The sequence below is a fragment of the Amblyomma americanum genome, chromosome 7 (genome assembly GCF_052857255.1).
Source record: "Amblyomma americanum isolate KBUSLIRL-KWMA chromosome 7, ASM5285725v1, whole genome shotgun sequence".
Taxonomy (NCBI): Eukaryota; Metazoa; Arthropoda; class Arachnida; order Ixodida; family Ixodidae; genus Amblyomma; species Amblyomma americanum.
In genome coordinates, this window is record NC_135503.1 from 35931776 (window position 1) to 36003864 (window position 72089).

The 72089-nt window shown below is 48.8% G+C and overlaps 1 protein-coding gene across 4 annotated transcripts; it reads left to right on the forward strand.

The window, feature by feature from the left end:
- The first annotated feature begins 12639 nt into the window (after positions 1-12639).
- Positions 12640-43348, forward strand: LOC144098891 (uncharacterized). 4 transcript variants are annotated; one of them, XM_077631824.1, is made up of 16 exons: positions 12640-12820; positions 23479-23622; positions 24995-25209; positions 25408-25591; positions 26323-26421; positions 26613-26723; positions 27635-27922; positions 28004-28096; positions 29418-32735; positions 35332-38321; positions 38355-39813; positions 40472-40680; positions 41104-41287; positions 42148-42243; positions 42579-42689; positions 43152-43348. In XM_077631824.1, the coding sequence occupies exons 1-16, from the start codon at positions 12742-12744 to the stop codon at positions 43238-43240; spliced, it is 9669 nt and encodes a 3222-aa protein (XP_077487950.1). In that variant the 5' UTR covers positions 12640-12741; the 3' UTR covers positions 43241-43348. The 4 variants fall into 4 exon arrangements, with proteins under 4 accessions (XP_077487950.1, XP_077487949.1, XP_077487951.1 ...); XM_077631823.1 differs by having other exon boundaries at positions 35332-39813; XM_077631825.1 differs by lacking the exon at positions 28004-28096 and having other exon boundaries at positions 35332-39813.
- Positions 43349-72089: the final 28741 nt, after the last annotated feature.

Below are 72089 nucleotides of genomic sequence, written 5' to 3' on the forward strand. Positions count from 1 at the left end.
CTTATCTGGAAAATATTTTCTTTCGTCAAAGCAATACTCCTTCCTCGCCGGTATGGCTGACCCTAGTAGAAAAACACAACAAAGAATAACCCGTAGTCACCATAAATATTCGTAATATTTTTTAGTAACAAAAGAAATATCTGTAATAACAACAAAGTTATCTCTTGTGTGTGGTGTCTTTTGTCCTAACGATAAAACTACAGAAAAATTTTTTGTTGCGACAAAATGATAAAACTCTTTGTCGTATTTTAAATACAGAACACGACAGAACGCGCACTCTATGCATGCTCTGCATTTGTTTACCAAAGACAATTTCTTTGCCATGCACTGGACCATCTTTAACCTTGCTTACTGAAGGAGATGAGGATTCTCATACGGTGGCGTCAATGATCGTCACTCTGAATGCCTGCCAGATAGACAATGTTCCATGTCTTGAGGGCGTAGTGCCTGCTTCACTTAGGCAATGACTTCGCTGTACTCATGTCCTTACTTCCATTACTTGAGATTCTTCATTTTTCACTTGACTCTTTTTTTCTGTTTCTTTCTTTCATCCTTTCTTCTCTTTTCCTCATGCAGGGTCGCAAGCTACAACCTGTTCTGGTTAACCTCCCGCCTGCCTTCATTTCTCCATCCCATCTTTCTTTTACAGTGACAGCTGTTCAGTACCAGTTTCTTGGTTTCGCGTCGTCGTCGTCGTAGTGATAGTAGTAGTAGTAGTAGTAGTAGTAGTAGTAGTAGTAGTAGTAGTAGTAGTAGTAGTAGTAGTAGTAGTAGTAGTAGTAGCAGCAGTAGTAGTAGTAGCAGTAGTAGTAGTAGTAGTTGTAGTAGTAGTAGTAGTAGTAGTAGTAGTAGTAATAGTTGTTTACGGTCGCAGTATGCTGTAGTAGTCATCGGAGTAACCGGTAGGTGCGTTGCCATGGGAACCATTAGGAGGGGTGGTTACCGTGGAAGGAGAGAGGTTTTGCGAGAGCGGAGCAATGAGTAACCGGAGTGTGCGTACCAAGGGAACCACCCTGAGGGTAGTTACCCTGGAAGCAGGAGGCTATTTACCCTGGAAGCAGGAGGGTGTGGCCGGAGCGTAGGGATGCGTAACCTGAGGGTGGTTATCACGGGAAGCATCAGGAGGGTGGTTACCGTGGAAAGAGCGAAAGCGTTGGGAGAGTGGAGGAGTGCAGCGCGGTTCATTTGTGGCATGCAACTGCCCTTACAAAAATTTGTTTAGACAGTCTATAGACTGTCCATAGGCTCCTGTCTAAAAGTCTATAGGCTTTCTATAGACAAACCCCAGAGAACAGTCTCTAGGCAATAAAGATCCTATAGACAGTCTATAGACAATCAGATTTATGGCCCTACACTTTTATTAGAGTCTTCTCTATAGCCAGTCTATTGACTATGAATAGACGAAAACAAAAATTTATAGGAAGGTAATAGAGCCTGTAAGATGCCTATAGACTGTCTACAGACCATTTTTGTAAGGGATGCTGCCAAACGTGCCGCCTGAGGAGAGGGTCATCATTGCCACCGCGTGGTTAGAGGGACGGGCTGGAGAAGAGAGCTAGTCGAAAAGGCAGTCTGTGGGAAAAAGTAAAAAGAGCGCTTCTGAACTAAATAGGTATGAAGTTGCTCTCATAGTCTCTACCTCAGCATATAAAATTTAAATACCTTAAAAACTGTCGCTGAATCTCGGGTTGCACAGTGGCAACCTTCCTATGAATTTTTTTCTTCGGCCGGAACAACTGCGGGACAGTTCTTAATTACGGCAAGCTACGTTCTTAATCCTAGAGCAAGTCCCCCGTAAAGCTATTGATGTTTACATTCCCATACATATCACACTTTTCCGGGGCGAGTAATAAGTTGCAATTATAGTTTGTACCGGCCCTTGCTAGCAGTCAGTCCAAAGCCTGGCAGAGGTTTGCCCAGACCTTGGACATATTGCCACACCGCGAACATTCCCACGAGCGCCTGCTCCCTTTCTTGTCTGTATAGCAGTCTTAATTGACAGCGAGTTAATAGCGCCAGTGTAACTGTCATTTTTAAAAGGAAATATGCAAAAGTAGCTGAGTTTGTCTATCTTAGAAGTACCTTATTATTTTTTTTGCACCACGAAGGGAAGCTTCTGTGAAAAAAAAAAAAGTGACTGATTAAACTAGGCTACGGCGAAGAGCATTCGGGGACAGCCGCCATGTCAATTTCTCTCTCCATTACAGCATCCCTCCATTTTCTCCTCCTACTCTTCTCTCTGTTCTTCTACTTTCCTATCTTTTTTTTATTTTCTTCTGCTCTCTCGGACGCTTGGATTGGCTTGGAGAGGCTCGGAGTGATGCCAAAAACTACAACAGGCTTCAGCCATACGACGTCTCAGGGTGGGCTCCCAATAACGGCTGTCGCCGTAAAATCGTATTCTGTTAGGCATCAGCTGATAAATAAAAGCAGTTACTGAATTGCTATTCATTTGTAAATACAAGTCTATAGACACACGCAAAGTATGTCGGCCTGTCCAGGTGCCAACCTGTTGCCTTCCTTTGATATGGGCCACCAGTTTGGGAAAAGGTTCTCTCTTGGCTCGCGCCCACTGCTTGCGAGAAGCTCCGTTCTGTCTGCGCGCAGCGCGTGGCAATGTGTCGGGTTTCCCGCTCTTCTATCCCAGCACAAAAGCGGCCAGCTCCCTCAGCTTCACCTCTCGATGCAGCTGCACAGAGCGCACTGCAGCGGCTTTTTCTCGGGTCGCACTAGCGAGTCCGCGGCCAGTCTCGCAACTCAGTGGCCGTCTTTCTCATAGAGAGCCGCAGAAATCTAGCGTAGAGTACCGATCAGCTGCCCATGGATACCCACCGATACCCGCAGAAGCCCCCACTTTCCTCTGTAAGTGATAAACGAATACAGCACTGTTGAAGTTTCCCTGAAAAAGACTACATCTAATTTCCGTTCTTAATAAAATTCATTAGTTTCGCATTTTCATGGCTCTTTTGACGATCGTTTTGCAGCAAATGGCGAGTTGTTTGCTGAGGAATTTAAAGTTTAACATTACTTGATTTTCCGGCAGTTGATTCAATTTTCTTCATTCATTATACTTTTCTCGACTTGGTATTCGACCCGAAAATCACATCGCTAGTGATACTAGACGAGCCTCGCGCCACAAGCATACCCATAGCCTGGAACCTATTTTTGAACGCACAAATACATACCAGTTTTCTTTTTTTCCAAGAACAGTTTCTGAATGGAATGCTCTACCGCAGAACTCTCCGTTGCTTTCCAATCATTCTTGATATCTTCACTGCGGGCTTAGTAGCTGCACTGTAACCGCGTTTTCAGTTGTGTTTTTGCATTGTTTATTTTGTAGCATCTATATTGTTCGGAACTATCGTACTTGCTTTGCTTTTCCCCTGTATGTATTTCCCTCCCCTGCTTGGTCATACAGCATGTCCGCAGTATTCAATAAATAAATAAAAATAAACTTGAGAAGGTTGATGATGACGTCAAGAGTATTATGGAACTCGCGATTGCTTGTAGGAAGAGGATGGTCGTGTGGTGTGCAATCGTGGATCCGCATTTAGAAAGTGTTGTCGTCTCCGTTTGCTTGCAAAAACTGCCGCTACACGATATCTGCCTTACATCTTCGCTCTTTTCTGACTTGTTACAGCATTGTTTTAAGTTAAAGCTGCCTCCATTGCAACCCTGTAATCAATCAATATCGGCCAACCTGAACTTGTCCTCACTGTCCATTTAAGGTTCCAAGTGAAAGCACCGAGCGCCAGTCAGCGTTCGGAGGCGTTCGCTATCGTCACGAAAAAATGTCTCGAAAAGCAGCTGATAAGAGTGGCAGCAACCGCAGCCTCAGCAGCGGGAAAGAAGAAATAATTTGTAACCAATCAGAATGTTGCGACACTTACATCTCTGCTTTGCATTCTCCTTCGCAGCGACTGATGCCCACATATTGCTGTTTATAAGTACGGCACTCAGACGCAGTCAATGATAAGAGGCTTTCTGTATGCGAGGAGGGACTAGTAGCAGAACGCTTGATTGGATATTCATGTCGCTCTAATGCAAAAAAAAAAAGTTATGCTGAAAGGAATTCGAAAGCAACACGCTTTTTATTGGGGTCTTTTTCGCCATCATGGGTGCGCCAGATTGAGTGAATAATATTTCCCAGAAGTGTCTATATTGAAGACTGGTACGGGTGCTGCTACAACCGCCTCTTAATTGCCTGTCTAAATGAAGAGGAAGCCTTAAAGTCTACAGGACTAGAATGCAATCGTCAGGAAGGCGCCAGCGAAGTGATGCGACATCGGTATCTGGCACGAAAGGTTGCTGGTTGGACGTTCGGCTATGTTAAAGCGACATTGAGGACAGCCTAATCCACCCCAGTTGCGCACTCCCCCCTTGCTTTTCAGTTTTGAGTTTTCGCGTCGAGGTCGCGTGGCCTTATGACGTCACCGCTTTCTCGACCAATCAGCTACTTCGTCACTAAGGCAGGGCGCGGCGGGAAGAATGTGGTGACGTCCTAAAGTCACGGGACCTTGTGACGCCATCGCCATTTAGAAGAACCAGCTACTTTTTTGGAAGACGCAGGACGCGAAATCGCATGATATGTGAAGTATAATGCTGTTGCATTAAATCAAAACATTAACAGACCGCAGTGTAAATTTTACCCGGGGTAATAAAGGTACATCCTTTTCTTTACTGAAAAATTATCATCATCATCATCAGCCTCACTACACCCACTGCAGGACAAAGGCCTCTCCCATATCTCTCCAAGTAACCTTGTCTTTTTCCACCTGCGCCCACCCTATGTCTGCAAACTTATTAATCTCATCCGCCCACCACCCTTTCTGCCGCCAGCACCCCCCCCCCCCCCCTGCTACGCTTGCCTTCTCTTGGAATTCACTCCGTTACCCTTAAAGACCAGCGGTTATCTTGCCCTCGCGTCACATGCCCTGCCCAAGCCGATTCCTTCCTCTTGATTTCGGCTAGGATGTCATTAACCCGTGTCTGATCCCTGACCCACTCTGCCCTCTTCCTGTCTCTTAATGTCACACATATAATTTTTCTTTCCAAAGCTCGCGCTCTGTCCTTAAGTTGAACACTTTTCGTTATCCTCCACGTTTCTGCCCCATAGATAAGTACCGGTAACATACCTACCGGTAAGATATATACTTTTCTCTTGAGGAATATTGGTAACTGCTATTCATGATCTGAGAGAACCTGCCAAATGCGCTCTACCCCATTCTTATTCTTCTAGTTACTTCACTCTCGTGATCGAGGTAAACCAAATTAACTGACGAATAAGAAGACGCAAAATTTAAATTATCGAAGAAGCTAGGCTACGAGCTAGAAGGCTCTGCGAAAGCCATCATTGCCCACACACCTGACGCGGAGGTGGCGGCTGCATAGCGCTGGCGCTTCTTTGGCTCTCACTAGTGCACAGCCTTCTTAGCACGAACCTCGTCTGAGACCGCAGTTCAAGGTCCGCCCCTTTCGGCGAAGAAGCAGTGTCTGTGTGTGTGTGGGGGGGGGGGGGGGGGGCGGTTGGCGTATGAGTGGCCCCTCAGCTAAGGGGGGTGCGGTGGGTCCGTGGGCGCTGCTTCCAGAGGGTCGAAGCTTCACTCTTTGAGACTACAGGCAGACTCCGGCATTTTCGCATTAACACTAGTACTACTTTCGGAGTAAAAAATAAATTATGGGGACGCTTAACGGGGCTCTGAAAGGGACTCTAATAAAGCTCCAGTATGCCTCGGATGTTAAAGTACGCCTCTTCACGAATAGTGTCCAGCAAGAAATTTTCTAATGCGCTTTGCAGAAGCTGAGTTATCTGTAGTTAAAATTCGAATTTCCGCGTCTTCGCGCTTTTCCCTCTCCTCTCGTCACTTCTTGCACGCTGGAAGGTCGGCGCTCCTCCGTCGGCCCCACCTCCGGGGGAGAGCTTCCCGACCCGTCGGAGGTAAGAGACTTATTGGCTGCGGCCACGGTAGCTGCCTGACGTCTGAAAGAATCTAACCAGTAGCCACCTCTCAACATGTATACGTAGATGCGGGGGACGGAAGAGGGTGCGAGCATGAAAAAGTCGCTGGGAAGGGCTCGCGAACTTTCGCGCGTGATTGTGGGTCCTCTGCTGCATGTAGAAGTGTATTATTTGGCTCTGGTCTTCATGACAACACAATGGTGTTATTGAGCGAGTTGATGTGCTTTCCTCGGAAGGTGTTTCAGCTGAAGAGTCACCTTAAGAGTGGACTGCGACAGCATTAGCATCAACGTTTCCGCTATATGTTAATGTGCCTGTGACCGCTCTGTCACCACATAAACAATGTTTTCACTAACATCGTATCTTTATTTGCGCTGAGTGAGTCAGCTGAGAAAATGTTCCAAGCTGCTTATCTCCCCCTTTTCAGATGGCAAACTCCCCATTTGTTTTTCAGTTTTTACTTTTCGTCTCGCGGTCACGTGACCTTGTGGCGTCACCTCCATCGCGACGAGTCACCGACTTTTGGGACTAACGCAGGACGCGATATCGCATTGCGTTCAGTGCAACGTTGGGCAGGTGGCGATTGATTTGAATTTAATTGAATTAATTTAATTGCCACCTGACACGGTGGGCAGGTTCAGATTACGTCGAAAAGTCACGTGATTTCTTTGGACCAATCAGCGACTTTTGTGACAGAAGCAGGACGCGAAATCGCAAGACGTGAACTCCATTGCTGCTGCATTAAAAACTCACAGGACACTTATATGCGATACTCGGTAATGAGTGATTACAGCGCAGCCCAGTTTAAAATAAGACAGAACCGTGTCAGAAATACGACAAATTTTTTGTGTTTCTGTTGTAACGATAGATACGTCTGTCGTGGCGTAGTTTGTTCTGTAGCGCTTTTCTGTAGTCTGTAGTTCCGTACTCCTTTTCTGTAGTTACTTCAGAAAATTCTGTGACTACAAGTTCGCGGCCAAAAACATTATAGAAAATCTGTCTTGCGACAGAAAACGTTCCGTTATGTTTTTCGACTGGGAGTGATTTGGTACTTATGTTATATAGTTGTTCTGATATTTCTTTGATTTTCGCGACGCCGGCACTGCGCTCGAGCCTTGACAGCTCCAACGGCAAACTCTGGTGGCCCGGCGCTGCATCTCAGCCCGAGCGGCCTTCACGGAAGGATCTTTATTTTACATTTCGCGCTAAATGTCCAACATTTTTGGACAAAATTTTCAAATATTTTGAAATTGTAAGGTACTGTTTTAGAAATATTGAAGGCAATAGTCGGCTCTTCTGATATGTAGCAAAATCTTTCTTTTAGAGTTTTTCCATCTCTCGCATCGAGCAGTTAAGACTGCCATAGAAAACCAATGGGGAACATTTTGACGGTAGCAAAAACACTAATAACAAAAAATGTAGGCCTTCCGACGGGAGATGTGCGCGTATATTGATTGTTATATTAAATCCTGCAATACATGAATAAATTGCGTTCATAAACTATTTCCCGCTCAAAAAAGGCTTTCGTCCAGAATTGTTGGACATGGTGAGCTGTGCTGTAAGCACGTCATACAGAATAATGCGATCGTACTATATTCTCTTTCTGCTCTCTAACCGGGGCCGAACTTCCACATCTCAATCGAACTCCAGGGGGGTTCTGCACGTTTCTCGGCGATCCCAAGTGCCCATTGTTTTGTATCGGCAGAGTGGAGTAAGGGGCGCTTGAAGAGAGGACCAGCTGTGGGGTGTAGCGAGCGTTTTGGTCTACATCTTCTCGACAGTCTAAACACAAATGCGCCTATACGGGAGTAAAAGGGGACTATATAGCTGTCCAGTAGCGCATTCCCTTTTATAAAAGGGAGTGCGCTAGTGGACAGCTATACTCCCTTTCTACTCCTTTCTGTTTAGAGCGCATTGTTCGGCACCAGGCCGAAGGTCGCGGTTTCAGTGGAGGAGAAATGCAGGAATTCTTCTGTACCGAGAATTCGCTGTTCGTTCGAAAAAGTTGGGCTGTCGAAGTTTGTCCGGAGCCTTTCTCTGCTGCGAGCCTCACAGACCATGATACTGATTTGACACATAAAAGATCCCAGGTATCGTTGTTGCACCCATCAGCGTGCACGCTGCCATGGACGTCGCTCTACACATTCGAGTTTGTTTGGGGTATGGCCATGAGAACGGATGCAAAAAAGCAGTTCACCCTTAAATCTAGCGCCCAAGCGACGACCTGTCATTTAAAGAAATTGCAGTGGCCACCGACTACCGATGATGTAGAATGATGTAGGATCTGCTACCGATGATGTAGAAGGATGCAGCAAGCATTTGCAGGTCGTCATGTGTCAAAAGTATCAGTCGTTCTGGAGTAGGACAATGGTAAGAAGCTACGATGAAGCTGGCGGGTGTGTGGCGAAGGATCTCGATAAAAATGATCCCCCTCTTTCAAGCCTGCCCCCTGCTGGTCAGGACACATGCAATGTTTTCGAGGCCTGTTTTTGCTATTAGCGCCAAGTGAACTATGTACACTCCATCACGGTGATAATATTCAGAGGCAGCTGAGGAGGAAGGTCTCCAACGACGGTTAAAACATACGCGGTTATTTCAGCCGTTTACGCCGCTTCCGTCCACTCTCACTCACTCGTTCTATCGTTCTCTCCATTCGAACTTTCACTTCCGTGCTTCTTTTTTCTGACGTCCATCTTTACCAGCGCCATTTTCAGCGGTATAACCCCGGCGCTCGTTTCAGCTTATACGGCAAAGTGACACCACAGATGACGCTGAACATACGCCAGAATTTTTAAGTGAAATACAAGAATACATTTTGATTCCATGTACGCCATCATGCTTTCGATGGTACGCTATTCGATTGCGAATAAACAGCATTTGACATCTCCGTGTTTTACAGCGGTAGCTGTTAGGTGCCTGTCCCTGGCGTCGTAGTCGTCCGGCGTCGTCGCCATCGGCGTAACCGGTGGGTGCGTTAATGACATCCACCCGGTGGGTGGATGTCATTAACGCACCCACCGGTCATTAAAGCACTCACAATATATCACGGTCAACCCGGGTCGCATAAGCCTACAGGTGGCTTTGTTTGGAACAGCCGCCTGCCACTGCAGGGGTGCGTCACTTGACCACTACACCAATGCCATATGAGGTCACTGTATCTTTTCTACCGCAAAATAGCCCCAAAACTAAACGTCTAAGCAGCTATCCATGGATATCGCGTTACATAGTCGTAAACGGCGCCCTGCGAGATTTTGTACCTTTATTTGCATTTTCCTGTTTATTTACTTGTTTCGCCTTCAGTGCCTCTTAAAGGATTATAACATAAGGAGCGGGTATCGCAATGGCGGTTACGGAGGACATGTTAGGCATGGTCATGGTTATTATATTGGATGTGTGATCGATGAACACAGGAGTGGTATGCCAAGCGACTTGGACGAGAATATCGTACCATACTTTGATTGTACGTAGGAAGAAAGAATGTGAGAGTTTTATTTTATGAAAGCGCAGAGGATGGGCATCGTTAGGTTAGCCATGACAAGAGAAGTGATTTGCTGATTGGACTAGGAGGTTGTTGTGTGGAAGGCTATGAAGAAAATTTTTATAATGGCAAAGTCGTAATATCTTGCAACGTGAACCGACAGCGCGAAGTTAAATTTGATTTGCCGTTTGGCAGTGACAGTGTTTACGTCACAGACTAATTAGAATCTAATTGTTCGTAGTGACCTTTAGGGTGATCGCAAATAGTTACATAGAAGAGGAGGTTCCATAGCCGAGTATTTTGAGGCGACCTCCTGTGCAAAATAACTATGACATAATCAAACGGCAGCACATTACCAAGCAAGGATGACGCAAAAAAAGGTAATAACATAATACATAAATATTTTAGCCAAGTGGGCGAATATATAAGATATGTAAGAATGTAGCATGAGAACATAACGAAGATTCTACTTTAAAAACAAACACGCGGACACTGCAAGAAACCACGTTGACACCCTCGGCACCATACGCACCGCTAACTATAGTGGACTCCAGGTAAAGTTTCAGTTTTTTTTTTTAAGTGACATTTTGTACAGAAATTCTTAATGGACAACTGTATGATCTATGATGATATTGAAGTAAAGTGGACGGCCTACTTACCGTAAGTAGCTTCTACATTTTGCGAAAAGAACTTGTTATAAAAGCGGACCGGGTAATTTTTGAATTAGCAAAGGTGGATAATAAGATTAAAATATGATGTTTTTATTTCTTTTTTATTGTTACAGTACTGTGGATATTAAAGAATCAAAACAGGGAGGGGGTGGGTGGAACATGCAGAAAAACAACGCCCGGCAAACGCAGCATGACTGGCACACTTTGCTGTGATAGCGCTAAGATGGTTCCACTCCGATATTGTGTGCAGAAAAATGAATACTTGAGTACATTCTAATTAGGAGGCAAATAAGTCAGGGCAATTGTGCCGGGCTACAGACAGCGATAAGTATGATGCAGGATCAATTGCTAGTTGGGTAATGCTTGGTTAATTGGCTAGTTCATTATTGATGAGTCTAGAGAGAAAAGTGGCCGACTTGTATTTAATGGGATCAGAAAATGATAAGATATTCGCGAAGACTAAATATGTGGCATTAAAATTTCCTGGGCTCGATGTGGCAGTTCTTGTGGTCCGATTCTGAATTACCTGAACTGAAGCGAGACGCGTGCAAAGGTGTTCTCCAACATGTTTGCAACATGTGCAAATTGTTCTCCAACATGCCAGTAGTTTGTGCCAAAATTAGTTACGCGGTGAAATTAGTGTTTTAAGGCTTAGATATGGGTGTGACAAGAATTCGAACTCCAGTAGCTATTTTCATACGTATTAAGGGAGTACGGTGATGATACTTCCGACGACTATCGAGTTGAACACACAGAAACACGCCACAGCCACATTATGTTATAATTTGGTTGGCAATGTCGATAATTGGAACGTACTTTAGTTTTCGTTGATTTACAACCCTGCATTTCCCTCCTCCTCTTTATCTATCTATCTAGGTCAATACTATTAACTTCGTTATAGAGGCATTGTTGTTTGGCGTGATGGCGCGCGCGCTCTCATGAAACAGTCGTATGCCATTTCTCGGCAGTCAGTGCCGTTTGGTTTAAATGCACTGCCGTTACTTTTTCAAGGCTTCTCAATATCCATCACTGTTTTTTATTGTGCCCGGAGGCATGAAGTTCGATTTCATGAGATGCAATTCATCGTCATCCGCTTATTCAAATGAATTCCACCTTTGATTTTTGAAGATGATCAGTGACAACAGAAGGGCTTGCGCTCCTTTTTTTTTATCATGAACATCGGCTCTGCCTTCTGAGAATTCACGGCACCACACCATCACATTCTGTCGACTCTTAACCTCATCAGAAGAAGCACAAGTCGCACTGTGAGTGGCCACTGGTGGTTCGGCTCTATCGCGCATGGAGAAAGCTCATCACGGAACCCCCCCCCCCCCCCCTTGTATTTGGCGAGAATCTGGATCAGCGCAGCTGTTAGTAAAGCGTACTTCTCGGTATTGCGCTGGTGGAACACTGTAAACCAGAAGGGAAAGGGAAGCTTAAGGTTCAAAATATATGACAGTACTCCCAATTATCGACTACTTTGTAACTCATTTGGGTGGCACGGTGTATTCTTGCTTTCCGGACACGCCTCATATAACAACAATAAATGTGTCCCCTAGATGGATTCGTCAGGCACACCTGTATTGATATGTCCTGGTTAAGAAGAAAAAAACATTCGATATAGAAACAACCTAACTTCTCTCAGTTAACTGGGTATCTAATAGAATCATAGATGGTCCACAAATGCTTGCTGCCTGAGGTTTAGTGAAGAGAATGCTGTGTAGCGTTAATTTTCTTTTACTTGCCATCGCCATGCGTCTGTGCACTGAGACATGCCACCCCCTTGGGCTTCACACTAATGTCTACCGCCTGGAGTTGTTCAGAACAAGCAACGAAGTTTCAGCACAGAGCAGCTTTAAATTTCGCTTGCATCGAATCGCGGCCGGCACGCCTGGGATTCGAATCAGGAAAGGTCGCTCTTGGCCACAGAATACCATATAGCCCTTATACGTAGACAAATATACGGCAAATGAGGGGCTCGTTAAGGTGCACACATGAAAGAAGCTAAGGGCCCTTTAAAGCAAGAAGGCACGTAAACTTTTGACCGTTTTTAATGTTGTGTTGGCTAAAGAAAAAAAAAACATTCCTCCGATCAACGGAAAATCAAAAGATTTTCTTTCCTTGCGAGCGAGGTTTTTCTTTCATGTCGTTCACAATCCTACAGCAATGAACTGACCCGTCTATGCATCTTCACAAAGTTCCTTTCCTTGGTTTTTAAAGACTCTTGGCTTTCTTCGTGTGTAAGTAGCCCCTGATAGTTTCCTCACTTAGATGTTCTTATTTTTCGCCGCTTCTGTCTCAACTGCCTGAAATGTCACTTTTGCCTCGTGCGTGCCACAGGTGTGTCGACGACACAACCTCCTGGTACACACTTCAAAAGAGCAAAGCGGGCGCGCGCTCAAGCGGCGAGCTTCCCCGCGTGACGTAACGTCGGCCGCCGTCGCCGCGGGGGCCAAGGTCGCTCGCCAGAGAGGGAGGCGCTTCTCCTCGGCGCGCTAGTGGTCGTCGCCTATAAAAGCCTAGCGGCCGGCGCCAGAGGCCGCACTGCCGTAGAAGACGGGGGGTGTTCTCAAGGAGCGGGGTCCCTGCCCAAGAAGGCCCCGAGGAAAAGGACCAAGACTCCAAGCGCCGCAATGGCGACCGCCGCAGGGCTCCGGCCCGCGCTCCGGCTCGGACTATTGCTGCTGCTCACCTGCTGCGCGAACGCCGAAGGTAGGGACGCCACCGCCGCGCTTACCGCCGCCGCCTTCGACGGGACTGTGGCCAGGGACACACGCTCGGATTATAACTGTAGAACAGCGGCCCCCATGAATGACACGCGCCGTGGGTGTGCGAAGAGATTGTGGCAGTGCATATAGAGAGGCCGGATTACCCTCGACCGCTGCTTTTTAGCCTCCGTTGCACATGAACGGCCATTCTCGGACTGCGCCGGCGCCGATACGCCGGCTGGAGTCGAACGCACGACCTTGTTCTTGAGCAGCATGCCGCAGGCTGCTTAGTTCTCTAGCGGCTGGTTGAGCCCGAGCTCAATCTCACAATGAGTTAAGACGAGGCAGAAGAGACAACGGTCAGTTTAGTGAACATTGCTCGCTGCAGTGAAGCGCGCCGGATTAACCTCAGCCCCAGAGATTATCAGTGGACGCGAATAACAGATAACTGTTCTATTAATGAAGGGCAGCGCTTTCGGACTAAATGAGGCTACTGCGATTAGAACTTGAACATGCGGTACTAGAAAGCAAGTAGCGCCAGATTGGGGGCGCAACCTGTGTCTCTATCGACAGCGCCAGTCACTGCCTACCACCACTGCACTGAAGCGGCACTCCGAGAAAAGTGCAATGTTACGAATTTTCAGGATTGCATCAGTGTTTTGCTTTCAGCGCGAAGCGTACTTTCTAGCGCTAATTCCCTGCATGTAAGATGTAGAGGTCTCGAAAATTTGGAGCTTTGGATTAATTAAGGCCGCAAGTTCGTGACGTGCTTTCTTGCCCTAATTCTCTGCATGTAAGATATAGAGGCCTCGAAAATATGGAGCTTTGGATTAATTAAGGCTGCAAGTTCGTGACTTTTACGCAAGTGTAGATACTAGACAGTTTTGCCAAACTTCTGTTAGGGCCTGGCCTTGTAGAGTATAGTCAAACTGGAGGCAGCAGCTACTCCACCGTGACTACACTGTAACCGCCTAAAACGCTAAAACAATGTCAACTGACGACATAAGTCGTCTTGCGTTCCAAAGTGTCTAGCCTGCTTTAGTGAATTTTTATGCTTTGGAGTGTGCAATGAAAGCAGCACACGGGTGTTTACAGTGTTTAACAGTTGTAGTCGGAGGTGTTGCATGAGGTATGACAGAGATGGCACCTCCTCACAAGAGTGCTTATTTTGTTGCTTGCTTCTTTGATGTGCTATGGTATGACCCATGACCTGGACAAGAAGAATGCCGAAATATACGCATCGTTGCGTTGCAGTGAGCATACGGACGTGCTAATTCCAACGATTTTCAACAGCTGGATACAGGCGCCTGCAATAAGCGTCCGGGCGCGTTGTGCATAACTAAAAAAAAATCTTAGATTGTTCATAGAAAGTTACTCTACGACAAACATAGATCGTTAACATAGATCGCTGAGCACATTCCTTTCATTTTCATGCGATTTCAACGTGACACCGTCCGCACTGGCGCTTGCTCCACTGTAGTCCATCACATCCACGCAAGTCCATGCACTTCCGCAGCAATCCGTAATCACGAATCCGCGACCTGTAAGATGTTCATTGCCGTCTGGTTGATGAGAGAAAGTAGCCTGTCGGCCTTACCGTTAACGAGGCGGTCGGACCAATAATTTCTTCCTCTAAGCTGATTCACAGTCAGCATCAACGAGCTCTCAGTTTCCGTTCGAGAAAAAGTGCGCCGACCCAGGAGGCGAGGACCGAGTAAAAGCCATCGTCCGCTCATTGCAAGCAGAGAAGAATCACAATTTCCCGTCGCTAATCACCGTAATCTCGCGTAAGCGGTCAATCAGAGAGGCGGGACAACCGCAACGTCGTCAGGGACCGATGACAGCGGCGAGGATAATTGACGGAGCTGGAGGTAGTAGTAGAACGAGGAGAAAAATCGAGTCCCCAATGTTCCACCCCGCCCCGCCGAAAGCCGGGCATCGGGTGGGACCATCCATCCTTGCCGCAGCGGCAAAAAAAAAAAAAAGTTGCGCGCGCTCCTATCGCGCGCGTGTGCCGAGTGACCGCGAACGGCGGGAGATGCCCAGCCAGGTACGCATTGGCCACCGCTTCCGGCGTTCGAGGACAGCCGGTTGCGCGCCTCCAAGTCCGTCCTCGCGTGCGAAGCCGCTTCGTGGCCGCTTTCTTGGGAGCACCGCCACCGATTCATGAAAAAACCATGGAGCGAAGTGGAAGCCAGGTTATAAGGCAGGCAAAGAAAGAAAGGTATATATCTATCTGTACGAGAAAAATAACGGTCCCCCCCCCCCCCCCCCCCCCATCATGTCCGGCTAAACGCGCGGGATGTGTCCATAGAGCACAGACGAGAACGTCATCGGGCACCCTTGGCACGTATGTCGCCCAAGAGACGTTTCGCGACCGACAGCGGTGGGCACCGGTTGGAGAAGGAATCTTCCTTCTGCGTCCAGTTGGCACCAGACTGCAGCCGAGCAGTAATTCCCTTTTTTTTTCTTTTTTTGTCCTTCATTCCTTTCTAAATTTCTTTTCACGGCGCATCACATTGGTGCGAATTCAGTCGTCGTACGGAGAGGACCTCGAGATCGGTGCTTTAGACGGCAAATGCAAAGCGGTTTAGTGGCCGTCGCGGGTCCCGTTTTCAGCTGCCGCATTTTCTTTCCGTCGGCGGAATTCGGCAGAGGCACGCGTTCACTTTCCTGCTTCTCCGAAGAGGGAGAGGGGGTAGTAAGAGATCCGGTTGTCGATCGGATTCGGCAAAGTCTCGCTCGCACCCTGCGCGCTGTTCGGATTACAAAGCCGCTGCTCTGCAACTGCTGTTTGCGATGCGGCCAGGATAAGGACCTCACTGAGTCTCTTTATCGCTCGTTTATGCGAGCCGTAAAAAGGAAAAGCAGAGCTTAAGGCACTGAATGTGCAATGTTCTACACTGTTAATCCCTCCGCGTAGGTGGTATCGTATAGCAAACAGCGAAGGCGGGAACGGGCGGCGCGTGTAAGGGCTTCTGGGAGCGCGGAATTATCTTACAAACGTGCGCGCGACAGGTTGATAAATGGATCTGATAATTTGTCCCCACCTAGACACGGGGCTCTTTTGAAAGGAAAAACGCGGCAGAGGCACTTTGTTGGTTCGTTCTTTTTCCTTTTTTTACTACTGTTTTGCGTTATTTGAGTGTGTTTCATTGTGCAACACGTTACCGCATAAAACCTTTAGATAGACATGATCTGCGTCACAATTTTCTCGCTGAGTTGTAATGGCGTCATGTTAAATATTGTGAGAAAAATTGATGCGCGCAGATACTGCAAAATCCACAGCTCTCAGTTGGCACTATTGAAGCTCGAAAGCTGAGCGTCAAAGCTGTGGAGTGCTTGGCAATCGGCTATGCATAGGTGCCTCCTCATACTTTCAATTAGAAGTAACGCCCGTACGGCGTACGAGATGTTCACATTCACTACACAAATTACTAAATTTCTACGACTGGCGTTTGATTTGAAGCCTGTAGTTCAGTGTGTAGAGTAATACAAGTTGCGTGTGCTAGTAACCTGCCCGGTGGTAGTGATTACAGAAACAGAATACGAACAACCTCTAATTATTTGTAATTAAAGTAGGCTACGGCTTGCTAATCGGCGCTTCACTTGCTTTTATGCAGCTCGTTTTCACTGGTGAAATGTTATACATATGCTACCCCTTATGTAGTGCAATGATGGTATCTATACGCTGTCGATATATTCATATACGTCGGGAAGGAGGACAATGTGCTTCCCATTAGTTGGAATGATTGTAGCGAACACAGGCGGGATGACGGGCGAACTCTGGGCTCCAAATGAAATTTATTACGGACACAGGTACATATATTCCACGCTTATACAAAAAGAAAGAAAAGCAAATCTTTTTGGCGCAGATGTAGCTGTGACGTCACTCCGTCTGCATTGCGCTACAATCAGACAATGAAGCAATGGCAGAGTACCAAAACACCTTCCTTAATTAGCTGTTAGTCTTCTTCGGACGTGCAAAAAATGGTCGCCGGAAAACGCTTTAGCTTTTGACAAAACGTCGATGCCGATTTTACGAAACTATATGGTCAGCGCGGCGTTCTCCAAACACGAAGGTCGAGATTTCTGCCACAAATTTGCTCTGTATAAATTTATCCTCCTGTGAATGAAAATAATCGCTTCGACTCTCCCCTTGCATCTTCCTGGTAACAAAAAAGAAAAAGAAAGTAAAGAATAATTCTCATCAGCAAACACGGCGCTGCCAAAGCCGCACAGTGCAAATAGGACGACGATCAGTCTAATCGTTCCAGAACCTTCGCCGTGCGAGACCTTCCACAGCTTAGCGCGTGAGCAGCGCACACCACTCGACTCTTTTTTTACTCTTTATTTTCTTTTATGCGCTGTCCTCCGCGCACGCTACACCGCGCGCGAGCGGCTCGTTCGGAGGGTCGCGGGGTCAACAAGGTCAGAGGTGGTCATTGATGGAGCATTTCCGAGCTCGCCGGAGTTCCCACGCGGGGACTGTGTAAAACAGGCGTCTGTCTGCATGCTTTCTCCGATGCGGAAAACCGCGGTCCGCGTTTTACTTGCTTTGATACTTTTTTTTAATATTGAGTAGGAAGGTATGGGTAGGCGCCTCGGATGAGGAACCGATTCGTGCAACGATGATGGAGGCGGAGGCTAATTGCGGATGCCACATTTGCACCTCGCCGTCTCGCCGTACGAGACAAATTGGACACACGAGAGCAGGCACTTCCATTCGTCTCGCCGTGTATGATGCGGTAGCGAGTGGTGTTAGGCGGAAACATTTGCATTTGCGCTGTAAGTGGCATACGACACTGAGCCGATAAAGATGCCGATTTCAAGTTCGACAACATGTCGGAAATGCTATGCGCAGCACATGACTATAGATTAGAGAAAAAGGTATTCGAGGGGAACGTTTTTGCTTGCTTGTTTCTCTATTGTTCCCTCCTTTTCAATATTTTTTCCATACCGCACTGTTCCTTTGTTACTCGGTAAATTTAGCTCGTAAACCCCTCTGCGAAAACTGACGCAGGTATAGGGCAAGGAAATGATACCATCAACATGCTCCCGTGCGCAATCGCAGGGTTATACAAAGGACACTCTGCACAGAAAGGAGTGAAAGGGAGTAAGTGGTCCTCTAGCACATGTGCGCTAGAGGACAGCTTACTCTTTTTTTACTCTCATATAGGTGTGTTCGTGTTTAGAGTCTATAGTAGCATAGACTAGTGCAACGAAAGCGTAACCGCTTCGACGCTTGAGATTCTGGCGGCTTCACGCGGCGCCTTTCTCGGAAAGCCCATTCGTTGAAAATGAAATTAAAGCTTGTATTTTCCCGCGCGCTTATTTCTATTCTAGCGAGTGTTTTCTTTTTTTCAGTCCGCATTTAGCAGCTATAGACTTCTCAGATACGCCGTTTGGTTTTCCGTTTGCTCTCTCTCTCTCCCTCTCTCCCAAGGTCATAAACGCAGCACACGCGTGAAAATTCGCGACTGCCTGGATCAGATGCGTGCGCTAAAAAGGGGGGGGGGGGGGGGGGAAGGGAAGGGGTGAAGCCCTGCCCTCTGCCGAATTGTGGCGGAACTCTTTAGATAAACAATGCAATTTCCTTCTCTGTCTTACCTCGTCCCGAAGGACAAAATATATCTATTACCTCCTCTCTTCACTTGTTGAAAACAAATTTTATCTTCTCCGGTGGCCTTTATTTTAGTTGTACTTTAGCATCAGTTCGGTTTTTCCACGACTACCGTTAGCAGTTGCTTACGGCCTTGAAGCCATCGAACATGGGCGTTAGTGTGAGCGAGCTTTTCTTGCACCCGCTGATTATAATCAAAGCAAGTGATAAACGCGTAGGCACGCCAGGAAGGACGTACGGCGGCGGTACACCACGCGGGCATTCCAACCGGGCTGAACACGCCCATTCATGGCCGTACTGGACGCGGCTGTGGCACGTGCTTTTGCGCGCCGTCGTCACGTCCAGCCCGGCCGTATTGTCGCGTTCACTACGCTTATTGCCAATGTATTGCAGTGAGGATGGTGCACTATAGTTCGGAAACATTCGCGTGCTTTCGCGAAGTTGTACCGTGCGCACGTTGTTTCCATGGCTGGTTTCACCACTGGAGCAGGACTGGCTCGCGTTTATAACCATCGCCCCTATCTTTCAATTTTAAAGGGTGACCAAAAATGTGCGGGAGGCAGCGTGGAGGGAGAGTTGTTAAAACACAAGTAATGGTCATCGATACCTGCTGAAAAGTCGTGGTGATGAATGAGCTGTATCACGACGTAGCTGCGGGCTCTACTGATACGTATACCGAGTGGTGTCAGTTTTCAGCGGGCTGTGGTAAATTATTTGAAATTTTGCAAATCGCTGCTCTCACTAAAGTGCAGAGATCCCCTTTAATAAATTTGAATGAGGTTTCGAAGACCTTATAGATAAAACAGGTGAACTTAATGCACTTTTAAACTTCTGGTTACCCCCCGGCGCGAAGAAGTGACAGCCACGTATCTTTATCCGTCCTCTCCCTCATCCAAGCTCTCTCGTTGCAGCCTATGATGACTTTTATTCCTGTGGTGAATATATACGCAATAATCCGTGTTATTCTACATAATTAGTATCAACGTAAAACCCAGGAAGGGGAACATCTTCAACCGCAGGCAGTAAAGCATTACTTGATTGCTTTTAGCACGTTAAACGGCACGGAGAGTTCCTAATGCCATGAAGGCCTATATCACACCAAGTAACTCCAGTTGTATCACGTCAGTGTTGCTGTCAGTCAAAACCATCTCAACGTCGTTAAGCCTAAGCAAGTGACCTTCATTAACTTACATTCGCATCACGTGCACTGAGAAAGCCCTTCTACAGCTCGCAAATATCGGTGCTTTTAATATGATGGTGTCCCTCGCGGGTCTCTAGCTTTCAACACACTTGCCAGTACCGCTTTCACGACGCTGATGCTCTTTTGGAGCTATATTTGCACCTTGTCACGTACAAATATAGCGCATTTGATTTCTTCGGAAAAGCGCGTCCCCCTAACGACACCCAAGGCCGGCGACGCTGTGCAGTTGGCGACGGCCTTTCCATGTCAATGAGCGCGACATTCGCGATGAGCACTGCTTGCGTGCGCTCAGACGCGGATCGTCCGAAGACGTCCTTGGCTGGACGAATCGGAACAGGGCTGATTAGGCTTCTTCGCTGCCGACCATGTTCGAGATGTATGTCTGAACGTGATCTTCAACTTTATTTTTTTTTAAAGAAAAGAAGCAAGCTACACTAATGCAGCTGGCGAGACGGCGGCTGGGTCTTCATTGGTAGTCCAGTGGAATCGAACGCTCTTGCAAAAGCCTGTCGTCCACCGCTGTCCGGTCGCCTTCGGTGGCGGGACTTGCGGAGGCACGCGAAAGAGTGGAGGAAAGAAGACGCGAATACGACGGATCGCAGGGAACCGTTACTTACTCCTTACGTGCTGACTGGTCGGGCTGCTTTTTTTTATTATTTTTGCTCTTTTATTATTTGACTGGCGTCCTCCTCAAGGCCTTCTTCTTCTTCTTGCCCTGTCGACTGGCGATGGCCAGTGGCGACATTGGATGAGGGTGGAGGGGGAGGGAGTGTTGGCACCGGGGCCAGGGAGACAGGAGAGGGGGAGGGGGAGCAGCTATGGCCAGCCAGCGGGAAAGGGCCGAAGGCGCTCGGATCGGGGAGCCATAATTCTTGCGAAGCGCATCCCCGCGGATGTGGTCGAGCCGTCCAAAGGTCAGATAAAACAGCCGCCGTTAATCCCGCATCTCATCCAGTGCGAAACGCGAAGTCGCGCGCTTGCAGTACGGCATACGGCGAGCAGCTCGGCCAAAGCGGTTTCTTATTTTCCATATGTCCCCCTCTCTTAACTTTCCTCCCAGCGCTGATTTCAATCTGGGCATATGTTCAGTTCAAGGAGGACGCTTCCCGGACTGGACTCGCCGGATTTCTTGGCTTTATTTTTTTATTTGTTTTTTTTTAAGCTTTTCAAAAGTGGTGTTCGCGTGGTAGCCAGGCGCACGCTGAAAAGAAGGCCCGTAGGGCTTTTGGTAACGCGCTCCCAGTCACTCAGCTTGCGTCAATTAGCCTAGTGCTCTGCGCTTACTGCAGATAGGATATGCCTGGCATCGTAAATATACATGTGAACCTCAGCTGTGCTTTAAATTGATGTCATATGTTGGATTACCGTTTTTTCGCTGTACAGTACGCTGTTTAGGCACGATTACGGCATTTGTCCCTTCCTCGCGTCTTTGATTTGCTTATCAAGCGAAGCAGTATCGAGAAAGAACTGTGGTGACGTCATCGGTGCTCGCACACACGTGAAATAGTTTATCGCGTGTCATTTTCGTTGCGTTGGCTTTACCAGCGGCCCATGCCGTTTAAGCCGGCATGACAGATTCCGGGCATGTCGGCATGCGCTTCTGTCCTGTCGTCTCTAATCTTTTTTTCCTGCGAACATCTATTTAGAGCACAGCCTATCAAAAAAGACAGATTCCAGTCACAAATATGGCATTAAATATAACCTTGAGTTCATCCATAAGGATTTCTAAAGTGACGTCACGAACATCACCAGTTGCGAGGAGGGGCGTGTGAAATACGGACGATCTCGTTCAAAGCACTTTACTGGTTAAAAAAGGACGCCTAAGCGAGCGCGAAATGCAGTGCACGGGGCCTAGAAGTCCGGGATTCCTTTTTTCGAAAGAAAATAGAAAAAACATACAGTGAATGAAACTATATTTTTTTTTTGTGTCTCGCTGACAGAGCTCTGAGTGTCTTCGCAAGAGGATTCCGTTCAGCGGCGTCAAGTAGCAGCAGCAGCAGTGCTAGTAGTGGTGGTTAATTTAAAATGAAAATTATAAAAGTAAGAAAAAATGGGTGCCGAAATGACGGATGAAAGGATAGTAGGGAGAGGTAGAAACTATTGACAGCATGCGCACACTTTCACACAAAGGCGCACATACAAATAAAAAAGAAAAGAACTGCACGTATATAAACGTCCTATCACAGTCTTACATTCACAAGCTCACTGTGAAAATGTATGTAAAATCTTATGTCAAAAGTCTTAAGGCCACAGCATTCAGCTGCAGCAAAATGAATGGTCCTAAATGCTCCGTGTAGCGGATCATTCAAAGCACAAGTCAAGCAGGAAGCTTCTCTATCGCAAGAAGAAACCTTCTGCTAGCATTTCAAGGTCATTCGGTCTTTAACAGTGTTGTAATTGCTCCGTTATGCGGCTGAAGAGAAAAGCCTTTGGCCTTAAGACTTCTGACCAAGACTGTACTCATGTACCCGAGCGCGAGCTATGCGCATAGGGTGGTCACCCAAGGTTACTTTAATTTCGTCGTCTCATCTCTCCCTGGTCCTCAGTTGGTCTCGTTCACTTTCTGACAGGAAACTGACGATGCACGACACCGCCTTCCATGTCCCCTTAACCTCCAGATGACAATGTTACAGCAGAAAGATCGAGCAGACATGCGTCCATATGTTCCCCAGTCCCACAAGTATCACAGGATGCGTCGTATATCATACCCAGACAGTGGACAGTTACATATAGGTCACTCTTTAGGGACTTCGCTCACGACCTTTATGGTGCGGCGACCGCACAACGCGGTGGCTTTTCACTCTTCCCACGGGCACAGTTCACGATCTTAGCGAGTACCATTTCTTCCCGCCTGTTTTACCACGTTATCAGCCGTCCCCAGCTCATACGGCTCGCGTGATGAATGATACCACATGGGCCAAGATTTAAGAGTTCAGAAGTGCTCACGAAGCGATGATATTTATCTCTGACGTAATGCGTGGTTACTAGTTTAGTGTGGTCGCCTTTTCTTGTTGGTTTCTTTGCTCTTCCGTGAAAGCATTTAGAACCGCTAGTGACTGAACGTCCTTGTTGCACGGTTATATATTACTGCAGGCGTGTGTATTCTCTTTCCTTTTCTTTATCAGTGTTGTCTACAATCACCGCAAAGTTCACCAGCGAAAATACTGACGTTTCCATCGAAGGTTCCGCTTCACTACAACGCCACGAACCAGTCATATCTACACGAAACACAGGAAACTGGCACGCTCCTCCTTTCCAAACAAATGATAAGAACCAGTCATTGAAACATAATCTCCCCTCACTGCAAAAAAGTATAAATTTGACGCTAAGCCCACAAAAAATGACTCGCGTGAACAGCTTTTAAACGCGCAGTAAAAGCCTAAATTTCTGTCCCCCTTTTGATCATATTGTGCTTTTTATATAATACTGACGTCCACTGTAGGATTATGTCGCCTACGATAGTTCGGTTTTGAACATGTGATATGTTAATACTGAATAGTGAACAGTTCGCCGAAAATGCTGAATTGGTACTACTTCTATACAGTGTCAGTTTTTACATTGTATACACTAGTCATGTTTTCATTCTATATAACATTGCATATAATGTTGTTTTTGTCATATTGAAATCATGTATTTGCACTGCCATACCGTGCTATGGTCTCTTGGGCCTCAAAGCAGACATGAGGTAGCCCTAACTTTAGCCTTAGGTAACCTTAGACGAGGCGTTGGTTTTACGTGTAAGAAATGTGGTGCAGTTGTTGATGGCGTCCCGAAGCCCAAAAATCTCACTCAGACTGACCAACCCTTTCTTGTCTACCATCTTTTTTTTTTCTCTCAGAGCAATCCAGCGATGTCCTGGTTCGCGAGGCACGGGCTGTCGGCCAGTTCCGCGGCCTCTACGAGTTCCTCCAGCAGCGAGACTCCACCGTCTTCTGCAAGTACCTGCGTCGCGCCCAGGTCGAAGACGTCCTCGCATCCCTGCGTGAGTACTCGCCTCTGAGGATACTCCGCCGCGTATTTGTAAGAAAAGTAGCAATGAAAGCGTGGTGCCTTCCCTTGCAAACATATTAACAGACAGACCACGCACTGTATACAGACCGTCTGTAGACTGTCCCCCGCCGCAAGAGATTGAAAAGCGGTTGACCGCGTCTTCTTGACTAAAGGTCGACACCATCGGTTGCAGATCCTTCTTTGAGGCACATCTATGGTTTAATTCTTAATTTGTGTAATACTATAACGCATACGTCTATCAGACCGGGCAGATACCTGCTAGGCATGCGCCGTGGCCAGTTGGGGACGCACGCGTACCATTGCGCATGCGCGGCTGGTAGTCGGCTAGTCCAGTACACGTCATTGCTAGTACGTCATCGCTGTGCTAAAACTCTAATATTGAATGGCCAATACTGCACACGTACAAGCCACCGTTCATGTTTTCATCAGGCATAAAAAATGGGGTTGGTACGTCAGCACTAGCTCATTCCGGCCATTGACTGCTGGTGTTAGCTTTGACATCTGGAGGCTCAACAGAGTAGACATCCCAGCCGCTGCACACTGCCATATTTGGGTAAAAATGCATTTTGTTTCTTCTAACGTCCGACTGAAGAAAAATTACGACACGGCGCGAGTATATAGGTGCAAAATTGTGCCGATCTACTCTAAAATTAGGGATTTTCACTTATCATATTCTGAAACTGTACCGGAGATGGTCTTAAATCAGACAGGACACATTCAAATTGATTGGACATTGCACTCTTTTCTTCTCGTGATGAATCAAAGCATATTTTCATTGTTCCTAAATCTACGCCACACGAACGGGGCGCAGAAATGCAGATTCAATTTAATATATTGAGAGCTTTTAGCTCTCAATCGGGGAGGACTAAAAAATGGCGCATGTGTTAGCACTTGCCGAGTAACCACGTTGTCGCAACCGTTACTTCTTTAAACGGCCTCCGACCATAGCTCTCTGAGACTAATTGCAAATGAAACACAAGCATAGCTAGTCTGCACCACAGAGTAAGCATGGTCTCGACACGGCACAACCGTTCTTCTGAAGACAAAGCACTGTAATCTCACTTTATTTGGTTCCCATTCAGAGTGCAGTATAAAGCATCGTCGCGTCTTTATGTACAGTCGAACCTCGCTATAACGAAGTAACGAATATAACGAAGGAATGATTCCCCTTGGAAGCTCGGTCAATAACGAAGCCACGACTATAACGAAGTAATCACCGGGCTCCTTCAACTTCGTCATAACGAGGTTCAACTGTATCGCAATGTACTGTCTACACAGCGCATGCCGGTGAACTATGTGAATGCCGTTCTGAAGGCCCTTGCGGATACGCCGTGCACTCGCAGCGTCCCTGACAATCATCGCACCCAATGACCTGGCGTTCGCGGCCCTGCCGCCGAGCGTCATCAAGATGCTGGAGACGGACAGTCGATTCCTGAGGAAATTCGTGCTGCACCACATCGTGGGCGACTCGGTGAACAGCCGCAGCCTTCGCGGCGACCTCGAGATCACCACCGCGGGCGGCGACAACATCCTCGTCAAGGTCTACGACAACGGCAGGGTGAGCGAACGGGCTTTTGCGCACGTCACTTTCGCAAACTGTGAGTTACGAGTGTATCCGATCGGCTCGCTAGGCGCCTGGTATCGTGAGTGCGTGAGTGCATGAATGCGCGATCATTGAACACAACGAATTTCCTTCGATACTTTCCCGCAAAGTTCCTTCCGTCATGTGCTGTATACTCTCACATTTGTGACGCAGACGGTCTCCCTTGGAGGCGCCAACATCCTGCTGGGTGATGTCTCGTACGAGAACGTCATCATCCACATCGTAGACCGCGTGCTGTACCCGATCGCCGACAGCCTGCTCTCGCAGACTATCCAGGCCAAATTCGGATACTTCTACCGCCTACTCCAGAGCAGCGGCTTCGCCAGCGTCTTGAACAGTGAGCACTCTGGACAAAATGTGTTTTGCGCGTGATACTTTCACTCAGCCCTCTCCTCTTGGGACGGAGATGTTACAGTTGCCGCTGGTCCCTGGTTTCAGTTGGCGGATTTTTATTTGCTGAAGTTCAGAATTAAAAATGCGCCAGGTTAGATCATAAACAAAGGTATCCCAAGGTCAGACTGTCAGCGGCTTAATTATGTAGTATTTGAATTTAATGACAAGGACGTACGAAATTTTTTTTCTTGTAGCAGAACTACATTGCTTCCGCAAGGTGACAACAGCTCTTATAGAGCAAATGCAGCTTGTATTTTGTTTCGAAATGTTGCTAACCTTTGCGCGCCTACCCTACTTGGCAAATGATCGGCTGGCCAGAGTTTTAGAACGAAGGCCAAAAAATATTGATAGTGCGCAAATCTGCTCGTGATATAAACGATAAATGGACATATCTAGGAAGTGCTAGAGGCAGCGACTGATCACTCGTTGCCATCTCTGAAAGATCATAGCTGTCGAAAGCCTAACGCCTCATCCTGCGAATTGGTTGATGCAAAGGATGCGGCTCCATATTTACCACAAACTGCTTTCAATTATCCCTGTTTTGACGTTGGTAGCGTTATGGCGGAATATCAGAATAAACGAAAGGCAAGGAAACATGTGTACAGAAGGAAATTATAATCCCGAGCATAAGCACTGTTACGCTAAATTCCATGCATATTACTTTTCTTTCTCCAGGTGACCTGTACACTGTCTTCATACCAACTCAAGACGCCATCAACAACCTGCCAACGGAGACCTCGCAGAAGATCCTGTCAGACAGCGAGCTCCTTAAGCGTACGTAAACTTTGACCGAAACGCCGACACCCACTAAGAGTTAACTTTAAAGCCACATAACCGTCGTTCAATCTGCACATATAGAATCTGTCAACAGAGAGCTCTTCTTATGGCTTCTGAAGCGCTCAGCTCTCTGTCAATGCGATAAGTAACAAGCCGGTGACCCGTCGTGCTGATATTTCTGGTTTCAGGCGTGATTTCCCACCACATTGTCCCTGGCCTTCAGTTCAGCGCTGCTCTCAAGGATGGCGCTACGCTGACCCCACTCGACGGCGAAGTTCTCAAGATCACGACCCAAGCCGGTGAGATATCATCGTTCCGACCGCTGTCAGCCGCGTCAGATATACGGTAGGGCAGGGGCAGTTTCCAGTAAACTCGTTAGCCTTATCCTCTGATAGCCGCGGCCATCCCGTCCAAGCAAGTTTAAATTTACCACACCAGTTTATATCCTGATGCATCCAAATACGTCAGCCTTTTTTTAGTTTTCACTCTCATTAAAATAAACCATTGTTTTTATGTTCTGCTATCACATACATTAAATGATGCATAACTTTATGGGCGTCTATTTATCTTATTGTTGTATGTACTCAACAGTATTTTACCTTTCTTCTTACCTTGTCGGAATGCCCAGTTGAAAGAGTTGATATGTGTTTGCATACATACTTAGGCATCACTCTGATACTTCCTATAAATTTGTGACGTTTTTACACAGTATATAAATTATGAATCAACGGACTAAAATAATCCGATAAGAGTTGATTGTTTATGAATGAGACCAGAATCGACTGCTAATTCGGAATTCCTATTAACTGCCTCATTCCAGGCTTGTCTTAGTTTCTGTACTTCTTGGCGCTCACTTCAGAAGCCCCTTCACACCCCCCCCCCTCCAAGTTTATCGCCACATAGCTCATTCACTGAACAATTTAATTTTTGGTAGGGCCTTATTACCAGCTGGAATTCACTTCCTTTCGACGTGCATAAACACGACATAAAGTTATTCGGGCTTTAAACGTATGCGCTAGAGGCTCATTGTTGCGAGTTGTACAGCTGCTTCGATTTTGTGTTCATTTGACTGTCACTAAACTCAAACACTCGGACAGCGCTTGATCGAATCATAATAAACTTTTCGGGCTAAACTCTTTACTATATGCCGCTCTACTACTGCTATTATCACCGCTGGCAATGTGTACATGTTTTCCTCCTCACTCTGCAGGTCAACTCTTCATCGACGGTGTTCCATTCGTCAGCAGGGATGACGGTGCAACCAACGGTGTCATCCACATTGTTAACCGACTGCTGGTGCCACAGAGCGTGATCGAAGACTGCGGCTGCGTCCCGTCGCACGGCGGTGGGGATAGCCTGCTCACTGGCGGAAAGATCAGCTTCCCTGGAACCACCATCGTGGGCCAGCAGATTCCTGGACTCGTGCAGCACGTCGTGGTGCCAGGCAAAGTGACGCAGACCACCCACATCGTGTCTCCGCCCAAGACCGTTGTCCTAGGTCAGCAGCAGCTTAGTGTCTTGCCTAGGCCAATATCGCCCACGGGGCTCGCTCCAAAGGCCCCGACACTCGCGTTCCCAGGTCTCCCTGGCACTCCCGTTTTGCCCGGACTGAGCCCCGGCCAACCCGCTAAGCCCGTCTTCGGCGCTAGGAAGCCGCCCAGTGCTCCACAAGGTTCGCTGCAATTCGCTCCACCCACGCAGCCACCTAAGTCACTGGCTCATCCTGCCGTCCCATCGCTTTCCTTTAGCGTAGGCGTTGTTCCCATAGCCCAACCCACCCCTCAATCTGTCAAGGCGCTTGCTCCGCCCACTGTTCCTTCTTTCTCTTTTAGCCCCGTGAATGATGGCCAATCTGATCGTGCTACGGTCCCCAAGCGCGGGCCGCAGTTTACGAAAGGACCGGGTGACATACCCGAACCCAGTTTTAAATTTAAGCCAACGACAAAAGACACCTACAACGAGGAAAAGGTGAGGCCGCAGTTACCGCCTGCAAATCCGCCTGGCACGGCTTTTCCACTTGAAGTCAGTCACAGGGTTCCCCCTACACTCCACGTACTGAATCTTCCGCCACTAAAACCTGCACCGGAGAGGTTACCGAAAGAAGGCTCGGCTCTTTTCGGAACTCCTTTCCAAAGAATTGCACCACTGAGGCCCACGAAGTCAGAAACTCCAGACCAGATACCCGGCTTGGCGCAAATGTCGCCCGCCGGAGCTGCCGAAGCCAAGAAGTTCCCCGATCGTTTCTTAAAATTGAAGACTCCCCTGCAAGATCCCCGCGAAGCCCCGCCGTTATCACCCATATTTAAGACGTTTCCACCATGCGATGACAACTCCTTCCTTGAACTGATAAGCCAGGCACTTCCTCCTACACATCCTTTGAGAAAATCTGGTGAACCTAAAGGTGCGAACGTAGATCGCGAAAGAGTAAAAGTGTTTTCCATGCCACTTGAGACGCCATCGCTGCCGAGAAATTCTCTTTTTGGTGGACCAGCCTCAGACACATCACGACCCAAACAGCAACCAGGAGATCAGTATGCATCACCAAGGACACAAGACCGAACGCCATACACGCCCACAGATGACACACAGAGGCCACCAGACACTCTTTCGCCAAAGGCGCCAGTGCGGGAACTCTTTGGAACAAGAAAGACAACAAGTGGAGACTCTAAAGTGCCATCAAGCATCTCACCTAGCACTGGTGGGTTCAAAAACAGAAAAGATACACTATTGAAAAGCATTAAGAAACCACAAGTTATATATTATCGATTGTACATACGCAAAAATTTTTGACAATACACAGCCGTGACATGAATATCAATGTGAAATTTTCTACCCTTCTTTTTAACTTACCAGCTGATGTTACTCATGTAAAGAACCTATAGGTCCTGAAAGACAAAACGAATATAAATGTTAGCATGTTCGCATCTACGGTAAGGAACTTTCTGCTTAAGCCGAATTTCATTGCTATGAGCTTTTCATATTTTTCTTTACAGGCCCTGGGGCTCTGCAACCTCTCCTGCCAGGCCAAGCTCCTCAAATAACATTCCAGATTGGTACTCCAGGACTTCCTAAAGGTCCGGGAGTTCCATCATTGCCTGCTGGACCAAAGGGTCCAGGAGCTCCACGAGGACCCAGTGGGCCATCTGGACCATTCGGACCAGGAGGACCAAGTGGACCAAGCGGGCCATTTGGACCTAGTGGACCATCTGGACCTGGAGGACCAAAGGGACCAAGTGGACCATTTGGCCCTGGTGGACCATCAGGACCAGGAGGACCAAAGGGACCAAGCGGGCCATTCGGCCCAGGTGGACCAAAGGGACCGGGAGGACCAAGTGGGCCACGGGGACCAAGCGGACCTTTCGGACCAAGTGGACCATCTGGCCCAGGAGCACCAAAAGGACCAAGTGGACCATTCGGCCCTGGTGGGCCAAGCGGACTTAGTGGACCATTCGGACCTGGTGGGCCATCCGGACCAGGAGGGCCAAGCGGCACAAGGGGACCAAGTGGGCCATTCGGACCTGGCGGACCATCCGGACCATTGGGCCCTGGTGGACCATCTGGACCAGGAGGACCGAAGGGGCCAGGTGGACCAAGGGGACCAAGCGGACCATTCGGGCCTAGTGGACCATCCGGACCAAGGGGACCAAGTGGCCCGTTCGGCCCTGGTGGACCATCTGGACCAGGAGGACCAAAGGGGCCAAGTGGACCATTCGGCCCTAGTGGACCAAGCGGACCAAAGGGACCAAGTGGACCATTCGGGCCTAGTGGACCATCCGGACCAGGAGCACCAAGCGGCCCAAGAGGACCAAGCGGCCCATTCGGCCCTGGTGGACCATCTGGACCAGGGGGACCAAAGGGGCCAAGTGGACCATTCGGCCCTAGTGGACCATCCGGACCAGGAGGACCAAGGGGACCAAGTGGCCCATTCGGCCCTGGTGGACCATCCGGACCAGGAGGACCAAGGGGACCAGGTGGCCCATTCGGCCCTGGTGGACCAAGTGGACCAGGCGGGCCTAAGGGACCAAGCGGATCATTCGGCACTGGTGGGCCAAGCGGACCAGGAGGACCAAGCGGACCATTCGGACCTAGTGGACCATCCGGACCAGGAGGACCAAAGGGACCAAGTGGGCCATTCGGCCCTGCTGGCCCAAGCGGACCAAGGGGACCAAGCGGACCATCTGGGCCAGCAGGTCCAAGTGGACCATTTGGCCCTGGCGGACCAAGCGGACCTGGCGGACCAAGAGCTCCAACTGCCTCACTTTCCTTTGGCCCCAAAGGACCTTCAGGACCATCTGGGCCAAAGGGACCATTCCCAAGTGGGCCAAGCGGACCATTCGGCCCTGGTGGGCCAAGCGGACCAAGTGGACCATTCGGCCCTAGTGGACCGAGGGGACCAAGTGGACCATTCGGCCCTGGGGGACCAAGCGGACCTAGGGGACCAGGCGGGCCATTCCCAAGTGGACCATCTGGGCCAGGAGGACCAAGTGGACCAAGCGGACCGAGGGGACCAAGTGGACCATCTGGGCCAGCAGGACCAAGCGGACCATTCGGCCCTGGTGGACCGAGGGGACCAAGCGGGCCATTCCCAAGTGGGCCAAGTGGACCATCTGGCCCTAGAGGACCATCTGGGCCAGGAGGACCGTTCGGCCCTGGTGGACCAAGCGGACCTAGGGGACCAGGCGGGCCATTCCCAAGTGGACCATCTGGGCCAGGAGGACCAAGTGGACCAAGTGGACCAAGTGGACCGAGGGGACCAAGTGGACCATCTGGCCCAAGAGGACCATCTGGGCCAGCAGGACCAAGCGGACCATTCGGCCCTGGTGGACCGAGGGGACCAAGCGGGCCATTCCCAAGTGGGCCAAGTGGACCATCTGGCCCTAGAGGACCATCTGGGCCAGGAGGACCGTTCGGCCCTGGTGGACCAAGCGGACCAAGTGGACCATCTGGCCCTAGAGGACCATCTGGGCCAGGAGGACCGTTCGGCCCTGGTGGACCAAGCGGACCAAGTGGACCATCTGGACCTAGAGGACCATCTGGGCCAGGAGGACCGTTCGGCCCTGGTGGACCAAGCGGACCAAGTGGACCATCTGGCCCTAGAGGACCATCTGGGCCAGGAGGACCGTTCGGCCCTGGTGGACCAAGCGGACCAAGTGGACCATTCCCAAGTGGACCATCTGGGCCAGGAGGGCCAAGGGGACCAAGCGGTCCATTCGGTCCTGGTGGGCCATCCGGACCTGGAGGACCAAAGGGGCCAAGTGGACCATTCGGCCCTAGTGGACCAAGCGGACCAAAGGGACCAAGTGGACCATTCGGGCCTAGTGGACCATCCGGACCAGGAGGACCAAGTGCTCCAAGAGGACCAAGTGGGCCATTCGGACCAAGCGGGTCATTCCCAAGTGGACCATCCGGACAAGGAGGACCAAGCGGACCAAGGGGACCAAGTGGACCAAGAGGACCAAGTGGGCCATTCGGACCCAGTGGACCAGGAGGACCAAGCGGACCAAGTGGGCCTTTCGGACCAGGCGGACCTAAGGGACCAAGTGGGCCATCTGGACCAAGAGGCCCAAGCGGACCATTCGGCCCTAGTGGACCAGCCGGGCCTAAGGGTCCAACTGCCACATTTACCTTCGGATCGAGGTTGCCTACAGGACCAGCGGGTCCCAGTGGACCAAGGGGGCCTGGTGCTCCAAGTGGTCCAGGAGGACCAGGCGGACCTAAAGGGCCAAGCGGACCGTTTGGACCAAGTGGACCAGGAGGACCAAGTGGACCAGGTGGACCAGGCGGACCTAAAGGTCCAAGCGGACCATTCGGACCAAGTGGGCCAGGTGGACCAAGTGGACCTAAAGGGCCAAGCGGACCATTCGGACCAAGTGGACCAGGTGGACCAAGTGGACCTAAGGGGCCAAGCGGACCACTCGGACCAAGTGGTCCTGGAGGACCAAGTGGACCTGCTGGGCCAGGAGGATTTTTGTTTGGTGGCCCATCTGCCACACCTGCTCCCAAGGTCCCAGGTCTTCCACTGCCAGGTGGACCATCCGGGCCAAGTGGACCTAGAGGTCCAAGTGGATCCAGAACACCAACGAGGAAGCCACCTAGCTATGTGCCACTCCCTGGAGAAGTTCCGGGTGCTCCTAGCCTTTCCCGTGGACCAACACTGCCAGGCGCTACGGGTGTGACTGGTGCACCAAGGCTGCCAATTGGAGGGGGACCTAAAGGTCCAGCTACCCTTGGCTTCCCGCGGCTGCCAGGAGGCCCAGCCGGCGTCGGCAAATTGACTTTCATCAGCGGACTTCCTGTTCCAAAAGCACCAGGTATGGATGCTTGATTGGATGATAAAATTTTTGAAAGGGAAGCAAACTTTAGGCGACAATATCCCCTCAGTTCCACTTTTTCAGGACAGAAGCGCGGCGGGCCTCAACTACACAGGTTACACTATCCTAACCATCGTAATGTGCGTAGTATCGAAAAACTTCTGTAAATTCATTGTAGAAAATGTTTCGGGACGATGAATTCTTTTGCGGACTCCTTCCAGACCTTTTGGCACACTGTTAATTACAACTGCATCGGCTCACGTGTACCGTCAAAGGTACTTGCATACCATATGGGACTCCAGGTTTTCAGTCCTCTAAGCAAACGGTTTTACGAGCAATAGCATCGGCTGCAAGAAACAAGGTCACTTGCAAAGATGAAGAAACGACCCCAAGCACATGGAAAACAAATAACTGTAATAAGAAAACCATGCATGAAAAAAGGAATAACATTTCCGAGGGAAGATCGTAAATTACAACTGCAGCATATGAGAGTACAGCATGACTTTACGCAACTGTCAATTGTCAAGTCTACTGTGCGGAACAGTTATAACAGGATTAGGAAGCGATAAATTAAAGTAGAACAGCTGTTCGCCCGCTTGTTTACCGCATACAGGAAAGACAGAGAGGATAACTGAGGGGAGTAGGAAAATCACTTGGTAGTTAAGCTTTGCTTTTATCGAGGCAACTCCAGCTCAACGGTATGTTACTGCACGGCAGTACGGAAAACGCCGATAGGGCGGTGCGACAAGGTTATGGAAAACGACCTGCAGGCATGCAGAAACCACATACAAATGGGACCTTATAGAAGTGCGTTCAGTACAAGGCTCACTACTCTGCCTCTGCAGGAGCATTGAGCAGTGGAGGGCAGTGCAGCACAGGTAGCCCGGCCAGAATAGGGGTGGTCACGTGGCACGTGCGCCGCTGAGTGACGAATTTTATGGACGTTGCTGCGCGGCAAGCGACATTCGAATTCCGGGAGAAATGAACAAAATGTGTCGAGCCACAGCGCCAATGGTAATCGCGTTTTCGAAAAATCTAAAACCAGATATGTGAATTACCATGGTAATCTACGTAATAGCCAGGCGGCTACCTGTAATAATTCAGGAATTTGCTATGAGAATTTAGTCATCCGGTTTAATTAATAACATCATTCACCTGTTTTCTGACGTCCGCCAACACAGGTATCACTTCGCTGAAAAAGCCATCTCTTTACGTAAAAACTTTTTGTATTAATCGCGGGCTTCCCTAAAACATGTGGTCATATTGAGGGCACTTCGCAAACACAAAAAAGGAGCAATATGGCACAGCAAATTGAGACCAGCTCCACCAGCAAACGTTTCTATAGTTAAGGTCCAATATTTCTATTGCTTAAAGCAACTGCGAACATCGCTTTGTTTTATTTTGGTGAGTAGTTCCTACACTGCACAACTATTTAAGTCCCGACTGGTGCCCTAATGGCTCCAATGGACTTGACAGGAGGCTGATAGTGCTTAATGTTACCCTGAGATGTGTGAAATCCTTCATCTTTATTGTGGCCGCCATTAAGGCCCTTGGTGGGGCGTTATATATTATTAAGAACTACATTTTGATAAATCAGAGATTTAGATAGAAGCTCTGGGTTTGTTGGTCGCTGGTATTTTTTGTCGGTGCAGTTTGCTAGTGCATGTGATAAGCTGACTCTTTTCAATGGTATTTTTGCTCTGCTATTGAAGATAACATAGTGCGAGTACTGTGAGAAGAAAACGTGTTACTGCTTTCCTACACAATGCGCGTAAGTCTTCCTTCGTGCCTTCTGGCGATATTCGCAAGCAACGCTGAGTTGGCATTTCTTTACCAATAATCCCGTAAAAAGCAGTGATTACTTATGTTTCACTGCGGTGACAGCTCCAAAACATCGTTTAAACACCTGATACGACATAATATGTCTTCAGAAAACGGGAAATTTTCCACAATCCGTGTTGGAACAGAAGCAGGCAACTAGAACGGGCGTCTAGCAAATGTACTCGATGCTTCATCCGTTTCCGGCAGCATAAATTACCAGAAGCGATTTCATAAGGTGCAGTTTCCCTGTGGGAATTCTCGTTTTTCATCAGCAACGCTGCTGCTAACAAGGCAGTATTCCGGTCAGATGCCAACGTCAGCATTATCACACCAATTTTCCTTTTTTTCAATATAATTGTTAAGTACTCACTACCGCCACTCCAATTAAAACTTTTGACGAGTAATGCAGTTGATATGATTCGGAACTACGGGATCGCTGAGAGCGGATGGCCGTGTTCACTACAATCCAGAGGGCATATAGAAAATGTACTTGGCACCAGCGAGGTTATTCAGAGTGTGTCAGTGGTATCCGTTTTATTTTTGACATTTCCATGTTTATAGAAGCTCCGTTTTTAGCCAGATAAGCTTCTTTACCATTATAACAGGATAGCCAAATCGTAGGGGCCCCATTTGCTCCTTAAATGAAAACAGTTGCTTTTATTTTCAATTAACAAATGAATGCATCGAAAGCAATGCAACCAAGGAATATATCTGAAAGCTGTTCGATCTAAAATAAAAACATTCCCAACTAAAATGGTTCGCATTCCGGTTCCAGGAGCACCTTCCATCACCATCTTCCCTGGGGCACCGGCTGTCACAACCTTTACTACTGGAGTCACAGGATTTATGCTTGGAGGCCCTGCCGGACCAACTACTCCCGGAGGATTTTCATTTGCATTCCCTGGTTTGCCCCAAGCTGGCCTTCCAAAAGCACCTAGTGGACCAAAGGCTCCAACTGTCACCTTCACATTCGGTCCAAGTGGTCCTTCTGGACCTAAGGGACCTAGCGGACCGCTTGGACCAAGCGGACCAGGAGGACCTTCTGGCCCCAGTGGACCACGAGGGCCAAGTGGGCCATCTGGCCCAAGTGGTCCTTCTGGACCTAAGGGACCTAGCGGGCCATTCGGACCAAGCGGACCAGGAGGACCTTCTGGCCCCAGTGGGCCACTAGGGCCAAGTGGGCCAAGCGGCCCATTCCCAAGCGGCCCATCAGGACCAAGAGGGCCCACTGGCCCAAGCGGACCATTGGGACCTGGTGGTCCCAAGGGACCAGCTGGACCAAGAGGACCAAGTGGACCAAGAGGACCAAGTGGGCCATATCCAAGTGGATCTCCAGGACCAAGTGGACCATTCCCAAGTGGACCATCAGGGCCAGCTGGACCGCGGGTACCTAGTGGACCTTTCGGACCTGGAGCTCCAACTGGACCATCTGGACCAAGGGGGCCATTCGGGCCAAGTGGACCTAAAGGACCAAGTGCCACATTTACCTTAGGTCCGAGTGGACCAAGTGGACCCCGCGGCCCAAGTGGACCAAGAGGACCTAGTGGCCCAGGTGGACCCAAAGGACCAAGCGGACCAGATGGACCAAGAGGACCAAGTGGCCCATCTGGACCAAGTGGACCATACCCCAGTGGACCGGCAGGACCAAGTGGGCCATTCCCGAGTGGACCATCTGGACCTAGAGGACCAAGCGGCCCGTCAGGACCGAGAGGACCCAGCGGCCCTGGCGGACCATTCGGCCCAAGTGGGCCATCTGGACCAAGAGGACCAGGCGGACCAAGCGGACCAAGCGGACCATCTGGACCGAGAGGACCAAGTGGCCCATACCCTAGCGGTCCAGCAGGACCAAGCGGACCATTCCCGAGTGGGCCATCTGGACCAGGTGGACCAAGAGGACCAAGTGGCCCGTCAGGACCGAGAGGACCCAGCGGGCCTGGCGGACCATTCGGCCCAAGTGGGCCATCTGGACCAAGAGGACCAAGCGGACCTGGCGGACCAAGCGGACCATCTGGACCGAGAGGACCAAGTGGTCCATACCCTAGCGGTCCAGCGGGACCAAGCGGACCATTCCCGAGTGGGCCATCTGGACCAGGTGGACCAAGAGGACCAAGTGGTCCATCAGGTCCGAGAGGACCCAGTGGGCCTGGCGGGCCATTCGGGCCAAGTGGACCAGGTGGACCATCTGGACCAAGAGGACCAAGTGGGCCAAGTGGTTCATACCCAAGTGGACCAGCAGGACCAAGTGGACCATTCCCAAGTGGCCCATCTGGACCAAGAGGACCAAGCGGTCCGTCCGGCCCGAGAGGACCCAGTGGGCCCGGTGGACCATTCGGACCAAGTGGTCCAAGCGGGCCCTCAGGACCAGGAGGACCATCTGGACCAAGAGGACCAAGTGGGCCAAGTGGTCCATACCCAAGTGGACCAGCTGGACCAAGTGGACCATTCCCAAGTGGGCCATCCGGACCACGAGGACCAAGCGGCCCATCAGGACCGCGAGGACCTAGCGGGCCTGGCGGACCAAGAGGACCAAGCGGACCTGGAGGGCCATCTGGACCAAGAGGACCAAGTGGTCCATACCCAAGTGGTCCAGCAGGACCTAGCGGACCATTCCCGAGCGGGCCATCTGGACCAAGCGGACCTAGAGGTCCCAGTGGACCACTTGGACCTGGCGGACCCAGTGGACCTAGTGGACCGAGAGGGCCGGGAGGACCATTTGGACCTAGCGGACCAAAAGCTCCAAGTGCCACATTCACTCTGGGCCCCCGTGCACCAGGCGGACCAAGAGGCCCATCTGGACCAAGTGGGCCATACCCCAGCGGACCTGCAGGACCTAGTGGACCATTCCCAAGTGGCCCATCAGGACCAAGTGGACCTCGAGGACCCAGCGGACCTCTAGGCCCTGGCGGACCAAAGGGACCAAGTGGCCCATCTGGACCAAGTGGACCATTCCCAAGTGGGCCATCTGGACCGAGAGGACCAAGTGGCCCATCAGGACCAAGAGGACCCGGTGGGCCTGGTGGACCAAGAGGACCAAGTGGTCCATATCCTAGTGGACCAGCTGGACCGAGCGGACCATTCCCAAGTGGGCCATCAGGACCAAGAGGACCAAGTGGCCCATCTGGGCCGAGAGGACCAAGTGGACCATCTGGACCATCTGGACCAAGAGGACCAAGTGGTCCATACCCAAGTGGACCAGCCGGACCAAGCGGACCATTCCCAAGTGGGCCATCTGGACCACGAGGACCAAGCGGCCCATCTGGACCGAGAGGACCTAGCGGGCCTGGTGGACCGTTCGGACCAAGTGGACCAAGCGGGCCCTCTGGACCAAGAGGACCAAGTGGACCAGGTGGACCATCTGGACCATCTGGACCAAGAGGACCAAGTGGTCCATACCCAAGTGGACCAGCAGGACCAAGCGGACCATTCCCAAGTGGGCCTTCTGGACCACGAGGACCAAGCGGCCCATCTGGACCGAGAGGACCTAGCGGGCCTGGTGGACCATTCGGACCAAGTGGACCATCTGGACCAAGAGGACCAAGTGGACCAAGTGGTCCATACCCAAGTGGACCAGCAGGACCAAGTGGGCCATCTGGACCACGAGGACCAAGCGGCCCATCTGGACCGAGAGGACCTAGCGGGCCTGGTGGACCATTCGGACCAAGTGGACCAAGCGGGCCCTCTGGACCAAGGGGACCAAGCGGACCATTCGGACCAAGCGGACCAGGTGGACCATCTGGACCAAGAGGACCAAGTGGACCAAGTGGTCCATACCCAAGTGGACCAGCAGGGCCGAGCGGGCCATTCCCAAGTGGACCATCTGGACCAGGAGGACCAAGTGACCCATCTGGACCGAGAGGACCTAGCGGGCCTGGCGGACCGTTCGGACCAAGTGGGCCAAGCGGGCCTTCCGGACCAAGAGGGCCAAGCGGACCAAAAGCTCCAAGTGCCACATTTACTTTGGGCCCCAGTGGACCAGTTGGCCCAAGAGGACCAAGCGGACCATCTGGACCAAGTGGACCATTCCCCAGTGGACCTGCAGGACCTAGTGGCCCATTCCCAAGTGGCCCATCAGGACCGAGCGGACCTAGGAGACCCAGCGGACCTCTAGGCCCTGGTGGACCAAGTGGACCATCTGGACCATTGGGTCCAAGTGGGCCAAGAGGACCTAGTGGCCCATCTGGACCAAGTGGGCCACGAGGACCATATCCCAGTGGGCCTGCAGGACCCAGTGGGCCATTCCCAAGTGGCCCATCAGGACCAAGCGGACCTAGAGGACCTGCCGGTCCAAGTGGGCCAAGAGGGCCTAGTGGTCCATCCGGACAGAGGGGACCAAGCGGTCCTGGTGGACCATTCGGCCCAAGTGGACCAGGAGGACCAAGCGGACCTGCAGGACCAAGTGGACCATTCCCAAGTGGTCCTTCTGGGCCTAAAGGACCGAGCGGACCATCCGGACCATTCGGCCCAAGCGGACCAAGGGGACCTAGCGGCCCATCTGGACCTAAAGGACCGAGCGGACCAAGCGGGCCTTCCGGACCATTCGGCCCAAGCGGACCAAGAGGACCTGGCGGCCCATCAGGACCAAGTGGACCCAGCGGGCCTAGCGGACCATTTGGACCAAGTGGACCTTCTGGACCAAGCGGACCTAGAGGACCTGGAGGACCAGGTGGACCAAGGGGACCAGGCGGACCATTTGGACCAAGTGGACCAAAGGCTCCAACTGCCACATTTATTTTCGGCCCCAGTGGACCAGGGGGACCTAGCGGCCCTGGTGGACCAAGCGGACCAAAGGGACCTGCCGGCCCTGGTGGTCCACGCGGACCAAGCGGACCAGCTGGTCCTAAAGGACCGTCTGCTCCTGGCTTGTCTTTGACTCCAAGTGGTGTCGTCGTACCTGGTGCCCCTGGTATCACAAGCATCCAGTTCGGTGGAAGGCTCGTTGGAGTTCCTAAAGTAACTGTTGGCTTGCCTCAGACATCTGTTTTGCTTCAGCCTGGTGGCCAAGTTACATATGGCAAGACTGAGCTTCACATCCAACCTCCAACTACTTACGTCATCCCAGGTCAAGTTGTTACGCAAACATTCGGAACAACAGTGAAGACTAGCGGTGTGCCATCTGCGGTGTATGGCATTTCTGGGCCCAGTATTCAGCTTCAGGGCAAGCCACTGGACTTTACGCTTGTGCTGAAAGAGCTGAAGGCTACACGCTACCTCTCTTGGCTGCAGAAAACCGGTGTCCTTCAGCTCATCAATGATGGAGGTATGTCTTTTCCTCTTGTGATTGGCCTAAGGTTCATTGCAATGGCTAACGAAATCCGTTTATTCCTACTGGGACGTGCGCACTTTCGCTTGATTTCGTCTCTCGCAGTTTAAATACACATGTGAGCATGCACGACTCTTTCCCCACTGAGGGTTCTACTTTCAGAAAAGCGCAACGGCCTCCTACATTCGGTGGGACAAAGACATAATTTCACTTTATATGTGCCAATGAGTGTCGGTGTCCTGAGCCTGTTAGGTAAATTATGAACACTGCGAAGAGATCGAATCCAAGTTTGGAGGCATATGATTGTGTTTTTCTCCTTCCACCCCGGCAAAGAAAAACACGTAATATGGATATGTAACGGCAACAGAAAGAAAACAAATTTCGCCCTGGCCTCGTCTGAGGACTGGTATGGACGACTAGTCGAGATTAGAAGAGAAGCACACAGGCTGTTTACCATCCTTCCGTTCGCACTTAAGCTGTGCACACTGTGCTAAGTACAACCAAAAAATCGTTGTTGATATCGCTTGTAGTCATAACAAACGTAGCCTATTACTCCTGGTCGCAAAATAAGTACGAAGTGCTGAGTACTCGGCTGCTCGTTGGTTATGTGATTGCGTCTCACCACGATTTTTTCCGAATTTTTTCGTCATTACAGCTGCCTACACCATCTTCGTTCCTAGTGACGACGCCATCGCCCAGATCCGAGGCCAGCTGCTTTCGAAGCTAGAGGGAGACGCTCAGCTTCTCAGGCAGCTTGTGCTGTACCACATTGTTCCTGGCCAGGTTACCATCGACAACGACCGCACTTTCCCCACTCTTGACGAAGGCAGCCTGCTGAGGTTCAACAAGTACTTTAACGGAAGGGTAAGTGATGTTTTCTTTATCCCAAACCTTATCATGGAACACATAAAACCGGTGGAAGACAAGAGCTTCTGCCAAAATTTCCTCCCTTTGCATACTAGACACCGCATCGAGATCTCTGGGGTTTTCAGGTTTATTAAAAGCACCTCTCAAACACCTCATTTCCAACGGAGACTACAAACCGACGTCGGGTTACAACACTAACCTGGCAACCGGGAGGCACAGAACAGAAGCACGAGAACGGCTCGTTCCAGTTCAGAGTGGAGCAAAATGCGTTGCAATATTGTACACTAAGCATGGCACCTGAAAAATATTCACCCGGGAACTTAAAACCAGCCTGCTCGCTAAAATATCTCTGCCTGAAAGCAGTTATGAGAAGCCAGACGTATCTCGCCAACCATAGCGCATTGTTCCCTGTTTCTGCAGGTTGTGACAGCTTCCGGCGGAATCATCGGTCCCAAGAAGCAGCAAGGCAACTTCGTGTTCTACACCATTGACCGGGTTCTTCACCGGCCAGGAGGCAGCATCTTGGACGTTATTCACCAGTCCATCCTCCTGCCTAAGCTGGACGAGGCCATCAAGTTTGCCGGGCTCGAGGAGTACCTCTCCGGTAAGTGTTCAGTGTCTCATTTTGCACAACGTCCGCAGTTATCACCACAACCACCCAAATGACGCCATCGCATAGGAAAGTCACGTGACCAATAGTAATCGCTGACCCATTGGTAAAATAAGGGACAACGTGGCCTAGCAGGGTAACCCTTACACACGACTATGACCCTTTTACTCATACCCATACTCATGACCGTCGTACACGTGGCTTCCATAACGCCTAATGCTAACACACCGTAACACATGACCTGTTATCGTGCAGCACGCTGTCACAAGTAAAGGGCAGTTCCAATCAAAATGTATTGTTTTACGCTCATTAGTTTCAGAAACAACGCTATGTTGCTAAACCTACTGCCGCCTGCAGCACCTTAGCTAAGTGAGAGGCAGTTAAAACTCCTCGATCGTTGCCGCTCGCATGAGGCATGCGGCGCCTGAAATTATACCTTAGCACTACGCTATTCTTATGATCATGTGTGCCTTATTTGTGAACTATAGCGTGGTACCGGAAGTTCCTATGATAGTCCGCCATGTCGGACATAAAAGTGGTGGAGCATGTACGCAGATACTAATAAACCAGTATTCATCGTGTCTTAAAGCGGAACTCAAATAATCCGTCTAGCTCGCAAAGCCCTTCTCAGGAGGCAATGGGCCGTTGGAGGTCACGATTACTGCCAGAACTGACGCTATGTCTTCAAGAACTCACATGTCACGTTTTGTTCACAACTTTCCTTAACCTTATTATGTCCCTTGTCATCAACGCGGGCTGCGCAAGACGCCGTCAGCGGTTCCTGTGCCGACTAGTTCGTGCCGCCAAAAAACAACGTATGGCTAACGACGTTTCCTCTCACCTGTGCTTCGCAGGCGTCGGACCATACACCATCTTCGCGCCAAGTGACCAGGCCTTCAAGAACGCCGTTGGCATGGAGAACGTACTGCGCGACAGGGAAGCCCTGAAAGGTACGTGCATCGGGACCACTTCCCAAAAAGGTCATTTTCTCGATACCAGTACACGTAGGAGCGTACCAGACGCATCACGATTATGTCAAGTGTACTAACGTATACTAGCAGGAAAGTAAACATTTTCAAGTGCCTTTCTTTGCTCTTCCATTGCTTCCTGGTCCCTTGGGACGTCCAGAAAGGCAGACAGGACACCACAAGGCCAACGTTCGGCAAATTAAATAACCAAGGAAGTTCCGACAGCCGAAATTAGGCTCACAGATGCAGCAGAATACTTAAGCAAATGTACCTTGGTAAGCGTGCCCTGATCGGTGTATGCGCGCTTCCTTCCACAGCCCTGCTGCTCCGCCACATCGTGTTGGGCACTGTGTACAGTGCTGGAGTCCAGGAAAACCAGGTCCTCAAGACCGTGGGAGGCCTTGAGCTCAAGATGAGCATCATCCCAGGTATTCCCTTGCTCCCAGCGCCGTTTATTTCCACTTAGTTCCCTATTTTCTCTTGCCTTGTCCTGTGACAGACGCAACCATGTTGATAATGATGTTTAAAACTTACGCATTGTTTTGGCAGTTAAGACGGTGCACTTCCCGTTTGCATTTTCTTAACACGCTGAGCAGGTTCCCAGCGTTAAGGTAAACATTAATTTGTTAATGCATGATACCTGTGTTTAATTCTACTCTGTATCGATCGTGATCAATTGTGGCAATTTATGAGTCTGCTGTTATACTTTTTAGCGAAAATCTTGTCACCGTCGAACGGCGTCTTTACACTTTCGAGGTACTATCTGGAAACTTACAACTGCATTATACTAGCTTGAATGAACTAAGGTCAAAAGCAAGACTGCTTCAAATTTAAGACTGGCTATTTAGCAGCCCTAACAAATCGCGCACTTTTTTTCTATTCCTCTCCAGAGTGCATCACAGTGAACGGGGTGAACATCAACAACCCAGACAACGTCGCCTCCAACGGCGTCATCCACGTGATCGATCATTTCCTCTAGGCACATCACTTCACCATAGGGCGACACATGTTTCTGTGTAAAGCTTCTTCTCTCGCCTCTGTTGTTAAAATGTTAAGTGAATAAAGTTTTGTTGCATGTGTCATCCACTCTCCGCAGTCTACATGCTTCCATTCATTCCGCGTTTTCCGCGGCCAGCTTCTTCAAAAGCTTTAAAAAGCTTGACAGTTTAATGCTTGTTCGGGGGGGGGGGACATTCCATATGCGCGAGTCTCGACTCTGAGTCAACGGGGCAGGGCTGCACATCACGAATAAAACTTCCGGCATTGAATAGCAGACCGAGAAGAAAGAACCATCGAAGGCGACACTGCTCACAGGCTCACAGCCACAGCAACGTCAGTGCTGGTTTGAGCATACTGCTGTGCATAAAGTAGACCTCCAAGCCCGCATCAAACATTTCAAGTTTGCTTCCGACCATTGTTGAGCTATCCGTAGGTTATACAAATTATCGCGTCTTGCCCAGCATCTGAATGAGCACGGCAATAAGCATAATGCAGCTTCAATGAAAAGTTGGTGGCAGTAGCGGTGCTGGTTGTGCTGTAGGGGTCGTTGTGAGCAAAGGAAAGACGGGGCAACACTCTTACTCTGGATGGACACCTGAACCACACCATGAGTGAACTGATGAACGAGGCAGTAAAAGGGTCACCGTAGTGGAGGGCTGCGGATTAATACTGACCGCCTGGAGTTCTTCAACGTGCACTCACATGCGTTTTTGCCTTGTGCCTCAATCGAAATAGCAATAGCTGAGCCGTAAAACTGGAACTGTAGTTCACAAGGCAAGAGTTGCTAAATCGCATGATCAGAAAGGATAATTTTCGGTAGACAGATGGCCACCCAGGGTCAGAAGAGTACATCTTCTATTCATTCAACTTGGAACTGCTTACATCGGCAAAAAAAGCTAAACCACAGTAACTGTACCATCTGCTGAGGCAAGACATTAAAATCTTGCCAAGTTAGCATTATTTATGAAAATAGAGGCTCGCGAAAGAGGTTTTAGCAGGACGGAAATACAAAATTCCAAGAATTCAGGGCAGCAAGACGAAGCAGCAAGAAAGAATATTGCATGCAACTGCATCAGCTCAATCTTAGTTGATATTACGAAAGTTCAACATCAATATCACTGTGTACATACTACATACTATAATTGTGTGTATACTACAGACAAGATACAAAACTGAAGAACAAGGCATATTTAACCATGCTGCGCAGTTGAACGAGGCTCGCAACAAGCAAAGACAAGTACAGCTTCTTTGTTACTAGTCAACACATTGCGTTCAATTATTGGCCTAAAATAATGAATAGTTATTTAAAGTAATTCTTTTTATGCATAATGGTACTTTAATGGTTGGTTTTGCATCTGCCTGAACGCATATCCAAACAAAAATGAAACTATATCAGCCACTATTGAGAAACGGTCACAAGTGAAACAAAAACAAAGCCAGAGGGGACGCTGCAAGCAGCCGTCTCGACCAGACGCACGTTCGCATCGCTCCGACTGTTTGAAGCATTTTGGCCCGGACGTTTTTGGTCTAGGCTCCCAAAAATGGATGGGTCACCGCCATCGTGTTCTTGGCCACCTGTGAAAAACGGTCTCAACGCTTCCGCGTCGAAGACTACCCCGGAAACCATCCCGATACACCAGATACGCCTACCGCCGATGCCGCCAACATGGCTCCCGGGCAGCCTCGGCACGACGCCGCGGCAACATCGCTCCGCAGCAGCACAGATAACGCGATCTATCACTACGCTTGACGCCGGTGCAAGCATGACGGATGAGGATTCCTGCCAAGTGGTTGCGGCGACACCTGTCTTTAATCCCTCTGTTCTTTCTACGGAACACATGCCTGGAACCACCCCTGCTCAGGTAAGATCTTGCACTTTTGCATTTTCGAAATTTGCTAAGCGACCTTGGATGGGGTTAGGCACATCCCAGACAGCTCATGAAAACGCCAGCTTTGTGAAAAAACGACACGGCGTAAAACTTGACCGCACGCAGGCAGCTATAAATGTTCGCTGGGCTCTGCTTCGGCGCTCGTGGTCACCACATTGAGCAGAATCGATAACCCTGCTGATAATTACATTCTAAAGAGTATGATTGGCAGCCTGTTAGGCGAAAGAACAAAGCTACAGCTGCCGATTCAGTGAGTATTAAACAAACTGTGATAATTAAGCTAGCCGCAGGTGGGCAACTAGGCACACACCACGCGCACTGGCTGCTCGGAGCCATTGCCGATGAGCTTCAAAAATTCATTTACAATCAGGCTTTGTGCGTCCTCTTGAAAGAAGCAGTCAGTTAGCAGTCTACATACCGCATACGCATGCCAGGTATCCTCTTCTCGGACTACAGACTCTCTTAATTTCTGGTGTCATATGTCGTGTCATATGTCGGTGTCATATGTCGTGCCAACGGCTTAACAAGCGAACAGCTCATGGCCAACCTCACGTGCTACTCGTGCAAGGTAATTAAAGCCAGGCCCATGGGCAAGAACGGAGCAGCTCTAATCACGTTTGAGGGCTCCAGACTTCCCAGCAAAATCCATCTATACAGCATACTCCTACCGGTAACAACTTATCACCCAAAATCTGTAATTTGTGAGACCTGTCACAAAATCGGGCACAGGAAAAACTCGTGTCCACTATAGTCGACCAATGTCGATGCCCGTTATGCGGTCGCCCCGCACATGGCAACCTCGAGGTTTGTCCGACAGAACCATTATGCCGGAATTGCACAGGTCACCACATAGCCACAGACCCGAAGTGCCCTGCTCAGCGACAGGCTACCATAACCGTCAGGAACGGCATTGTCCGCCGTATCCGAGTATCGCGACGAAAAGAGCGCAAGCAACAAGCCGAGCTTCTACGTGGAAACCGAACGTTGTCGATGACTGGGCACAACAGCCTTGCCAGTACACAGCAGCCGGCCTTGGAGCCAATTGGGCTTTGAAATAATGACTTCCCTCCAATACAAAGTCAGCGGTTACCAAAGACACGAGGCAGAGAACATAAAACTAGAGGGCAAGATGCACACAATCGCTTCGCATAATCTGAGGGCATTAATCTAAGGAGTGCCGCTCCTTCATCCTTAACAACAACTTTTGAGCATCCTGCGCCGGCACCAAAGCAAACATGCATACATCAGGCTTATGCTGAAACTTTCCGTGCTGCACAGCACGGCGCAGAAACGTATCTTGCGAAAGATCGCTCGCGCACGGTACACTTAGATGAAGACCAGCTCAAGCACATTATAGAACTGGTCACTGCCGAGATGATCAAACGCATGCTTCCACTCTTAGGAATGTAGGTTTTCCGAATCAAGAACCCAGAATCGGGCACACATCATCTTCGATTCCGCGCACCTTCCAATTTAATAATTTCGGGCATTAGCGCGTAACCTCAATACATTTTTGCTTCGGGCTCTTCTATATGGTTCTTGCAATGGAACTGCCGGGAATCCGTCGCAAAGAAGCAGAACTTCAGAGGAGACTGTCCATCACGCCGACGCTTCCTCTAGCTATCCTACTTCAGGAGACTGGCACTAATAGGCCCAATCTAACAGGGTACAAACCTTACTGCACCCCTTCCATAGAGCACCGACGTCCTGGGCCCGAGTCGCGATCTATACGGATCCAGTAGCCAATGGACAGGCATGCGTTCTTGTTCTCTCGCACGCTGCCCACACCGAGATTGATACTTCCGCGTGGTGCACGCAGACGCAGGAGGGGGGCAGGAGAGCGCCTTTCTTTAGATGATGACCAACAAGCCTTGTTTTTTTTCGGTTTATGTCAGATCGTTCAGTACTTCGACACATCGAGTGGATATATCCTTTTTGGAACACTTCTCAAGGATATATCTCCAGGATCGCGTTATTGTTGGGGGAGACTTTAACACCATGAATACCAGCTGGGGACATCGCTCAGATGCTAGGGGAAGACACCTATGGTAGCACATTGTCAAAGCCAAACTGGCCACCGACAACGAACTCACGCTACCCAGTAGCTTTGGCCAACACAGAGGTCAACAAGGCACTTTTCCAGACCTGGCGCTTGTTTTCCATCCCAGAGAGATCCTATGGTCACGAGCTGATGTCATGGGCAGTGATCACTATCCCGTGGTGGTGTCATGGGCCCTCGAGGGCGAAGATCACTACAGCGGCAACAACGCCATCGAATAGAGGAGCACGTCTCATGGGACGATTTCCGTAGGATGCTCGGTGAGGTGAACTTTCCTAAAGGATTAGACGAGCTCATTACTCAGATCAACGATCCCAAGAAGAAACCTACAACGAAACTTGCAGTCAAATTCGATGCCCCCAAGCCGGACTCCCACCTTTTGAGCCTGCGGAATTAAGCTTTGTGCTCTCAAGGCATATCGCCAATACTTAGACAAGTACAACGTCCTGTCCCTATACAAGGAGGTTTTCGTCCAGGGCTCTGCGCGCAAGATATAGTCAGAAGGCTTCATAACGTTATTCTCGCTTACCCTAGCAGCGCACAACTCGGGGTGGTTGTTGGGGCAGACATCAAAAAGGTGCCCCACTCGACCATACTTCACCGGCTCCAGGAAGTGCACAGGCGGGAACCTCTACCGCTTCGTGAAAGCCTTTCTTGCGGACAGTACTTTGCCAGTTACGGTTGGGGATACTCAGGGTGAATGGCAACGTTAACAAATCGGCGTCCCCCAAGGCGCTGTCTTATCGACGGCTCTTTTTAACATCGCTATGTCAGGTCTACCGCCAATGCTAACGTCTATACTCAGTCTTAATTTTGCCGTGTATGCGGACGATATATCGCTATTGGCCAATTCGTGGTACCCAGCGGAACAAAAACTAGTCTTACAGACAAGTCTCAATGGCTTCCACGAGTATACATTAAGGAGTGTTGCATGAAAACCTCTCCGGAAAAAACCGAGTACGTGTCTTTCATAAACGGTCCGCGGCTGCGAGCCGAGACCGAATGGAACCTTATCTCTCTTCACTTAGAGAACTCAGTTATTTGCCGGAAACAAACAATCCGTTTACTCGCCATGCTTATTGACGAGGATGGAGGAGAGCCAAAAGCTGGCTTCATAGCATGTTGCTGAGTTGCCATTAGGCTTCACACCTTATGCGCCGCGTCTCTGCGCGTGGGTGCGGAATCAAGGAGGTGAGGCTGCGTCAGATAGCCCTGGCACTCATAACATCAAAAATCCTGTACGCATATTCGTACATGCGGCTTAACGTGACCCAACGCCTTCAGCTTGAGCGAATCAATCGCAAGGCGATGCGCCTGGATACTGGTCTGGCGCAGTACTGCCCAGTAGTGGACCTACATGCATGCAGCAAAATCAATGCCCTGCAGGGTATGGCAGAGCAGCAATTGCAAGCCCAGCGTGTCCGTCTCTCCGCAACGGCGGCTGGCCGTCAGATCCTGCGGGCATTAGGCTACAACGTTGACAGTTTAGAGCCGCTCTCGTCTCCTGCCCCACCATGGGAACTAACTGATTTAGTAAAGGGTATGCCATTACCGAAGAACATGAGTTCAGCTAATCCCCAAAGGCGCGAAGCTGCCGCTAAACGTCACGAGCAGATGACACGCAAGCTAGCCGAGGAAGGGGCCATCCCACCATGCACAGATGCCGCTCATTTTCAACGCTGCACCGCTATAGCTTGTCACAACTCTGAGTCAGATACCACTGTAGCTCAACGGCTCTCCGAGGAACACACTGTAACTAATATCGAGCTAATTGCCATACACCTTGCCATTACTCAAATAGAAAGACAGGATCCGGCTCCTTGCACCTACCATGTTTACATTGATTCACAAGCAGCGTACACCGCCTGGCGTGCACGGCGAGCAGACTATGCCGTTCTTAACACTATCCGACCAGAAGCCCGTCGCCTGCTAGAGGAGGGCTACACTATAGTTATCAAATTTATTCCTGCCCACATAGGAATCACTGGGAACGAAAAGGCACACCAGGCAGCGCACGCTGCAGCTCTTTCCGCACCTCTGCCTGGATCCACACTCGTTTCCGCTTCTTGAGCCCCTGCTGACGTTGCACATTCGCTGTGGCCTCCTATGGATAGGGCCAAGACATGGCATCGCGCACAACGCCATCGCCGCAACGTTCTACACCACTTGGCAAACCCTGAGCTACTGTATCGTCACCCACCTAGCACATTCCGAAGGGTAGAAGCGATACTTCTTCGCCGAGCCCAGACAGGCCAGCTTCTGTGACAAACAAAGTTGCACCTCATAAATCCGCCCTCATACCCGACCGCTCAGTGCCCGGCCAGAGGCACGGCCGAACATCTTCTGTGGCGCTGCCCCGCCTTTGACGCGGTGCGAGGATAGCACCCTGTGCGGGCACCGACCTGGCACCCTGCAGGAATGGATCGATCTGCCATCGCACATCGGACCACCGGACGCACTGCGGTTCTGGCGGGCTTTTCTTCAGCACTTCAAGAAAGAAAAGCCTGGCCGTTTCTTTGCGGAACCGACCTCGGGACCACCCCCACCTCGAGGAAGAACCAAACACCGGTCCCCTACCCCCACCCCCATGAAGCACCTTATTTCTGCCGCAAACTTTTGGCCTACTGAATGCAGAAAATAAAGATGTATAAAAAAACAAAGCGATGGGCTGATAACGAGAAGATTGTCCGGTCTGATGACCTGTTCGTTATGGCCGATTCACATGACGGTCCGTTCGCCCGCGGCCCGCGCATCACGTGTTCGTGCGCCACTAAAAACTGGCCTGCGATCCGATGACGTCAAGCGGATGCGATGGACCAAAAGAGCAGACGACGTGCTGGGTGTACCACTGTTGCCAGATTATTTTAAAGCGTTTGGCAACGCTGGTCAAACTGTTTTTTCCTCCCGACCCGCGACTGCGATTGAATGGTGCAGGTGCGGCCCTTTGTCCAATTCCTCAATGTCCTGGGCCGTTTTGCTAGCCGAGTCGATCACTTCGTCATGGTAGCGAACGCAGTGCAGCTTGTCAAAGCAGCGCGCCAGCTCAACGCCACTGAGCAAAATTCGGCGGCCGAAATACTGGCAAGAGCGGTGGTTGCCAGAGCTGGCGCGCGCATCTTCGCGGGCCGCCGCTAATTCCCGCGAGGGGAGAGGCACCTGAACTTCCTTGGTTGTCCAGTCCGCGGGCCGACAGCACGCCTCTCGATTTGGTGACGCAATAACACATGATGCGCGGACCGCGGGTGACCAGTCCGTCGTGTGAATCGTCCATTAGGAGTGGACGAGCAGCAACAGGAGCGCAAGCGTAAGTGAAAGAATACAATAGCGCACCAGAGGCAAGAAGTGATCGGGATGCAGAGAGCTGCCGGCTGAACGTCATCCTAGCAGGGGCTGGTTTGTTTTCATTGATTCGCGTTGTTTCGCTGTGCCTCTAGGCTAAAGAAGAACTGTTTGGAGTGGCTCAGTTTCCTCGCTTCTCTTGCATATACGTTGTCCCACGGTGCATATAACCTCACAGATGTCCTTAACCACTACTAAGCTGGTATATGTTTCGGATCAGCTGGGTAAGATAGGCTCACTAAATTTTATACTCATACGTCGTACTAGTATATAAAGAAACGAAATCTTCATCCCGTATTCAAAGTGTGTTTATTTTTTTCTGGTTTTTATAAAAGACAGCATGTTGTAGAGTGCCATACTTTCGCGGAAACGACAAAAACCTCTATTCGCAACACATCCTCCATACGTGCATCCAATACATCAGTATAGTAGTATATAGTCAAACAAAAATACAAAAAAGCTATCGGCGTATTTGCGTTAGTTTTTTTTCGATCAGGATTTTCGTTACCGGCATATGAAACCCATGCTACTGTCGCTCAACAGTACGCAACGCCATTCGCAGAAGAAGCGCACCAGATGGAGTGCGAGTAGGGTAGTTAGTCCCTGTTGCCCTCGCTCTGACGGAGACGCCAGGTCGCTCGATGCAAATTAAATCTTCATTCTTGAATTGATACAAACATAAACAAATCGCAGAGCGTAGCAGTCATTGTGCACGGTGGTGGGGAGAAAAAACACGCCCTCTTTATTCCTCCTGCCGCTCCAAGTCCACTGCCCAATGCGCGTAGAAAGGCAATTCCAGAAGTGATGATTTATTCTTCGCTACATCCTCGATAAATCCGTCACTAATCCGAGCTCCGGCACTGCGTGTCATGCGCGCGCCGTGCTGTGACAAGTTCCCCCCAAACACCTAAACGACCAGAGACCCGGCGGATCGTGAACAGGATGAGAAAGGCACGGAGTTGTGAGGCTACGGCGCCAGCACAAAACACGCCCCTATGTGGGGTCGGGGTCAGGACCCCGTGATTTATACGACGAGTACTCCACTCACTTGACCATCGCCAGGTGGCGCGAGCCAGCAGCGCCGGAGAGGGGCTGTGGCCGTCGGGATGTGTGCGCCAGCGTGGAGCGGGCCACCACCCATCGCCACTTCGGGTGCTCTTGTTCCGGATAGAACGCAAGGTCGAAGCAGGTTGGGGGCAGAAAGCAATATTTCTATTTGCGCAAGAAATATTCAGGAGCTAAAAGCTAATTAATGTTCTTTGTTACATTTATGCTTCGCGAAAATTCTACTCCAATTTTTGTTTTACACTTTCAATTCATGTGGTCGCGAATGTCCTCTGAACAAATATCTTGGGACGTTTGGAAGAGCCCTGTAGAGTGGTCAATGTGGGTGCACTTCCATGCAGAGATTATTCGCCCGTTTATGTGATTTCAGTTGTTTCGTTACGCTAGATTGCTTTATGCCCAGTTACGTGACATAAGATGATTTAAGCGTCAAAATTGGTTTTAGAAGACGGCTGAGTGCGGGTCCTGTCTCCGCCTGTGCTCTATAAGCTAATTACGAGTTAGGTCAAGACTAGCACGGAGTTCCTTTATTCTTTCATGACGGCTAGTTTAAACCTGGTTTCACTGATGCCCGCCATTCAACGGCCGTACTTTTTTAGCGGCAATCAAACGAACCTAGATCGCGTCGCATGCCATCTGCTTACATATACATCCACTCCAGACTCCCAAATATGACCAGCCGTCGCGCGGGCCTCGTTGCGGCTTGGGCGGGGCACAAGTTGTCATTTGTCTCCGACAGAGGGCGCGACGGACGCGTGGAAGGCACGAGTCGCCATCACAGACAGCAATAGCCCAAACAAGCGGCCAATTCCGCGTCCAATTTTGGGGCAAAGGGCAGAATAAAAGGGCCATTCTACGGGTTCCATATGCGCCTTCGCAAACCTTAGTGAGGACCCGTCGCGGTCCATAAAGCTAGCCCCGCTGCTTCGTCGATCGACGGCCGCTGGGGGGCGGGACTTTTGAACACCGCCAGTCGTTTGTGGGCGTAGCGCCGCATTGACTGCTCAGAGAGAACGCAGATTTACAACCGCCGTAACTGTTCGGCCGAACGGCTCGTTGAGGGTGATTACGGAAACATTACAGCTGGCGTTCACCACAGTCTCGAAAGATAAAATATTCGTTCTGCAGCAGAACAGAGATGGGAACATTAACAGGAGCTACTTGCTTAGTAGTAAACACATTTTATTTTTCGGTGCCCTTTCACCCTCAAAACTGTGAAGCGTGTCAGCGAATCGTCCTCACTATAACTAAGAGTTAATAGGATTCTCTATTACACCTACCTGAGGTTTCAAATACACTTGTGGCTTTCTTATGGAGGAAGTACGGCTTCGCCACACACTTTGCAAAAGTGGTGCCTGATAAATAAAGCAAAGCTTCAACCACACTGACAAAAACACCTGAGACGTGAAGAGACAAAAAATTTTTATACCGTTTCTTTTCTTCCTTTTCTGTGGTCTCGTTTGTTATGCTGCTCCAGCTTTGGGTTGAATAGCTGTTGCTTCGCCGCACTGCTGATGTGTCTGAGGCAAAGCCCGCCTATTCTAAAGATAGCGGAAGGGAAAACTTTAAAAAAAATACGGAAGACGCCTGTTTTCCAAGCCAGGCTGAAACGCTTGTTAGATACAAAAATGTAAAATTCATGCCGATACACATCAAAACTATTTCGAATGAACGTTTGCAGGAGGCCTGCCCCTTTTTCTAATTTATTTTTTAGTAAAGGTCTGCTGGTATCTTCTGCACCAGTGGCACTCCGTCAGAGACGATGTAAAGACGTCTTGTAACCACGGGGCTAAAAAGAGATGGTAAACTGAAGGCTTATGTACAGAAATTTACATATTTATTGCATGTTGAGCAGCAAGCACAAAATGGAACTATATGCAGAGAAAATATTCCATCCTCGTCATAGCCGACGATGCAGAGCATCTAAACCTACCTCGAAATACTTTTCCCGGCCCCGTGCCTCGGTTTTAAAGCCCTAGCAGCGTGGCCCACATTCTGTGTCAACAAATCTCGGTAAACTCTTTACTTGCTTGGTTCACGAAGCGCATGGTGCACCCTCCAATTTCAGTATGCTTCATAACCCTCTCCCTGAAATACATAGTGCAAATGAAACTTCAAATTCACTTCAAAAATACATTTCGAAGAGGAACCGCAAAATTATTGGCACACTGGGTTACGTGCCTCGCCATACAACATAGCCTTTCAAATTTTTCTTTCAGTGACAAAAGTTATACTGCGAAATCGATGGCCACCAACATCAAAGGTGAGCTTTTTAGATTTTCTTAATCTTCGATGTGGTTCGAAATATCGGAAGTCAAAAATACGCATTTTAAAGCTTGTTGAGTTGGCTTTCTCGCATTACCTAATTACAAAATGGCATCGCTGCGCGTGGTATCGATGCCGAAATCAAGTTAACTTCTTTTACTTAATCAATATACACCAGCTACGCCTATATTTGATGCATAAAAAGTGCAAGAGACGCCAATTTATAAATATGCACTGCGGTAAAGTAAACTCAATGAGCTTTCATATGCGTATTTTTAACGTTCGATATCTGAACCACATTGCCAATTAAGAAAATTTTGAAAAGTGCTCACCTTCGGTGTTTACAACCATCAATTTCACAATACATCTTGCCCCCTAAAATCAAAAATACAAAAGTTATTTAAGTTAATTAATCGCTAATTTGAGGTACATAATGCCCACCTTGCTGTACAATCCAGCTGAACAGACCGCACCAACGCATCTCTCACGGTTTATAAAATAGTCTCTAAAGGTTTAAAAAATCACCCTATATGTATGCACAGTCGCTACCCGCTCATAAAAGGCTCATGTGCTGTCGGGGGCAAATGAATGCGAACGGGACAACTAAAACGCTAACACAAAGGAGCGGAAATTATTGCTAAAATGAAAAGAAAGCTAAAAGGAATCATTATCATCTTAGAAGGGGATTCATCGTACTCTTTATGTGATAAGCGATAATAAATCGGGCAATGGACTCGGAGTGTACGTAACCTCCGTTGAGTGAAATCTCTTTACTCTTTTGTTAGCCATTGAATTGTATGGCTTGCGCTTAATTTGCCCCGGACAGTTTACTGTGCATGTTATGCAGAAGTTTTTGACCGAATGGACTGCATTACTAAATCAGCGCTTCTTAAGTTTAAACGCGCGTGAATATCTAAGTGGATGCGCTAATTGAAGGCATGTGCATGCTTGGCTGAGTTTCAAATAGATGTGCATTTCTGTTCTTCACTTTCTTACCGTACATTTTTATTTATTGATTTTTTTTTCATTTTAAATACAAAAAAGACAGAAGAACAATTCTTGGCGGGGTTTATTCAGCGCGCTTGTTTCGGGATAAAGATGTGCCAAGATCGATTCCAGCTTCAGACCAGTTACTGCTTTGACGATTTTAAACTTTACTTACAGCTATATACAGAATGATTGTTTTAACCTTTACAGGATTTTAATTTTAAAAATTGTGTGAGGTACATTGATAAGACGTGTTGAGCTGAATTGTACAACAAGGTGGACATTATGTTCCTTATATAGATCGATAACAAGGCAATTCATTACACAATTTAACAAATGAACTTTTTGTTCCTGATTTTAGAGGGCAAGGTTATATTACGGATATACGGATGGCTGTCAACTTAGGTAATTTTGATTTTAAATTTTCTTAATCGGCAATGCGCTCAAAATATCGAACCCTAAAATTACGTATTTGAACGCTCGTTGAGTTTGCTTTTCCGCATTGCCGATTTACAAAATAGCGTCTCTTGCGCTTCTATGCATCAAATAAAGGTGCAGTTGGTATATTTTATGATGTAGACGAAGGTAACTTGATTTCGACAACAGTGCCGCACTCAGCGACGCCATTTATAATTAGACACTGCGGGAAAGCCAACTCAACAAGCTGTCAAACGCGTATTTTTGAAGTCCGATATTTCGAACCACATTGCCGATTAAGAAAATTTAAAAACAGGGCTCACGTACAATATGCTGACTGCCAACAAAGTCGCAATATTACCTTGCCTCTTAAAATTAAAAATAAAGGTGTATTACTTAACGTTAGTTAATTAATCGTTTGATTATTGATTCATAAGAGGTACCTAATGTCCGCCTTGCTGTGCAATTCAGATCAACAGGACCCATTGACGTATCTCCCATAGTTTTTAAAATAAAAATTGTAAATGCTAAAAAAATCGCCCCTGTATATTGATTGCTACACGAGAACTGTTGCGCGCGAGTCATTGCAGTATCCAGCAAGCCCTGCTTACAAACCCCGTTGGTCGCACTTCTCCAGGATACATCGCACTAACGCAATCCCGGACTAAAAGAAGCAACAAAAAAAAGTCAAGTGCAGGTCAAGGACTGCGTCGCGCTCTTGGTCAAGGCGAAGTCGCGCGTAAGTACACGCGGCATGAATTGAACGCCGTCGTGACGTCAGCCCCGACATGAGCTCCTCGTTGTCCAACTGCGCCTTCCTCAACTTGTGTCTCGAGCCAATTCCGTACGCGCTGCGCGTCTCTTCCCCTTTAATCTGGCTCGAGAAGGAGGAGATTAGAGAGAGAGTGTCTCACGCGCTTACACGCCGCTACTCACAACGGCGTGGGAAAATGAGTACATACGCGACCTCATCGGCGTCGCACATGTTTTTCGCATACCTTGAGGCGAAGCGCTTCAACAGCATCGCTGCGACGGCCACGTTAAGCTCAGGCCTCCCGCTTCTTTGCATGTCGATAGCGCATGACGCGTGACGAGGGCTGTGTTCGCAGCGGACCAGTCTCGCGTTCTGACTTTCCATAGCTATACCGTATACACGCCTGGAATACCAGCGGTCAGGTATGCGCTTTTTCTATCAGCGACAACGCGCACTACGCTCAGACGTCTAAAAATGTTTTGTTAGCCGCAATAAAATTTATTCTCTCCATCAAAGCTGAACGAGAACATGAGAAAGCGCTCCTTTTAGGGTAGTAACCAATCACGATGGCTCATCGGTGACTTTGGCATTCGGCTGCTCAGCCGACCGGCAGCACACTGAAGAGATACCGTTCTTAGGAGGAACTATACGTAAGCAGAGTAAAACACTGAAAAAAAAGGTATTAATCCTGCAGTGCACAGTGGAGACTGTTGGCCAGTGCCTACAGTACCATCTACGGCACTCCCTATGGGCATTGCAGTGCCCTTTACGAGATAGCTGCTCATGCCGGGGAATAGGCGACTCCTGCAGCGTATTGACTACTAATTACTACTAATTGATTTGGAGGGAAAGGAAATGGCGCAGTATCTGTCTCATATATCGTTGGACACCTGAAGTGCGCCGTAAGGGAAGGGATAAAGGAGGGAGTGAAAGAAGAAAGGAAGAAAGAGGTGCCGTAGCGGAGGGCTCCGGGATGATCTTAAGGATGCTTAAGGATGTTCTAAGGATGTGCACGTGAGTGAACCACTGAAAGAAGGAAGACATTTTGAAGAGAGCAATGGAGACTTGATTAGTGCCTATAAAGTGCCGTTCTATACCACACTCCTTCCAGGCACTGGAGTGCCCTTTAGGAGAGCCCTGCTCCAGATGTGGAATGCGCGATTCTTCCAGCACATCGAAGTGATTTCGTTCTACGAATCTACAAGTGAGCGAAGCACTGAAAGAACGAAGTAACTCTGTAGTGTGCAATGCAGACTTTGCTGCGCACAGTACCTTCCAACGGCACTCTTTCTAGTCGTTGAAGTGCCGTCAGTAGGTTACCGCTGTAGGTGAGAGCTGCTGAGGAGAAAAATCTGGAACTCTCAGCACCTTCTCCATCGCCCGAGAGTGAGACGTAAACACCCCTCTGCCCTTCCTCTCCGTATCACACCAGAAAACTTTTGTTCTGTTTCGAGGGCCCCGCGTCGTCATTCATAAGTCGGCGAAGTGAACATAGGAGGGCGAGGCGCGAAAATGGCTTTGACTGCACGGGACGTTGCAGCCGTGTCGGTGGGAGCGATGAGCGCACGAGCAAACAATGCCACGCTTTATAGGCGGAAAACAAGAGGCATGCCCGACCCGCGTACACCGACGGTGCGATGGGAGAGGCAGCGAGCAGTCTCAAGCGTTTAACGAGCCTCCCTTGCCTCGCGGGAAAACCGGAATTGCGGCTGCACGCGCATGCGCGATTCGGTGCGCTCATTTTACGCACCAGTCCGAGGACATATCTCATTTCGAGTTTTTAAGAGCGAAGCGCTATTGAAACGAGTGAGAAAAAAAAAATCGGAACGGCGCGTACGATTGCGACTGTGGGCGTAGCAGAAAGGGTTATGTGGGCGCGAGTGAATGGTATACACACTCGCTTTCCCATCTCTTAAAACGCTCGCCTCCACGAATAATTGTTTTCGCGGTTGGCGTATTCAGTCGGATTTCTTTTTTCTTTCTGCTTTTGGCCCCACATCCAGGGATCTGTCCCTGTTTGCCCCCGCCCACCCCAAGTGTCCCCGTGTTCCTCGCCACAGTTAAAAGTGGGCTTGATTTTTTTATTTAGCGAGAGCGGCGCGCAGAGGTTAGCGGTTTCTGTTACCCGGTGCAAGTCCGCTCTCCCGCGACCCGTCGCGGACATTAATAACCGGTGACGCTCCGTAGCGGTCATAGCGGAAGTGCTGGCCCATGCATCATCTCAAACTCCGAAGCGCGCCGCTGCGGTTTTTTCTCGCTGCTCGGAGAGCGAAATTTGGCCGCGTTCTACGGCGCCTTCTCCCTTTCCCACTCTCGACTTTTCTCTTTGTCCGCACTCCTCCCCTTCCTCCTTCTTTCTTTTGTCTTTCTCCCTCTCCCTTTTCTTTCATGGCCTCCCGTTTCGCGCGTGTCTCCGTGCCGACCATCATAAACATATCGGGAAGCGGGTTTGCGGCGGGGGCTTGGCTCGGGCCATTGCGTAACTCTCGTAACCGTTTGCGGTGAAACGCTGGGGGTGTGTACGAATGTTTTTTTATTTCCTCGCACGAGCTGGGGCAAAAATGGAACGCGCAACTCAGCGGTTAAAGGTGTTCGTGCAGGGAGAGGGATGGGAAAGAAGGAAGAGAGGCGAGCTCCTTTTTCCCCTGAATGGCTCGTAAATTGGGCTTCCTCGTGACCACAATGGTGGCCACGTGACGTCGTCCCTCGATGTCTCCATCGCGCGATGATTGATGATCGCTGACTCCGGGTTCAAGAACGGGCCGGACAGATGGGTGCCGGCAGCGGTTGCTGTATTTGGGCTGCGACGCCCGGTCCGTTGGCTCTCCCGCTTTTGGGGACCGAAGGGGTTGAGCCCTGTTTGTGGGCGTGACGGTTTGTGCGGGGACCTAAAATGGCTCGGTCGTCAGCCGAGGTGCTCCAGATTTTGTCCCGCTGCTTGTTTTCCCCCTCCCCGCATTTCCTCATTGAATTAGCCGCGCGCGCGTGCGCATCGTAAATAAAAGTGCTTGGGTTTTTAGAGAGCTGCGACAAACACTGCGGAGGAGGAGGCAGGTGCCCCACGGGTGTGAGAGTTATTCCACGATGCGTCTACTTTATTGCGTGGCTGTGTTTTTTTTGTGTGTATGTGACTGCGCATAAACACAGATATGCATGAGTTGTACAGGAGTTTCGGCAGCACCAAGCGAACGGCAAGGAAAGTAAAACGGTACATTGAGATGAGTGAGTGAAGCGGGGAGAGTGAGTGAAGCGGAGTAAGTGAGTGAGTGTAGCGGAGTGAGTGAGTGAGTGAGGGGAGCAGAGTGAGTGAGTTAGTGGAGCAGAGTAAGTGAGTGAGTTAGTGGAGCAGAGTGAGTGAGTTAGTGGAGCAGAGTAAGTGAGTGAGCGAGTGGAGCGGAGTGGGTGAGTGAGTGAGTGCAGCGGAATGAGTGAGTGGAGCGGAGTGAGTGAGTGGAGCGGAGCGGAGTGAGTGGGTGAGTGGAGCGGAGTGAGTGAGTGAGTGAGTGAGTTATGGGAGCAGAGTGAGTGAGTGAGTTAGTGTAGCAGAGTAAGTGAGTGAGTTAGTGGAGCAGAGTAAGTGAGTGAGTGAGTGGAGCGGAATGAGTGAGTGGAGCAAAATGAGTGAGTGAGTTAGTGGAGCAGAATGAGTGAGTGAGAGCGAGAATGAGTGTGAGTGAGTGAGTGCGAGAATGAGTGGGTTAGTGGAGCGGAGTGAGTGAGTGAGTGAGTTAGTGGAGCAGAGTGAGTGGGTTAGAGGAGCAGAGTAAGTGAGTGAATTCGTGGAGAAGAGTGAGTGAGCGAGTGGAGCGGAGTGAGTGAGTGAGTGGAGCGGAATGAGTGAATGAGTGCGAGAATGAGTGAGTGAGTGAGTGGAGCGGAGTGAGTGAGTGAGTTAGTGGAGCAGAGTGAGTGAGTGAGTGGAGCGGAGTGAGTGAGTGAGTGAGTGAGTGAGTGAGTGAGTGAGTGAGTGAGTGAGTGAGTGGAGCAGAGTGAGTGAGTGGAGCGGAATGAGTGAGTGAGTGGAGCGGAATGAGTAAGTGGGTGAGTGAGTAGAGTGGAGTGAGTGTGTGGAGCGGAGTGAGTGAGTGAGAGGCGGCGTTCTCGTTAACGTTCTACACCTGCTCCTTCTGAAGCCCCCGCAGCTTCAGTCTTGGGTGAATCTTCGGCAGAACCTAAGGAAAGAACATGTGGTATCTGGTGACGTTACCAGATTTTTGGAGAACCTGCAAAGAAGCAATGAAGTTGCTCGGCGCATGCAGGGCCGTCTTCACTCATAAACTGTGTGCTCTTTAAGCATGTATATTTTCGTTTAGGTGAAGTAAAATAGTCGGACGCACCGATCAGTCGGAGCTGTGCATACAAGCAGCGGTGCGTCGGCACCAAGCAGGGCCTCAGCACCGGTCATCTTTGAGAGCACCAACTGAGCCCTCATAAAGTTCACGGAAATAGGCCGCCCTCGTGTAATCACTACGTTACTCTAGACGGCCTCTCCCAGTTTTTATTCCCTGCTCAAGACAGTTGGACAGAGCATTGTTAACAGGCCGGTCATTTGACTGCAGTACCAGCGTGTGCGCAGGCAAAGCAAACAAAGTGGCAGTTCTTTAGTATTTTATTTGAGACGCTGCTGACAGAATAGTTCCTAAGGGTACCAACAAGGCAGCCTTGCCTATTCCAGGCATTCTACTTAAAAAAAATTTTCTATGTACAACTTATTCACAGCACCTAGTGAATCGTAGCTGAATGTTAACTAGCTTTCACAAATTAGTGCTTGATATTAATTTCGAACCATTCAGAGCCATAATTAAAACACAGAACTTGTCTTTTAATTCTTCAATCTTCTTTCCGTTTTATCTACAAATAATAATGTCTGTCCTTCGAGACCATTTCTTTCTCTGCTTGAAGGCGGAAAAATTATATTCATATGCTTTCGCTAAGGCTCAGCGAATTATTTTCTTTTTCGTTCAATACCCTGTTTATGAATTTCACATTGCGTATTCTTTTTTCACACCAATTTAACTTGTGTATTAGAGCTAGACAGTGAGGGAAAACTCGCTTTTTCCTTATAGTTTGTTAATATGTCCATTTTTTCGTGATTACACCTTATGCCCGGATGAAAAAATTCTGTTTCTATCAGGACCCAGCAGGTATCAATTCAACTAGTTCATGGAATAATTCCAAGTTAACACAAACTGGGAGCAACTGCCAACTACTCCCAGCGGCGAATTCTATAACCCATCTCAAGCGGTCTCCGCTGGAACCAGCTAGAACCAACTGCCGCTTGACTTGGTACCAGTTTGGGTGTCAAGAGCTGTTCAAAACATTGATAGCCACTAACACTGCACTTATCACAAAGACCGGCTATAATAATGACGACTAAAAAAGTACGAACAAAAGTACAGACGGGCTGGTTCCCTGTTCCTGTGATTTCATCTGCCCCGCATTTTCTAAGAAGCTTTAGAATCATGGACAGCATCGGCTCCCCGTCCACGCCTTTCTCAATACTCTTCTGGAAAACTGATGCTGACTAGCAAATGAAAAAAAGTGAAGAGCTATGTCAATCGCATCGGAAGTTTTTCTGACACAATTCGCTGATTGAGAAAGGTAGTAATATGAGAAAATACAAAAACCACAGGCTCATGCTTCACAGCATTAAAGCAGCGCGTCACATGCGCATAGAGCCAATCTTTATAGCAGCCCAACAAAGCACTTAAAAATGGAATAAAAAGTACTTAAAAATTCAATACGGTTAAGCTGACAGTTAATCACATTTTATTCTCGTGCACAAAACTTGAACGGCAAAGAAAAAAATATTTTACTGTATTTTACGATGAACGCATTCCCTTACACCCCAATTCACTTTTAGGAGATAATCCACTCGTAAGAACTTCATTTGTTTTTAATTTTCTGAAAGACGCGGCCATCTTAAACAAAATATGATATCAAATATCACAGAACTAATAATTCTAAAAATTTTTTACCCCGTGCTTTCGCGCATTTTATGACGCACATCATCCATTTTCTCAGTCCTGAGAAGAAGGCTGAGGTCTGCATTCGATTTGATGGGCTCCTGAGAGTCCTTGTCCGGACAAGGACTTTCGCTGAGCACACCCAATTTTTGAAATAAATTATACCATGTGTTTGGCGCATGATAGCCTAAGTTGCTTATGCGCCATAAAACCCAATACAATACAATACAATACAATTCAATACGGTTAAATTCAGTCATTTTAATAATGAACGCTTTTCTTTAAATGCATGAAACTTTCATAACAGAAAAAGTATATACATACCATAAAGTGAGGCAAGATTGCAGAGACTGAAAGCAATAACCCCGCTTATTTAATCTTGCCTTCGTTCCCTCTGTTCATCTCAACGCAAGGTTCGCTCCAGGAATCAGCTTTTGTTTCAATTCTAAAGCTAGTTTGGGAGATAAAATAGTCTGCGAAAATTTTAACGTCGCGCTAAACCAGAGTGCTGGTCTTTTCTATTACATGAAAAAAAAATGCGATAAGCGAGATACGAAGAACACCAGAAGTAAGCGCATATTGTACGATTCCGACTTTGAAATGGTCTCGCACGAGCTCGCATTCGCAAGAGAGAGAGAGAAACTTTTAATACATAGAATGTTTGGGTGGGCCCTCATTCCAGGAGCCCATTGGCTTTTGTCGCCGCTCTTGCCCGGTTCACCAGCGAAAGCTGGTTCTCCGAATGTGAGCTGGAAAGCGCCACCTCCCAGTCCTCAGTTGTTGGGTTACTGAATCTTGTTATAGCAGGGCTTTTCTGGCATGCCCATACCATACGGTATAAGTCAGCCACTTCACCGCAGAAGGCGCAGTTCGGATCGTACCAATTTAGAAACGTGTAGCTGAATTTTACAGGGTTTGTAGAAGTATTCGATTGCAGTTTCCTTACAATGACCTCTTGCTCCCTGTTTAGATTTTTTGTGTGGTCAGCATATACTTTCCTCGTTAGTCTCAAATGTTGGGGTAAATCCCGGTAGCTTAAGAGTGGCTCAGAATAATTATGTTCTTTCGAATGCAAATGGCCTTCGTATACCAACATCCCCAGAGTGTTCCGGAGTCCATATGACTGTGGATTTAAAGTCTATATCTTCTTGAGTTCTGGGTATTCTGTTTGCGTGTTTACCAATTCTTCCTCTTGCATAGTTACGACATGCAGTCTGGGAGTCCGTAATAACACACGAGACCTTCCTGGAAACCTTCGCCGAAGCTATCGCCGCTTGCTCAGCCTGAGCGATTCTCTGGCATCGAATTGATGCCCCATTAACTAATTTATCTTGCGCATCCGCGCATGCTATCATTGATATCATGTTGACCGGTCCTGCCGCGTCCACGTAAATTGCCTCTTCCATCGCGCCCCATGTTCTACTGATGGCGTTCGCCCTAGCCTTGCATTCGCAAGAAACGCTGTGTGCATCGGCAGCATGCAAATGGTTTAACGAACCACCGCTGAACGCCAAACACCTCGCTAGGTTCGGCTCACTCGGCTTGGCCTCATACTTTTCGGTTGAAACGAAAGTATCTAATATAATTTCCAGATTCTGCGTTAGGCTTTATTTTCGGAACTCAGCTGAAAACTTTTAATCATAGCTACGAGATAAGCTCCGGCGATGCAGCTGCGCAGAAAGAATCTCCAGTTCTCTGCGCCATACCCGACACACGAGCAGAGAGAGGTGCCCTGATCAGTGAAAGCCTGGACTAGCAGGCCTGGATCATTTAGCTAGTCCACAAGTGAGCCGCCGCCAGCGGAGCCCTCGACCCCGGAACTCCTGCAGATTGTTTTTTTTTTTGGCTAAATAATATTTTTTTTCTCTTTATCTCTCTCTTCCAGCGTCACGTTCGGCAAGCGCTCTTCACTGCGTTTGAGGTAGGAGAAGCGAGCACATAGGGGCAATAACGAGGGTTAACAATTGCATGCACCACCCTCTGGGCATATGGCCTTGAACATAATAAATACCTCTTCTGTGCACCTCATGAGCATTCATGAGGAAGCCTATAAAGGCAACAACTTAAATAATCAATAAAATAGAGTATATTAGAGTATAAAGTAGAGTGTCCGCACTTCGACATATAGCTAACACGCCAAATTTGTGTTGACTGAAATTTGTACAGCAGGGCTGGATCCGATACTTTAACAAAGTATCTTCGTGACCGATATCAGATACTGTAAAAAACTGTATTTCCGATACCGGTACAACATACTGAACCGAAATATATTTCCTATACAGATACTCGATACCGTATCATCGATACTTAGATACATCACTGAAACCGCTAATAATAATAAAGCTGGTATAATATTGTTACGTAAAGGCAAGCCGATGAATGAGATGAGATGACAGACGGCTACAGAATGATTTAATGGCGTACGGCTTGGCGCGAGCCCTCCTGCCCGCGCCACTGCACAAATCGTCGTCTTCTTGTCCGTCACAATGTGGTTAGCTAAATTAAGAAATTTCTTCGTGATTTCTGGAATCTTTAGTGTATTCGATATATATAGCGCACTGTTTCCGGTTGCACGCACTTCTTCAAGCTCTGCTGTTTGCGCAGCTGATCTTGTTGGAACTTTAGCATTGCACTGAAGCCATGGTTGCGTTGAAACGACACCCTCCCATAATGCTTTACTTCGTTATTGCGCTACTCAGGTACAAGATACAGCAAGGGACAAAAAAAGGCAGCCTGGATGCAAAGCTGCTGCCATAAGCGACCTTGGAATTTTTTTTTATTTAAGCTAATTTTCTTTTTGCGAACCGGTCTGTCAGGACTTGTTTACACAAGGATAAACTTAAAACTAATGCGATGCTTTTCGTCTGTTACGGCAGCCTTTACCGGATTGCCTATGCCTTTTCCCTGTGCTAAGAAGCACATGCTCCATATGAATGCTTGGGAAAACGGAGCAATTGTTTCGTTCTGAAGTTGCGTATTCGGCGTTAAAAGCTATAGAAGGAAAACAAAATAAAAGGGTTAAATGTTTTTATTGGGCGAAACATACCCAGGTATACTCTCTCCTTTTTAGATGTTCCTCAACTTAAAGGTCTTAAGCAACTGTATTTGCTCAAACATCCGCTCCAAAAGTGCCCCGCATGGCGGCCGTGCTGTAATTGAGGAGTAGACGAGTTCGAGTCCGTTGTATTTGATGAAGGGGCTTTTATCAATGGATAAAAGTGAAACTCAGCCACGTCCACTCGATAATTTCATTCTCATCCACGTCCCTGAGATATTTCAACAATCAGTTGGCGCTGCCTGTGACGCGCTGTGTTGTTGACACTGCGTATTGTTTCTTTCATCCTGTGCCTATTTAGCGTTGTATATGTGTTGGTCGTCCTTTTTAGTACTTGTTTCGTCGTCATGTTTCTTTTTTTTCTTCTTTCAAGGTCGAAGTATTGTACCCTATTGTTTTGTACTGTGCCTCTCCTGCTTGGACTGTATTTGGTCCGCAGTATGTGATAAATAAAAAAAAATAATCCTGGAGGTAGTTAAAAATCCAAGTTTCACCAGCGCTTCTTGAGAACTGCGCCTTGCGGTTGCTTCTCCACACAAAAAGAATGCGTAATTAAGCTGATGCATTTGTATTAACGAGCGTTCTATAAACGAGTCTGTTTCTTCTACCACAACGGTGAGTCTGTATCATCGCCCCTCCTGTAACTGAGTGTGCGGAAGCACAACATATACTTCGTCCATCTGTCAAACAGCGACCGTATATAGGAAGAAAGAAAGCAGATCGGGCGAACGGCATTCTCAGCGTCTCTTCCTAATTCTACTCCGGAGCTTTTGTTCAGTGTTCCACCGCCTGAGCGAGCGACACCGGCCCGAAGTCGTACTCACAGCAGCTTCAATATCTGCGGCACATTTTTTTTTTGTTACCATCGAGTATCGTTAAAATACAAGATACATTAAAAATGTATGTTCGATACCGATACTCCGACAATTTCACTTTTGGCAAGCGATGTCTAATACCGGTAAGCCAAAAAGTATCAAAAGATAGTATTGAGGAGAGATATATCTTTGATATTGCCCATGCCTGTTGTGCAGCAGTACGTTTGATTTAAGCAAAAGTGAAGCGACGCACCAAGAACAATAAGTTGGGCATGCGCGCAATTGTCAAGCCCTTTATAGAGATGATAAAGCTGTCAAAAGAATGTTTCTTTTTTTACTTTTCTTATACGCCATGGCTGGCCTTCTTTCCACAAAGTGAAATTCGTCCAACTCTCGGCGGACCAGCAAGTCGTGAATGCGTCTAGATTGCTTTTAATAACCAACAGAGGGGGTAATTGAATTAGTAGGGACAAACCTCGGCGGCAATGCGGGATAATCAGATTTTTGAACGAAAAAAAGAATGTAATGTAACCGCTACAAACGCTTAAAAGAAGCGCACTCAGGGATATGGCCCATCCCCATGCACCACCTTCATACGTGATGGCGCGTGCAGGTCACGTGTCCTGACGTCACGAGAATGGCGGGCGCACGCGTCACTTATCGTCCTTCTGTCGCGGGGCTCGGGGATCCGCATTGGCCCGCGTCTGATCCATCATCTCAGATTCAATCGCGGATTAACGAATCCCTGCGCTCAGAAATTGAAGATTGATAACGCGCGCTCCTGTTCCACTTTTCCCAGGGAAAAATTCGCCCTTGGATCAAACTACGATACTTTAAAAGTAAGTGAATACATAAACTACCCCGTCCTTCGTGCCAAGCCGCTTATAGTGCATGGTTAAAGTTTGTTCTCCCGGCTTTTGTCTTTTCCTGGCAAGCATCGCGGAGTTATTTTTGTTTGTTTGTTTGCTTTCTCTACCAGCACGGCCTGGTCCCCGGGCTATTCGTCGCCTCTGATCAGGCCGGTTCACGCGCTTGTCAGATCCATCAACGCTTGTCGACGGTAAGGTTCCTGCGGGCCGCACCCCTGCCGTCACGGGACGCTTCCCGCATGTTCGGGAGACGGGGCTGCGTCGCTCCCTTCGTCCCCATCCGCCGCCCTTTGGCTCCCATTCGGTTTGCGTGGTAAGGCATACGAGCCTCATTGGAAAACGCGACACCCTTCATTGTTGCCGCAAAAATTCACGTACAGTGGTGAGCAATATAAGAGGGAACAATGCTTTTGCGTGAAATTGCAAATTCTCTGGTTATTTCTCCACTATATTTCCCAACGACTTTTGAATGTTATACGCCAAGAGGAAAATTATTTAGAAAACTGAACAGCTGTGCTTGTCACAGGTAATTAAGGTATAATCGCGAAATTAGTGCTCAAACTTTGTTCCCTCAAATATTACTCACGACAGTACATGCCGCTTGTACAGCAGTATCTGTATATACTGCTGTACTCTATCCGGTCCTATCGCGTTATGAGGGCCGCTAGGGTATTGTGACGGCAATGGGTTTTATGATTAATGCGCACTGTGCTACAGATAGAGCTGAGGTATGAACAACTCTCGCGATTTCCTACAAGAACGACTCAATAAACGGCGTTTGATCGAGCAGTGCCTCCTGAGCAACGACTGGTACCGGTGTTCGCCTGATCATAGGGAAACGCTAGGCCATTGCAGTTGGGGCCTGCAACTAGTCTTCGGTATGGATTCGGCATTGTTTCGCTTATGAAGCAGTTAAGCGCTTGGTTAGGCTCATATCGAAACAGTTCACATTATACAGAGCATTCGACGTCAAGAGCGAGCGTAATCCATTTCCGCGATGCTCACTCTCCGGCGAGCAACCCGACAGCGGGCGCAATCGGTACAGAACCGGTTCCTCCCGGTGGAGAAAGCAGTCGCTCGCAACCAGCAAATAGGAATGCAAGGAGAAGGTTGCATTCACCGCTTGCCCTCCAACATGACGTACAAAGCTGCGGTAGCGCCGATGGGCGCTGCGCATCAAGTGTGGGGCTCACAACATTTCCGAAATTCACACTTGGGCGTTCAGCGCCAAGAGCGAGCGAAATTTGCTTCCACCGCAATCCTGTGGCGCTCAAAATAATAATAATAATAATAATAATAATAATAATAATAATAATAATAATAATAATTGGTTTTTGGGGAAAGGGAATGGCGCAGTATCTGTCTCATATATCTTTGGACACCTGAACCGCGCCGTAAGGGAAGGGTAAAAGAGGGAGTGAAAGAAGAAAGGAAGAGAGAGGTGCCGTAGTGGAGGGCTCCGGAATAATTTCGACCACCTGGGGATCTTAAACGTGCACTGACATCGCACAGCACACGGGCGCCTTAGCGTTTTTCGTCCATAAAAACGCAGCCGCCGCGGTCGGGTTCGAACTCGGGAACTCCGGATCAGTAGCCGAGCGCCCTAACCACTGAGCCACCGCGGCGGGTAACGCGCTCAAAATAGCCGTCTAAAATCTCTGTTCTTCACCAAAGCTTTGATCTCGCACGCGTGCGCCATACCGTCTACGCTTGGTGGCTTAGTTGGATGGTTGGGGTTAAAGGTGCGGTATTTGGCTGCCCTGTATAGGAGAACGCTGCACAGCACCCTACAGTCTACGCCCTCTTGCGTACGGAGCGACCGCAATCTCTTTATTGCATTCCCATAGGTTGGCTAGCGAAGAGCAACCGGTTTCTTTCCCCCGGGTGAAATGGGTTTGTACCAATCGCACCCGCGGCCGGGTTTTCCACCGGGGAGTGAACCGCCGCGGCGGATCGCGCTCGCTCGCAGAGAGCCCAAGTGTGAACGTGCGTTCCAGAACTGCGGAGGTACGCAGGCTTGGACGAGCCAGCGTAGCTGTCTCGGCAGCCTGGAGGTTCATTACCTCCCTCGGGGCGTTCCAAGGGACGATAACAAGCTGCCCAGCTTCTTTAGGGAACTCCAAATAGTTTTGAAATTCATTCTAAAGACTTCAATTCAACCACGAACCATTGCCTGCGTCGCACTTTACGTCGCAGAAGGGTCAAAGGTCAAAATACAGGATTACGTAGAAACTACGAATTGCCATTATCGCCACAGCGCAAAAGACGAGGGCGGGACGAGTGCACAGACAAGGCGTTGAACTTACCACTGATTTTTATTTTTTATTGAGGGTCCTCTTGTGTTTTGCCCTGTAGTGGTAATGACAAACCAACATGCCCAAGCTTCCACCATGTCTACTAGTTTCACTGTGACTAGTTAAGTCATTGGTTGCCTTCTCTGACAACAAAAATAATAGCAATACAATCCCCTTCGCCATTGCTGGTGACTAAGGCCGTTGGCTTCTTTCTTATAAAAACAGACTGTTAGATACAGTACCACCCCCTGTCTATTTTCTTTATCTTCTAAACCCATCATAGGTCGTTTTCCTTCACACGTCCCCGGACACACGTGATCAAACTGAAGAGTCAATCAGACAAACAAACACGCATGCAGCGGTCATGCGTGTCTCGAAATAGACGCTGTGCTCCCAGCAGCGGTTCTCGCGTTTCTATCCCGATGCGCAGGCAGCGCCATTCGAGCAGTGTCCCACGTGGCAGGCAGCTCGAGCCAGGCGCGCCGCGATCACGCCACCCCAATGGCGAGCTCTCCTCGCCTCCCGTCAGGGCATGCGTGTATGGGGCTCGTGTTTTGTTCTCGCGCAGTGCGCGTCCCTCAGGCGTCCTTGCGACGAGGCATCGAACGACCTCGTCAAGGCAACGGCGGCGGCTACGCCTTCCCAGGGGTGTCGGCTGACGCGTGCAACGCGAGGAGCTGGCGCACGCGCGCGCCTTGGGCCGCCCGGTACGGTCTGCGCCGTCGGCGCCGATGACTCACGCAGGTACCGCACATGTACACAGTGGTCGGCAGCGTACGTGTGTCCGTACATGCTGCGTCATCGGTGCGGATGTGGCGGGATTCGCACCGTAGGGCAAAAACGCCTTAGGCCACTGTTATTAAGAAGATATCTAAATAAATACGTGCTATCAATTTAAAGGACCCTCCCTTACCCTTTGCAACAGATTATGGATTTCTACTATATATATATATATATATATATATATATATATATATATATATATATATATATATATATATATATATATATATATATATATATATATATATATATATATATATAAAATCACCAAAAATTGAAGAAACATAACAGGATTTCATTCACGACGTTTCGGCTGGAGGACCTGCCTTTTTCGAGTGTAGTACAGCGTTTGAAACACGTGGGGGATCAGGGATAACTTCTTTCATCTTTTCACTCTGTTGAAGGTTGTTGTGGTGTTTTTTAAGAATTGTGCTAACACTGGGCATTGAAGCCGAATGTGTAAGGACCACATTGACTTGATAGTCCGGGCGTGGCTGCTTTTTGCCATTTATGAGTTCGCGCCGGTCATGCTTTGAAGCTTTCTCGACTGAATCGTCGATGACTGACAATGGGTGCCTCTGTCGTGCTGGGTCCACACGGAGTTGCTCGCAGTTTGATTCAAAGTCGCCTTCTTTAGAGCAAATCCTACGGAAACGTAGGGACTGACTGTAAGCGATGGATGTTTTACAATGGCGAGTGTGACTGCTCTGGTAGTGTAGGTACTGGTGACGGTCGGTGGGTTTTCTGTAGACTGTTGTCTCAAGTTTGTTATTCGTGATGGTCACCTGGACGTCAAGAAAATTCATTGTCGAGGCTGAATGCGACGAGGAAAACGAGATGTTAGGATGAGTGCTGTTGAAGTCCGAAATAAACTTAGTGAGTTTTTCTTCACCATGGGTCCAGACCATAAATATGTCATCGATGAATCTTCTGTAAAATATTGGTTTAAAGGGAAAGTTGTTGAGGAATTTCGTCTCAAGCACAGTCATGAATATATTAGCGTAATTTGGTCCAATTTTGGTTCCCATTGACGTTCCACTTATTTGCACGTAGTGCTGGCCATTAAACTCGAAGTTATTTAACTAAAGTATCAGTTTTACCATCTCTGCAAGTGTGCTGCCATCAACCGGTTGTTTAGATTCTAAGCGCTCATAAGCATAGACGACTGCGTTGATGCCATCAGTATGCGGTATATTGGTGTACAGTGAAGCGACATCCAGGGTCACTAGTAGGGAATCATCTGAAATGACTAACTCGAGAATTTCACTCAAAAAATGGGTGGTGTTCTTAACATGGGAAGGATATAAGGAAGGGATATCCCTGATGAGGCTGTCGACATAACTCGAGATGTTTTCAGTAACGGTTCCAATTCCAGAGACAATTGGTCTTCCCGGATTGTTTTCTTTATGAATCTTTGGAAGAAGATAAAAACGTCCTGGACTTGAATGTAACGGAATTAGAGCGTTTGCGATCTTGTCCTCAATTTTCTTCTTTTTTGCCAAACCTAAAATAGATTCTGAAACTTTCTTATTATACTCTGGCGTAGGATCAGTAGGGAGAGCCTTGTAAAATGAGGAATCACTTAACTGCCTTTGGGCCTCATCAAGGTAATCCTTTTCATTCATAACTACGATGGCGCCACCTTTATCCGCTGGTTTTATTACGATGTCAGATCGGCTGCTGAGAGCCTGCAACGCATTGCGTTCAAGCATTGTGAGATTAGGGCGATAAGGGCGTCGTTTTTGAAATTCGGAAAGGATATCCTTTTGCACTGCCTTTATGTATAAATCTAGACACTTATCGCGCTGCGGAGGTGGTGTCCAATGAGTAATAGATCGAAGTATTGGACCAGGATCTAATGTTTGGAGGCGACCGTGGTAGTATTTTCTCAGTCTAGGGTTTATAATTGGTTTTTTGGGGGAAAGGAAATGGCGCAGTATCTGTCTCATATAACGTTGGACACCTGAACCGCGCCGTATGGGAAGGGATAAGAGAGGGAGTATCGGGAGAAATTATCCAGATCTTTGTAAAGTTGAAGTTCATTAATTATACCGCTAGTGGGGCAAAAGTTGAGGCCCTTGGACAGCACCATGCACTAATCGTGTGACAAAGTTACTGACGAGAAATTAACAACATTGTTTGGCGTAGATTTGGTGACTTTTAAGGTTGATTGACATGAGCCTGAATTGGGTGAACTGATATAATATATATATATATATATATAGATGACGTTCCACGTCATGTTCGCGGTATTACAGGACGTGCTACGAAC

Coding starts and splice junctions, on each gene's coding strand:
- LOC144098891 (XM_077631823.1), top strand. CDS start 12,742: ATGGCGACCGCCGCAGGGCTCCGGCCCGCGCTCCGGCTCGGACTATTG. Junction 25,592..26,322: donor CTTCGCCAGCGTCTTGAACA/GTGAGCACTCTG, acceptor TTCTTTCTCCAG/GTGACCTGTACACTGTCTTC. Junction 28,097..29,417: donor GCCGCCCAGTGCTCCACAAG/GTTCGCTGCAAT, acceptor TTTTCTTTACAG/GCCCTGGGGCTCTGCAACCT.